Below are 50,517 nucleotides of genomic sequence, written 5' to 3' on the forward strand. Positions count from 1 at the left end.
TTCACAGCAGAACGGACATCTTTTAACGTTCTCTATAGATGTGCATACTATGTAGTCACTAGCTGATTTCTTTCACACTCTTTCAGCTCCGCATGTGGGCGTATATTATGTAATTCTGTTACATCGTCGGTCTGAATTAGCATTTGGTACATTCAGTATTTTCATTAAGCAATATTTTAGTATTACATTTAACAAAATAGGCTACTATCATTTCTGAATATTTGTTGAAATATGGATAGCAAACCCTTAAGTAGGCTATACATTGCAAGAATATGTCAAAGGTTAATGCAGTGAGAGTAGTCTTATAAAATAGTTGTTAACCCTAGTACACATTGTGCTCCTACACATAAACGTATACAACTGTGGTATATAAGTTGTGTTCAGCATATGTCATTGGGCTCATATTTAGCAAAATAACACTGTCTAATGATGGCACTCAGACCAAATGAGCCGATTATCCATGTTACACCTGTTTAAACTCGCGCACCAGGGGGATTTAAGTGGAGTCAATCTGCTTTTAAACCACTATTTCCATTGCTGATGTCTCCTGATGGCCTGTCACAAGTGGCGCATGCGCATTACACAGAACGGAGACGGTGAGAAAAAGCGTCAAGTTAACAAAAATGTTGTACCAAGAAGGTGGAGAAAGCCAGTCTTCAATGCAATAATACTTTTATTTTTTAATGAAGACGTGCAAGAGGACGAGACATTTGAGTATGAATAAACATTAATTCGTCTGTAGTCCCACTCTTCCTATAAAACATGACTTTGGCTTGTGTCTGCCCCAGTCCAGTTGCTCCCGTTGATCATTAGTGTTTAGCAGTTCTTTGCGATTGTGTTTCCATCCAACAAACACATTATGCAATATGTTTAAAACGTAGATGTAATGACCTTTCATTTAAACATAGCAACAAATAGCTATTTAGAGTGGAATCTCGTGCATCCATATTGTTTCGTTTTCATAAGCAAAACTAGTCAAGGAAAACTGGACCTGCTCTATTTTGTAAGGCGGAAGTAGCTTGAGCGGACGTGTGCAGCAGCAACATGGAGACCCCGATCAGTGAGAACTGTTGTAACTGTGGTACAGCTGCAGAGATGCGCGACAGAGAAAAACAATGAGAAACGAGGATATGAACGCTTGGCAACGGAAAAACGGAGTGAGCACTAAATCTTCGTCTTCTACGATGATCCGAAACACCGAAGATGATCGTGTCCGCTCCGCGCTTTGGACGTGAAACATATTGATCGGTGTACGGAAGACGGGAGGGGTCCATCATGGGAAATGAAGCGAGTCTGGAAGGAGGAGAGGGGCTACCAGAAGGACTAGCCCCGGATGGCAAAGGTGGATTCGTACGTGTTCCTGAAGGGACCCCGGTGGACCTGAGCGAACTGAGCGAGGAGCAGAGAAAGCAGCTGGAAGCCGCGATGGCGCGGGCTCAGGGCAGGCAGCCCGGAGGAGCAGCACGAAGGCACGGCGCTCCACACATACTACTACACACTATTCATCAGGCCATGTTACCTTTACAGCTGATCCAGGACACGAAACACATCCCATTCCCATAGGCTATTATTGTAGGCTCTTTAACACAATACAGACGTCTTGCATTTGTATTATTGCTTAACAATGCCGCGTCTTTTGGAGATTTCAGTGTATGATTTTACATTCAATGAGCGTTTCCCGTGTGAATTAACATTGTTTGTTAAATAGCCCGTACTCAGAGTGATTATTGAGGTAGACACACCTCCGCTGGCTGTACGATTTGTCGAAATGCCTGCTGGGTAAGAAAATCTGTCGTGCACTCAGTTTCTCCCTCTCATTTGTCTGTCTGAGTAACCTCTTCTAACGCACACTTAGTGCGGTCAGATGCGGTGTAGTTTACTCCTGGAGGATCTAAGGCATGCACAGTTGGACGATTCTCATTTAGGGATAATAAAAAAGGTGGCTTACGTCCCTCCGTTGTATCTGATAACATAGGATGCGTCTCTGTTAATTAGCTCCAATTGATATTTATAGGGCTAAGCTAGAGACTGGGGGGAGGGGTGCATCGATATTAAAATGACTATAAATAGAACGACTTTCGATGATGCAATATTTTATAGACATCCCCTACACTAAGTTTTCTGTCTCCAAATTTAAAATACTGTCGCAAACTACACGGCATCTTTGTTGAGAGTATGAGGTCGCTGGCCATGGTGCTGAAATTCTCTGCTACGTTCAGTGCAGCTCCAACTCGCGCTGTAGAGCATTGGCCCACAGTGCTTCATGCATCAACAAAGCATTACATCCTCGGACTGATCTTCTAGTCTTATGATTATATGCTAAAAAAAACAATCGTGAGGTTAATTAAACTGCTATGTGCACACAGACGCACTGTACACATGAAAAACAAAAAACAAACACACAAACATATAGCATTATTTATTTACATGTTCCCTGAGTATGTGGCTGCTCATTCTTAGATAGCTGAGCGCGTTGCTATAAATCCAGGCATTTTCTCTCCATGATCAGTGTGTATTCGATTATTATTTTTCATTATATTTTGTTTTCTTGTTAGCTCCACATTAGCACCACATTTAGCGCAGCTCTTACATCCAACAGTCTTATATCTTCCACATGATTCCCAAAGCCACACGTTTCTTTCCCCACTCATACCTCTGTGCTGAAGTCAAGTTCGTAAACTTTTGTGTGAATCAGCTCAAGGCACAAAGGACAGCTGAATGTGCTGTACTGCGCGGAGATTGTGGAACTCATAGTTCTTGCAATAAAAACGCTATGTATCAATAATAAATAAAGAAACATAAATTAGAAATGTTTTGCAGGCCGGATTTAAACATCTTGGAGCCGGATTCAGTCAGCGGGCCGTATTTCTGACACCCTTGCTTTAGGGATTCTGGATAAACTTTTGCTGCTCCCTCTAGAGTTGAACGAAGAGTTGATGAGAATGAGAGAATGAAACAGTGCTTAATGATGACTTTGATTACTGTTTAAAATGCATTTGGCACAACTTGAGGAAAAATCTAAAGCCTGAACCATTATGATAAAAAAATGCTTTACCCTGAACATCAAAAATATAAAACCCAGGTTTTGATATGTGAACTCATTGTTACACTATGATAGATTTACCATAGGTCCATAGATATAAGTCTAAACCTGGCTCTCTCTTTTATTCTCTACACAGACCTTCTCAAGGTGATGTCCAGCAACGCTCCCCGCAGGTTGCGGGTACCAGGGGCTCTGCAGGTCTCAGCAAGAGCCGCACTGTAGATGCTTTCAACCAAGGTCCAGTTGGGAAGCCTTCTCCAGGACGCAGCCCGTCATCTTTAAGCCTTTTTGAATCAAGATTTCGGCAGGAGCCAAAGAGCACTGAAAGCAAGTCTTCAAGCATGTTCGGATCCAGTTTCCTGAGTGGGGCCAACCCCCTCAGTGCCATGACCTCCTCAGTTTCCTCTTCTTTATCCTCAATGGGCGATGCTGTCACCATCCCTAAATTTGGAATATTTGGAGATGAAGAAGAGGCTGAAGCAGCAGCCATGGACCCTAAACAACAGGGGCCTAAAGGTCCACAACAAGGGGGATCACAAAAATCTGGTCAGGGACCACCTGGACAAGGTCCAAAACAAGGTCAAGGACCTCCTGGACAAGGTCCTAAACCAGGCCAGGGACCTCCTGGACAAGGTAAAAAACCTGGTCAGGGACCACCTGGACAAGGTCCAAAACAAGGTCAAGGACCTCCTGGACAAGGGCCGAAACAAGGCCAGGGACCTCCTGGACAGGGTCAAAAACCTGGCCTGGGACCTCCTGGACAAGGTCCAAAACAAGGTCAGGGACCACCTGGACAAGGTCCAAAACAAGGTCAAGGACCTCCTGGACAAGGCCCAAAACAAGGTCAAGGACTCCCGGGACAGGGTCCCAAACCTGGACAGGGAGGTCCGGGACAAGGTCCAAAACAAGGCCAAGGAACTCCGGGACAGGGACCCAAACCGGGTCAGGGACCTCCAGGACAGCAGGGCCCTAAACCAGGATCGGAGCCCCCAGTTTCAGGGGCTAAACAAGGTGGTCCTCCTCAGCAAAAGGGTGCTGCTCCTCCACCTCAGGGACCTGGTCCAAAGCAGCAGGGGCCATCTGGTACTGGAAGTCAATCTGGGCCAGCTAAGACTGCAGGGTCAGCTGCTCAACAAGGAGGTGGAAAATCTGTGCCCTGTCCACTGTGTAAGACCACCCAGATGAACCTTGGGTCCAAAGAACCACCAAACTATAACAACTGCACTGAGTGTAAGAGCCAAGTGTGCAGCCTGTGTGGCTTCAGTCCCCCAGATTCAGCGGTAAGACTTCTACGCATTTATATTGCATTCACATTTACAAATAGGATGTTTTTGTGTCTTAAAATGTAGTATAACCCAGTTGAGTGTATGTATGCATATTTGATTTTAGATAAATCTACAATAAAATGTTGTATCCCTACTTTCTCTCAGGGATTATAAAACATAATTAAGAATATTAGTATGAATTGGTGAGTTTTCAGTCAGGCGTCAGCAGGACCTCCATTCAAAATGGAACATGATTTGAGAAACTGGGCAACCATATGGACAGAGGGAATAGTGATCAAGGTGACTCATGGCAGAGCCACAGACGTGCCTGAGGACACTTTTATAGACCATGATTACACCATAGTCACTTGGATTCCTCCTTGACCGCAATACTTCCATCTATGTAACCTGACAATTATGAGCAAGAATCTCCATCCCAGTATTTAAATGAATTACTGATATTTTATTCAAACGTACATCATAATAGTAAAAGGTGCTAGTAGGTTGTAGATATGACTCAATATTTGTGTAAACTGGATTGTGGTTAGGATTGATAGGTAGATTTGATATATAATAATGGCCTGAATAAAAACTGGTTTTGATTGCAGGATAACATGCAAAAGCTGTTTGACGGTTAAACATTTTCTTGAAGCTCTTATACTTGTGTTCTCCATTTCCAGGGAAAGGAATGGCTGTGTCTGAACTGTCAAATGCAGCGAGCAATGGGAGGCATGGATGCTCCAAATCCCCAACAAGGTTCTGCCCCACCATCACCGCACAAACAGGCCCCTGGAAAACCTGGCAACCTTCTCATAAAGCAGCAGAGCCACCAGAGCGACCAGGGCTTGACTCCACCAACCACCCCCAGACAGAAATCCCCATCAGGACCCCTATCTCCGGGCTCCTCCGTGTCGGGATCCCCCAAGATTGACCCCAAAACTGGAAAGCCTATCATGTCGAAGTCCAGCCCACAGCAATCTCCCTCCAAAGCCAAACAGGAATCTAGTTTCTTTGGGGGATTTGGTCTCGGAGGTCTGACGGATTCAGTTAAATCTACCACAACTTCTTCACAATCAGAATCTGTTACTGGCAAACTGTTTGGCGGATTTGGTGGCTTGATGGAAACTTCAAAGCCACAAGCGCAAACTACACCCAAACAGGCGGAGTCCGTGACAGGGAAGTTATTCAGCGGGTTCGGCGGTGTGTCCGAGTCATCTTCAAAACCTCCTGCAGCTGCCTCTCAGATGTTTAGCTTCGGGTCTTCCTTGTTGAACTCAGCCACAAATCTTGTATCTGGCGATGACAACAAACCAGCAAATCCTCCCAGAGTCGTTCCACAGGCTTCTGTCGACTCTGGGCCTGGATCCCCTCCCGATTCCGGCCCCGGTTCACCTCCTGACTCCCCCTTCTCCCCTCCAGGGTCTCCTCCGGACACTGACTCCGCTCCGGATACTCCACCCGCTAGATTCACCAAACCAACCAAGTCCATGTCTGTTGACAAAGAGAATAAACCTGCTTTGACTACACCTAAACAAAGCTGTCCTCTTTGCAACATAGAAGTTAATGTGGGATCATCTGACACGCCCAACTACAGCCTCTGCACCGAGTGTAAGAAGACGGTGTGTAACCTTTGTGGATTCAACCCCACGCCACACTTAGGAGAGGTAATGTTTCAACAGCTTTTCCTGCAACAACACTCAACAGTAATTTATGCGTTTTGTCGTGTATAAATAGAATGTAGACATCCACTGTACATGCAGTTGAAATAGGTCACTGGGAAGATTGCACTGGGAGACTTGGCTGCTCACTGTTTTTCCCTATCTTTTAATCAAAGGAGGATGAGGGAAGCAGTGATTATTGGAGCACATTATTTAGCTTCATAAACATAATTTTGGCTATTGAATAATCTATGCTTTAGGTGGTGTGACAGAGTTGTTTTAGTTGTTCTAGAATCGGTCTAACTGAGATGGAAGCGGTTGTTAAAGTTGGTTATACCTTTATTGTCTTACCTGTCTTCTTGCTTAAAATTTTATGTGAAAGATATTCAAGCCAAGAGTATGTTAAAGGTGTTCTGAGCCTATTTAATGGTTCAGCTATAATTGCCCTGATTTTTAAATGGCTTAGTTCTAGTTTAAGTATAATCTGATTCAATCTTCATTTTAACTCTTGATCGTTTGAATCCTTCTTTCGGCAATGTTTGTTATTGATTTACTTCTATTATTATAATCAATAAGGCCCAATTTAACTTCTGGTTTCCGTGATTTTTTCTGTCCCGTTAGCTCTCTCCTGCACAACCTGCTTTTTGAAAAGAATCATCTTTCTGGTATGACTCTTTTGTGTTGTCTGATCTGAATTCCCACTTTGAAAACATAACAGATGGTGCTATGTGTATGTGGCATTAGTACACTGTGAGGAAAGGGGCCAAAAAGTGCTTGTGCATGAATGGTTTCCCAGCAGGCTAGATAAAGATGCACACATAATGTACACTCACTAAAGATTCTATATCCCAGGCATAGTAGGTTACTGTACCATCCCATTGAAAACCATGAGGCATGAATGATGGAATCCCCTTAGGACAAAGGTTAGAGAGAGTGGTGCTTGCTGGCCCTCACGTGTCAATCTACATCCTGCGTTCACGTGTTCAGCCCTGTCATTAGTAATCCTTGAGGTATTTCTGTCTCACTTCTTCTTACTACAGAAGTGGAGTCAATGTGAGACAGAATTACACATCAAATAAGTGATGTTAGGGCTGCTTGAGTGTGGACAAAATCCTTATATTAAATGGCTCATAATTGAAATCACAATGATCTCATATGATTACTTCTATACTGTCTAAATTAACCTGTAGATAACATATAAACCTAATACAATTCAATAATGTTTTGTGACATTTTTATCTAGATATAGTTTTGAAAATGGGCTTTTCTCCAGTTATGGATCGGCAAAACAAGTGCACATATTCTGAACAGAAGTTGAATAATTGTACTTTCAATTATGAGATTTTAGTAATTGAACAGAGTAATAATTTAAATCATGATTTCAATCTAATTGTTAATTGTGTCATATTGGGGGGAAAAAGAGGGGGAAAAGATGTGAATCTCTGCTGCATACTGCCTTTTTCCATCAAGAAATACTTAATACTGAAACTTACAGTTGTGTAGCTTCCCTAGCTATCTTAACTGTTGAACTAAATTGGAACAAGTTATGGATAAATGTGACCTGTGTATCCCCAGCATTCCTGTACTGTAATTTTGGAAGCACTATATCAAGAAACATTATAATTACCTCTGCTCAGCCATTATTCATTTTCAGTCGAGAATGGACAAATGGTGACTCTATATATCTTTTACAGATTGTACATTCTTCAGCCCTAAATTGTTCACTTTAACTGAATAATGAGGAACTGAACAAATCACTGAAAATGTAATTATGTAGTGCAGATGACCATTTGTAGCACTAATGCTCACATTGGGGATAGATTTGTCTTCTCATCCCAACCAGGACTTTAAATCTGAACTTAGTAACAAGAAAATGTGATATTCTACTTTTAGTCAGAGTGGTAATAGTGGTGAAAATATGCATAGTGCTTCAGAAGATACAGTTACTCACACGACACCTTGGTTGAGTCATCTTCTCCCTCCGTTCTGCGCCTCTGTCACTGAGGGTTCACTTGCTGACGCATGCGAGTGGGTCACACTGCGTGGGGGGTTGTCATGGACTAGGAAGCTATGAAGCTACTACAGTGGTGGTCAAGATATGGAACATCATGTGTTAGAGGCGGGACAAGACGGAACAAAATGAGACACGATATTGGGTCTACAATCATCAGGAGACGATTTGGTTCGGATTACAATTTTTATATAGTTTTATTTATATTTTTGCTGTTTTTGAATTGTATGTTTTTAATAACTGTAGCTTCTCAAGCTGTAACTCTAACCCTTCAACCCTTTGTTTTTTGTCCATGTCAAATGTAAACGCATAGAAAACAACAACAACACATGACCATTCTACACATTTGTGCAAAATTGTGTGGCAATTTCATCCCCCAAGATCTAATGGTACAAGATCTTTTCCCATCTCTATCATGGTAAATCATTATTTGTGCCAGCTCAACTAGGGATTTGACAATATCAAGTCTGAGTGTTACGTTATACAAAACACATTTTATGATTTTCGCGATTACTGAAACTATGACGAAACCATAATAAAATCCTTAATTTGCATAAATTCACAGCACGTCACTATTTAATCTGCTCAAGACTGTGGCATGATAAAATTAACCTTATTTTATGTTACATGTACGTTTCCTGACTAAATTACAGACAAAGTAGGTGTTGGTTTAAGTGTTGTTAATACCAGATTTGGTGCTGATTGGTTTAAACTATAGGGTTGAAGTTGTTTTACAACCTCAGCAATACTTAATGTGCATGCACCTTTATAAATGCCAGACTGATTTGCAGTTTCCAATCTGTGCAATCTATTTAGTGTGTGCAATCTTTGATAGTGTGTACTGTATCACTATTGCGATATGAATTGTAACATGAATTGCATCAGCCCTTGTGTATTTTAGTGCGTATTGTATTGTGACTAAAGCACATGTAGTATGTAGGTTTACACTTTTGGAGCATAGATTGAATTATATTAAACATATTTTTGTTACTAAAATTATTATTATTAATTTTTTGTCTTAACATATATTCTGTGACCTGAATAATTATGAAAATAAATTAACCAAATAATCAGGACATAATCAATCCATCAAAATATAGTCCTAACTTTGTCACCCATTATTCATATTACAATACTGCTATTTATTTCCACCAGCAGCAATACTGTCATTACACTGAGGTTTCTACTCCTGCTGCTTCTACCACCCGACCACACCTTTAGAGACTTAGAAGTGACATAATTGTTGATTATTGAGGTTATATTATAACACTGACTTGTTTGTCTTCCTCCATATGACATCACATGCCAGCGAGAGTAATCTTGGCTTCCTTATAGGATTTAAAGGCTAACAGGTCATCTGTGTGGGGGCTTGATCTTCCACTAAAGTGTCTGTACCTAATCTCTCTTCATACTTGTTGGAGATAGACATCTGAGCAGGAAATACACTTATAAAAAAGTGTTTTTGTTTTCTAGGTCAGTCATTGAGAGGGACTCTATTGCAGAGATATTTATAGGAATACTCAAGCTGCCTCCATACTGCTCCTTTTTTGATCATCTGTTTAAAATGATGTGCTTTCTAGTGTACCACAGCACTGTTATTGTAGCTTGTCATGTCATGTCGCCCTTATCAATAATGAGGGGCCCTTACGTAAAATGGGAGAGGCACTGCTTTGCGAACAAGCGAGTCAAAGGATTCAGACTGAACATGAAGGAAACATAAAGGAAACATCATTATTTTTAAATTTCGAACACTATTACTGTGGTTAATTTGCCATTACTTTGGTTTACCTTTTGTGAATTATTTTAAGATGTACTTTTCTCTATTTTGGCAATAGCAGAACATTCCATATTGTGATTTATTTCAGTTTCATCCTGCGGCTTGTTTGATTTTATGTTTCCATAGACTGTATTGAACATCTATTGACATATTTCATTCCTTTCATTGAACACTTCCTAGTTCTACTGTAATATATATATATTTTTTTAATTGGATAATCATCTTAACATTGACACAATCATTATAGTTAACAAGACTCAATACGTGTACTGTGCCCCTTATACAGTACATTATAATTGAATTGCACTGTTCAATAAATTATCACAGTACTAGTTACGATAGACATATTTTTTTATATTATTTTTTTGTACACATAGTCAAGACTTGCTGCCAGTAAAGCTGTACAACATAACCTAAGGATGGCGATAGTTTGAATATTACTGAAGATGCAAAGTCTTATGTATAAGATAAATGTATCAAAGAAAATGTGCCACACTTGGTCACATCTAAAGGCTCAGAGTGTCTTAAATTAGCACCAGCATGAAATCTTCTGAATATTATATTGTCCTCCTCGTGTCTCATTGTTATTCTCTCGTTGTAGCAGTCTCTCCACCCACTGTCTGTACCCTTCAAACTGTGGTCTACACAGTCAACAATCATTCTCTGCCATCTTATAGGCCAACATGTTCTGCTCCTAAACGATGCTAAAGCCATATTTTTAGTTTAGTTTTTTTCAACCAATTGTCCTGTTATTTATGTTGTTTTTTTACTTACATGATCAAGGACTTGTTTTGTTCACTTGGGTAACTCGAGTCCAATCCCGGCATCTAACAGTCTCTACAAGCGACTGCAAACTAAAGGAATATAAAAATAGCTATAGTCACAAAAGAGCCTTAAAGAGGACAAGGCAAGCTGCTGTAGGGCAGCTCTCAGTCTTATACGCTCAGACACCCTTAGCATCATGGCAACAATCTTTATACAACTTTTCTCTGTCTCTTTTTTTAACAATACAATACGGGACTGATTTTGATTCATATTTAAGGGTGGATAACATAGGATCATCTATGTAGGGCAGTGGCTCTCAAACAGGTCCCAAGACATTGATTTGACCAGATCTAAACCAGGTCTCAACAGGACTATTATTTCAAGTCTAGATTAAGTCTAAACGTGGTCTAAATTAGGACTTTGCCATTGCCACTGTAGTGCTAATTTAGATCACATAAATCATGCTTGAGGTTTAAGGTTTAACTGTGTGATATAGGCTTAAATCACACAGTGAAAACAGTAATTTCTTGTTTTCACACTGTTCCCATTTAAGCATTGCTCCGGCATGATTTTCAATTACTCCCACCCTTACTTACTGGTGCTCACATGCGCAGCAGCCAGCCCTCTGTTTGAGCCCCTGAATCCATTGGTTCTGAGTGGAGAGAAGGGAAGCAATATTGAAAATTGTGAAGAGCTGTAAAAACAAAAAATCAACAGATAATAATGGGTTCGATATGTTTTTAGTCAAAAATATCATGGAACATATTGTCAATCCATTTACTCACATCTGTAACCAATCTTTTAAAACAGGAATTGTTCCTAATCAAATGAAAATAGCAAAGGTTATTCCCTTGTACAAAGGCGGTGACAAACATTTGACTTGTAATTATCGACCCATTTCTTTACTTTCACAATTTTCAAAAATATTAGAGAAATTGTTTGTTAAAAGATTAGATAACTATGTTGAAGTTAACAATATATTAAATGAGGATCAGTTTGGTTTTAGAGCGCACAGGTCCACAACGATGGCAGTTGTTAATCTGGTTGAAAATATTTCCCAATCATTAGATCAAAAACTTCATACAATAGGTTTATTTTTGGATTTACAGAAAGCATTTGATACAATTGACCACACAATTTTATTACAAAAATTGGAAAAATATGGCTTTATGGGAAAAGCAAATTCTTGGTTAAATAATTACTTATCGGATCGATTCCAATATGTTCATCTGAAGGGAGCAGAGTCTAGTTGTCAGCAAATTAGTTGTGGGGTTGCCACAAGGCTCTGTTTTGGGCCCAAAATTATTTTTATTATATATTAATGATATCCAAAAAGTATCTGATGTTCTTAATTGTATCTTGTTTGCAGACGATACCACAGTTTACTGCTCAGGTCATAATCTTAGTGAGTTGGTGAAGGTGATGGAGAGAGAACTGCATAAACTAAACAACTGGTTTGCATTAAATAAATTATCATTGAACTTAAATAAAACAAAATTTATGGTATTCAGTAACAAACATGTAGATAATGATATCAAAATCAAAATAAATAGTTATGAAATTGAAAGAGTCAATTATATTAAGTTTCTTGGATTGCAAAATTTCATGGAAAACACATGAAAAAAGTGTCAAAAACTATTGCAATTTTATACAAATTGCAGTATATTTTGAACAAAAATGCCTTATATTTACTTTACTGTTCTCTCATTACACCATATTTAACATATGGTATTGAGATCTGGGGAAACACATACAAAACTAGAACCATACCAATTTTCATTCTACAAAAAAAGGCCATTAGACTGATCAATCATGCATCTTATAATTCGCCGAGTCACCCTTTGTTCATTCAATCTAAGCTTTTAAAATTTATGATTTGGTAGACCTGTATACTGCTAAATTTATGTATTTAGTTAAATGTAATCAAGTCCCTACATCATTGAGGATAAAGTTTACCCAGAGGGAAAGTAAATATAATTTAAGGGGAACGTGTATGTTTGACAGACCTTATGTGAGAACAACGCTGAGGGAACATTGTTTGTCAAGTAAAGGAGTTAAATTATGGAACAATTGTTGCGAAAAATGCCATTTCTTTATTTCTGTTTAAAAGGATCTTTAAGGAAACAATCATAGAAAAATATTGAGCAGAATGAAAATGCAGCTTTGTTATAATACCTTGAATGCTTGGGGAGGATACTTGTGAGCAGACTGTCCAGTATTATGTAGTGGTGTTTTTGTTGATGAACTGTGGCTTGTGAACTATAAAATGTCCACCAATGTTGAGCAGTAGAAAAAGCTTCAGTTGTAGTCATCTGGACTCAGTTTGCAAAAATAGACGTTTCGACTCTCATCCAAGAGTCGTTGTCAATAACAGAATTTAGGTCGAGAACTCCGATATTAATACTGTTCTGTGGTAAGACCCGCCCATTGGGAGGAGCCTTCCTGAAGTAGAAAGAGTTGTTTGTTTCAACAGAAACTCCCCCCTTGTATCTACCGAGCTAGCCTATTCAGAATCTCTTGACAATGACTCTTGGATGAGAGTCGAAACGTCTATTTTTGCAAACTGAGTCCAGATGACTACAACTGAAGCTTTTTCTACTATGGAACACGCCTGGACGAATGAGGGATTACACCGACATATTACCAATGTTGAGCGTTTGAGAGAAGGGTAGGCACAATAAGCCTTGGCTTCTGCCTACACCTGGTCAAAAAACATTAATGTATCTCGAATTTAGTTTTGTGCTTGAATGTTGAGCACCTTTTGTTTTGTTTTTGACCAAACCACAATAAAAAAAAATAAAAAAGCCAGGAGGACCTCTTGTTTACCAGTGCTGAGTAGTGTGGGTGAGACGGAGGGGCAGGCGAGGACAGGACCCGACACCCACACATACGCACACTTCTTGGCACTGCTTTTCCCCTCAGAGGTTCTGTCTCCTCCTTACGACAATGACATTCATTTGAAATAGTGGGTCTGACCGATGACTGGTCAAATTCACTGTCCAAAACTCACATATATTTGATTGTGTCTCGCGCTTTAGAGACTTCAAATTGCACGTATTCATTATCTAATTGTTCTAAACATCTGCCGTCTGTTGAGTTACCGTTTGCATATTGATTTTTTGATATGCTTTACCCTAGATGCTCTAAGCTAGTCTACTGCACACAACACCAGGCTAGATAAGAATAAAGCACCACATGTGTTTTGTTTTATGTTGTTTTTTTGATAATGTGGGATGCATAAAAAAATCCGGAAGGTATCTTAGCTCTTTAAAATTATGTGTTTTAACTGCAATGGCCTCTTCCCCCAGGTCTATCCATCCTGTTCAAAAGTTCATCCATTCTATTAAATTCATACTATACACAATCACAGCAGTCGCCTCGCAGAAAATTAGAAAATTATTGCTCAAATAAAGACCAACCAACATTCACAGGAAATAAACAAATGGACAACTGCCTTTATCTCTTCCTTCTTGGCAAGGAAAAGCTAAAAAAAATTAAAGTAAAATAAACAACTGTAAAAAAAGAGAAACCTTGAAGAGAACCGCAGTGAACGACAGATCCACTCCCATGGAACACAGGCATAAGCTATGAGAGCTATCAGTTGCGCAGAGTGATCTTATTTAATAGGACAAAGGCCGCAATGAATGCAATGAGTATTTCGCTAAATCTACATACCAAATGCATAAAATGTAAAAGTACTCTGGCAGATATCATTAGCATTGCAGTAGCTCGGGCCTGACCCGGCAAAGAGAAGCCTACGATGACAGAGCAAATCCTTGTCTGTCTCTGAAGATGTGGGTACCAATTCTTATGCCCTATGCTGCTCCGACCATGACAACCTGACCGCTGTGGTTAGCTTTAACACTCGTGATTCATGCCACTGAGTCACACCTGAAGGCAAGATCGTACATCAAGCAGAAACACCCAGTGCAGACTACAACAACATCCGATTAAGACTCGGAAAGGAAAGCTAAATATGGATCTGTCGAGTAGGATTTGGACCATTCATAAGTAGCATTGATTGGTGGAGATTGAATTGCATAGTTTGGACGTGCTTGTATTCGTCTCGTATCACTGTTAAGGAATTTGAATGAGCAGGAAAAATAATGCATTTGTATATGATTCTATAGGTTTCTTTGCATAGTTGATTATAATGAAACACGATAAACCATTTAATTTTGTTGAATCCGTTTTGTGGAACTTCAGGCCATTTCACTTGACTTTTTCTTCCACAGCCAATATCCCTGCACCAGGTTTATCCAGGCTTTGAAATGGTGCAGACAATTTGTAGACTTATAATTCCCTGTGGCTAAATTGCTGTAACACGGTTTGTGAGTTAAAAATACTTTTCTCACATGGTTTGCTTTTATCGGCCTCCTATCCCAGATTTCTTACTCTTAATTGGGTTAAAAACAGCTCTCGTCTCATGTCATGCCCAGTTATCCAACCTCGGGGCCATCTATCTGTGCTTGTGTAACATTTAGCCACTTGGAGCAATTCAGAATTACATCAGGGCGTCTTTATGAGTCCCCACACACAGACCTAAAACCACTTTTATGCTGAACATTTATGAGGACGAAGATGTTGGGTTTTTTTTGGCTTTTAAAGGTGCTGATGCTGTGATGTTCCACTGACGCTCTTGTACACCCTAATGAAGTTGGCCACTCAGCTGAAAAAGGAACACGGACTACAAACTTTAATTTTAGAAAGACGCTTAGGGGAACTGCGCTGCACAGAGGACACAAGTCATTTATCAGCTGTGTTTAATCTGGTATTTTGTGACTCAAGTTGTATTGGCCGCATATGAATGAGTTTGAAAGTACATAACCTTGCTGTTTATATTCCATATATTTGCCTGGTCTTTGTAGGCGTGTCTGCTTTGTTTCATCCATATTTTTCTTCTTCAAATCTTCCAAAGAGTTTAAGGACAACTGTAGCTTGTCCTGACTGGAATATAATTGAAAGGTGTTCTTGTTCATAGATGTCACATATTTTAGCTCCATGGGAAAAAAAGGAGTTTGATTGCAACTCTCTATTGATCCAGGCTTGGAACAATATAAATATGACCTTGTGATAATCTGAGGTTGTTACGACAGTATGTTCTGTTGAATTGTATGTATGGCTGTTGTATGTAAGGCTATAATGTTAAGGCCTACTTTATTGTCCCAGGGTTAGGGCCCTAACGCTAGAAACGTTGATGCCACTGGTGGTGTAACCTGTCAGGAGCAGTGGGCGACAACAGTGCAGAACGCAGAGACCCATACACAGGAAGACTACACCCTGTTGTGAGTCAAGAGTCGTAGTACAAGCAGATCTTATACCAGGAGTGTCCAAACTATGGACTGGTAGATGAATATGGCCTCAGACAATTTTCTTTTCTGCTGAATTGGCCGTAATTATCATAGGTAGTACTTTTTTTATTACGAAATGTAAGTATTTCTGCCACTATAACATCACATTGTATTGTGTATTCATGATTCTGTCGAAGCAATATACTGTATTGTCTGAATATCTGAATATTACACCCATCTAAATTTACCACCAGTCTGTGGCCTTCTTCCTCAAATGTTTCAATTTAGTCCTTGTGTGAAAAAAAAAAAGTTTGGACAACCTGTCTTGTACAGTATTTCAGGGGTCTTATTCATACTACTACAATAATTCACACCATTTAAGTGGATGTGTTGTTTCCACACAGCCCTATAATTAATCAGTAATTAATTTTGCATTGCACTTTACCTCCTGCAGCGTGTGTGTGCGTGTGCCTTCCCCGATGTGTGCTCAGACAGCAGCTTGTATGATTCAGGCAGAAAGTCTCACTCTGATCTCCGGCTAGAACATTTCGCAACCAAAACATGACACTTCTTTTGAGACAAACTTACAATCAGCAACTTTATACAATGCTGTACTTAATCGGACAAATAAGAACACATACAAATTTAGATATGAATGAATCAGGTCAAGCTAAGGTATTAAGGCATAAACTGATTTTTTATTTTGGCTGTGGGTCATGAAAAATCAATAAATATAGGCCTGAATGTTGCAATTATACTGTGAATGGATAATGCTGATAGCCCCTCAGCTCAGCCGCCACGTGTTGGAGTTTACCCCGGTGAACGAGAGGGTCGCGTCCCTCCGCCTTCGGGTGGGGGACAGGTCTCTCACTGTTGTGGCGGCCTACGGGCCGAACAGCAGTGCAGAGTACCCGGCCTTCTTGGAGTCCTTGGGAGGGGTACTGGACAGTGCACCGACCGGGGACTCCGTTGTTCTACTGGGGGACTTCAACGCCCACGTGGGCAATGACAGTGACACCTGGAGAGGGGTGATCGGGAAGAACGGCTTCCCCGATCTGAACCCGAGCGGTGTTCAGTTATTGGACTTCTGTGCTAGCCACGGATTGTCCATAACGAACACCATGTTCAAGCACAAGGGTGTTCATCAGTGCACATGGCACCAGGACACCCTAGGCCGGAGGTCAATGTCGACTTTGTTGTCGTGTCATCAGACCTCCGGCCGCGTGTTTTGGACACTCGGGTGAAGAGAGGGGCAGAGTTGTCAACCGATCACCACCTGGTGGTGAGTTGGATCCGCTGGCGGAGGAGGAAGCCGGACAGACTTGGCAGACCCAAGCGCATTGTGAGGGTCTGTTGGGAACGTCTTGTGGAGCCCTCTGTCAGTAGGGTATTCAACTCGCACCTCCGGGAGAGCTTCTCCCATGTCCCGGGGGAGGTTGGGGACATTGAGTCCGAGTGGACCATGTTCTCCGCCTCCATTGTTGATGCGGCTGCTCGGAGTTGTGGTCGCAAGGTCTCCGGTGCCTGTCGTGGCGGCAACCCCCGAACCCGGTGGTGGACACCGGAAGTAAGGGATGCCGTCAGACTGAAGAAGGAGGCCTATCAGGCCACTCTGGCTTGTAGGTCTCCGGAGGTCATCGACGGGTATCGGCAGGCCAAGCGAGCCGCGGCTTGTGCTGTCGCAGAGGCAAAAACCCGGGCCTGGAAGGAGTTCGGGGAGGCCATGGAGGAGGACTATCGGTCGGCACCAAAGAAATTCTGGCAAACCGTCCGGCGCCTCAGGAGGGGGGAGCAGTGTCTCACCAACACCGTTTACGGTGCGGGTGGAGGCCTGCTGACCTCAACTGGGGATGTCGTCGGACGGTGGAAGGAATACTTTGAGGATCTCCTTAATCCCTCAGTCACGTCTTCCGAAGAGGAAGTAGAGACCGGGGACTCGGAGGCTGGCTCATCCATCACCCAAGCTGAAGTCACTGAGGTTGTTCGCAAACTCCTCGGTGGCAGGGCTCCGGGGGTGGATGAGATCCGCCCTGAGTACCTAAAGTATCTGGATGTTGTAGGACTGTCTTGGTTGACACGTCTCTGCAACATCGCGTGGCGTTCGGGGACCGTGCCTCCGGACTGGCAGACCGGGGTGGTGGTCCCTCTGTTCAAGAAGGGGGACCGGAGGGTGTGTTCCAACTACAGAGGGATCACACTCCTCAGCCTCCCGGGTAAGGTCTATTCCAAGGTACTGGAGAGGAGAATCCGACCGATAGTCGAACCTCGGATTCAGGAGGAGCAGAGTGGTTTTCGTCCCGGTCGTGGAACACTGGACCAGCTCTATACCCTCCATCGGGTGCTCGAGGGCTCATGGGAGTTTGCCCAACCAGTCCACATGTGCTTTGTGGATCTGGAGAAGGCTTTCGACCGTGTCCCTCGGGGTGTCCTTTGGGGGGTGCTCCGGGAGTACGGGGTCCGGGGCCCTTTGCTCAGGGCTGTCCGGTCCCTGTATGACCGGAGCAGGAGCTGTGTTCGCATTGCCAGCAGTAAGTCAGACCTGTTCCCAGTGCATGTTGGACTCCGCCAGGGCTGCCCTTAGTCACCGGTTCTGTTCATAATTTTTATGGACAGAATTTCTAGGCGCAGTCAGGGGTCGGAGGGTGTCCGGTTTTGGGACCACAGGATCTCATCTCTGCTGTTTGCAGATGTTGTCCTGATGGCTCCATCAAACCCGGACCTGCAACATGCACTGGGACTGTTTGCAGCCGAGTGTGAAGCGGCTGGAATGAGAATCAGCACCTCCAAATCCGAGGCCATGGTTCTCGACCGGAAAAAGGTGGCTTGCCCTCTCCAGGTGGGTGGGGTGTCCTTGCCCCAAGTGGAGGAGTTCAAGTATCTCGGGGTCTTGTTCACGAGTGAGGGTAGGATGGAGCGTGAGATCGACAGGCGGATCGGTGCAGCGGCTGCAGTGATGCAGTCGCTGCATCGGACTGTTGTGGTAAAGGGGGAGCTGAGCCGAAAGGCAAAGCTCTCTATTTACCGGTCGGTCTACGTTCCTACCCTCACCTATGGTCATGAGCTTTGGGTAGTGACCGAAAGAACAAGATCGCGGATACAAGCGGTCGAAATGAGTTTCCTCCGCCGTGTGGCTGGGCGCTCCCTTAGAGATAAGGTGAGGAGCTCGGCCACACGGGGGGAGCTCGGAGTAGAGCCGCTGCTCCTCCACGTCGAGAGGAGCCAGCTGAGGTGGCTCGGGCATCTGTTTCGGATGCCTCCTGGGCGCCTCCCTCGGGAGGTGTTTCAGGCATGTCCCACCGGGAAGAGGCCCCGGGGAAGACCCAGGACACGCTGGAGAGACTATGTCTCTCGGCTGGCCTGGGAACGCCTCGGGATCCCCCCGGAGGAGTTAGAGGAAGTGTCTGGGGAGAAGGAAGTCTGGGAGTCCCTGCTCAGACTGCTGCCCCCGCGACCCGGCCCCGGATAAAGCGGCAGAAGATGGATGGATGGATGGATAATTTAAGTCAATCTCTTTTAGAAATGGTTCTATCTGTGAAAGCCTTTCCCTGGCATGAAGTGAGAAATAGACATTAACTTATTATATTCAATTTAGACACTCATAGTATTGTTAAATTAGTGTACAAATCTTAAAAAGTGTGGTGAAAAACAATGTTGACTTTGTCCTTGGAGCCACAAGTTGCCCTGTGAGTCATTATTTAGGCCAGTGAAATTTGTAGCTTTAATTGGCCTTGCTGAGCTGTTGTGATAGTGTCTTTCAAGTATCATTTCCAACATTCACTATCTGTGGTCATCTCTCTGCCTCTCAGTGCCTGTTCCTCTCTGCTTTAACTGATAAAGCCGTCAAGCTGTACAAATTCTCGAGTGCGCCCCATGGGGAATCACGTCGTTGGTCCACATCATGTCTCTGGATTAAGTGGATTTTCTGTCAAGTTATTAGATGCAACTCTCAAACGTCAGCACTCTATAAAGAAGAAGAAACTTTTTTTAGTGGATCTTTTTTGGGAACTTTGCTTTTTTTTCTGTGCTCTCTCTAGAATGAAGCCTTGATAAAAAAGGATGATATTTTATGAGAATATATTGGTTTTATTGTATATTATGGTACACTTTTCATTTTATGTTGATAGTTACATATCATTTTGTTACATTTTAGGAGGACAAGATTCAAAGTGCTAGCTTTACAATCTCACAGAAATAACTCTAAATAGACTGGAATATTGAGTGAAAGTATGCAGGTGGGACTGAAAAGGGGATAAGTTAAAACTGTATAAGCATTGTACCTAGTTGGCTGTAATTAAAGTTACACCTTAAAGTGTTGAAGGAACAGCTTCTTTATTCATATGGATCCTTAAAAAACCTTGAATTGAATGTCTCGCCTTTTTACCCCATCAAAACACCAGTGTTGCCTTTATTCCAAACCTAGCATGACACACTGTCTCATGCCTTATTTACATACTGCTGCACCACTTTCTCAATCCGACCTGCTTTTCCTTCTCTTCCTCTCTTCTTGTGTCTCTAAACTGAAGAGGAGATGGCTATTGGCTGCAAGGCTTAACACTGGATCTGTGATCTGCTCTGAGGCCTGACTTAAGCACAAAAGCCTGCCGTTAAGCCTGCTGATGGCGCTCATGCATATGCTGGCACCACTGGGGCGTGTTGGAGAGAGGGTGCTGAAATGGGAAATGAGGTGTTTACGTCACACACCACGCTGCCTATTACCACAGCTTGGGTGTATAATGTGTTTGTTTTTTCTGTTAATGTCTTGAAGAAAAAAGGATTTTGTAGGTACCCCATAGTTACAGAATTTTGCCAATCACAATGTAGCAAATCTATATCTAAGAGTGCATATTTGGTACCACACTGCAGTAAAGTAAATACAATAGACCGACCATTATGAAGATCTCTCAGAACTTAAGTAGCTATAACAATCTATAACAAGCCATTACAATATATTTTTATTACCTTAATGGTTAATGGCGTGATAGATTATTACATGTGATTCTCTTACTAATGCTCTATTAATAATTTGATGATAAATTAACCATAGTGTCTTCCGTGTACTTTTCTAACCCAGTTCAGTGTGCTCTGAGCGTGTTTTGTCTGCTCAAGGCTCAACCTTGTGAGTCAGGCCATGGTGAAGCGCTGTCCCATTACTATGCATTATGCATACATATATCTCTGGAGTCCCATAAATGTAAAAGCCTCTCTTGAAATAGAAGAAGTTACAGTGTTTGGTCACAGTGACGTTTAATGCGTTCCTACGTTCCAACCTTCTATTTTTAACATTTGATTAATTTAGTGAACTAAAATGACTCATGCAAAGTATAAACACATTGTCAACAAATTGTGCAAAAGTGAAAATAATAAAGGTTAAGGCACAAACAAAACATTCTAAATGTGTTTAAATGGATAAGTAATATTAATATGTATTTATCTATGCAATATTCATCGATTAAGCAGCGGGTGTTCCAGCACAGCCTGTGGGAGACTCTGACCTACATACAGTACAGTGTCTTTTTCAATATAGTGTCTCTAGCAAGCAATTGTCTGTCCTTAACACTAGCATTTATTTTTCTGTCAAGCTTATGTGCCCTTCAATGTAAAACAGATTCAGTTGGAAGATTGTGTAAAATGTGTACTATGCAATGGCTTGTACATGGCATTTTCCTGTTGTCATTTTAACAGATCATAAACTGCATTGTGCCAACTGACTATCGTAGATATTTTAACATTAGTGTGAAGTTGGGACAAAATGATAAAACACGTGGTAACGAAAGTTACTGTACCATTTTGATGTGTGCTAACTTTGTTGTTTTCTTCTGTTGCAGAAAGAATGGCTGTGTCTCAACTGTCAGACCCAGAGAGCCCTGTCTGGTCAGCTGGGGGATGTGCCACCTCCAGCCGTAGGGTCTCCAAAGAAACAACCACCAGCTCCTGTTCCTGTTGGCCCTACCTCTACCTCTACCACCCCCCCAACCCCTGCTGCCCCTGCTTCTGTAAATAGCAAACCAGTAGTGGAACCAGCTGACCTGAACCCTGCAGCTTCTGATGCAAAGGTAGAAGATCCAACCACTCCCATACCTGACAATGCTAGCGTTACCGCTCGTTCTGATAGCACACCTCACGAGGAAATACAACAGAATCAGGCTAAGGACTCTGTTAGAGGGAATATCCCAGAAATCCCACCTGTGACACACAAAGACAGAGAGGAGGGTGGCCCTAAACCTGAGACGGATGCTTCTGACATTGAGCCGTGCGTACCTGTCAGTGTAGTAGTGGGATATCAGGAAGACAAAAACACATCAATTCAGCTTCCCTCAGAGGAAAGTGAGAAGCTAAATCCATCGACCAAAACAGAAATAGACAACACAACGGTGCTTTCTGAGACGCAGCCAAATCCTGAGATTAGTCAGAGTGAGGCTCCAGCAGATAAACAAGAAGAAGTGTCACCTTCCCAAGACACACTCTTAGACGAGACAGCAAACTCAGGTGAAACAGAGACAGCAGTGGATATTGTAGTCTCCCCAAATGATTGTAACATTTCTGCTGATGTATTAAAAGAGCAGGTTGCACAGGAAGTTGTGAATGTTCAGTCCACAACAATCGATCAAGCACAGTCAGAGACAAATCGGGTCGTTTTAGATAATGGAAGTGTGTGTGACACCAAAACTGAAATCCTTACCGATATAAAATCAAACGCAGAGCCAGATACAGAGAATACACAGCCCACTATGCTGAGTCAAGCTGCAGCAGAAGCTACGGATGACAAGTTGATAATAAATACTGAACCAGGATATCATCCTAAAACTGAAAATATTACAGAAATCAAGTCTGAAGTTGAGCCAGTAATGGAGAAAGAGCACCAGTACATTGACAAGGGAACTGAGAGCACAATTGTACAAGATCCAGCAACTGAAAACCGTACAGAGGAAATAGTCGCTGAGGTAAAACCAGGGGAAGGAAATATTGTGGATGTAATACCTAGAAATAATAGCGCTGTGGAGGGGGAGGTTATTCAAATGGAAACTTGCAACCAGAGTGCTGTTGAGAGCCCTGTAGTTGTGGATAAATCACATCATGGAAAAGCATTTGAGCAAGAGGAGGTGGTGACAGAGGCGCACACTGAGGTAAAGGCAGAAGAGAGAGAGGAGAATAAACAGGAAGAGGTAGGAGGGACTATGAGTAATGAAGAATTATGCACAACCACGTCGGTGACTAAAAGTGAAGATAATTGTGCTGCGATAGAGCCATCAAAAGTGGATCTAGCCCAAGCAAGCACTCTTTTTGAGGAAAAGTTAGGAACATCCGAGCGAACTGGATCATCTTATCTCATTGAGCAAGATGCTACAAATACTAAAGAGGCCTTACCAAGTGAAGAGAACTTACACGTTTCAGCTGAAGGTTCAGAGGCAGTCAAAAGTGACATTTCACAGGAGGATATAGGTCAGAGCAATGCAAACAGTCCTGCAGAAACCCAACATCAAGTTAATTATGTTCCTTCAGCTTTGTCAGGAACTGATGAGAAACAAGTCGAGGAAGTCACTGAGCAGAAAGTGTCATTCACAGAAAAGGAGAGAGATTCTGGCTCAAACTTAGTCAAGTCACAACCTGTTGCAGAAAATCTCAAGATATCTATTTCAAACACAGACACAGTGGGTGAGAAAGATGCAACTTCTGATTGTAAGATAGAGCAAAGCACAATATCACAGGTTGAAAGTGTCTCTCAGCTTGATTCTGTATCTCCTCTTGTAAAACCTGACATTCTAGACTCAGTAGTTAGTAGATCAGTGGACAAAACTAACCAGGTGGAGAAAACAGAAGAGTCTTCAATAAAGCCTAGTGACGAAGACGCTGCTGAGGTGACTGCACTGTAGCATGTAGCACAAATAGCATTGGTCGTAAGTGTGTTGCAAATACAAATCTGGTCAAAAGTCTGTTCAATTGACATTAATAGATGATGTAATCACATGAATGCATTGTCTTAACAAAATCCAAAATGTATCGTGGAGTTGCACACAGTGATGACTTCAATTATGAAGTTATTTGTCAGTGTCACTGTTTTATCTTTTCAAAAATGTTTTAAAAGTGGACTTTGCAACTCTGCTTGTGGGAGGTCCACAACATGCTGGACTAGATGGAGATGTTATTGCTTTGCCTGAAATGTTCCACAATATGGCATTTAACTATGAAGAGCCAGAAAAAAGAGGTCTAGAAATAAGGTCTACGGGGACACGCTAAAGCAACATAAGGAATTCCAGAAGCTTGAGAAGGACTATCTGAAAATACAATCAGAACAATAGGCACAGATGGAAAGCACTTGCTGGATGCTGATACTGCCTACAAGAAAAAAAATACTAACTTCAGGAAGTCCGACCCAACAATACCAAGATGTGGAAAACTGCAACACCTAAAAGAGTACTTTACCCCATCCCAGACTTTAGAAACACTCAAATCTCCACCAGTCACTGAGGCTAGCCCAGTTTCTCCCCCTGAACCATCTGACATCACAGTTACATCCTGTCAGGCTGCAATAGATTTGTCTACACTATCAAGAACCATCCCTCTCTATTTACAGTTGCTTTTCCATATTTGGCATATTACAACCACAAATTTAAATAAATCGCATTGTCATTTTTTTGGTAAAACAACACAAAGTGGCACATAATTGTAAGGAAAATTATACATCATTGTCCAATTTGATGTGCAGTGTACACAAATATTCAAGACCCCTTTGTCAATACTTTGTGGAACTAACTTTTGCTGAAATTACTGCCTTTTGGGGTATGTCCATACCCGCTTTGCACATCTGACTAAAATTTTGCAGAATATTCTATGCATTGCAGCTCTCAAGTTTAGTCAAATTTAATGGTGAGTGTTTTTGCACAGCAGTTTTGGATTTAGGTCTGGACTTTGACTGGGACATTCTGACCAATGTTTTGTTTGAAAACCATTCCATTGTAGCTCTAGTTTTATGTTTGGGTGGGGTTGTTGTCTTGGTGAAGGTGAACCTCGACCCAGTCTCAAGTCTTTTGCAGATGCCAAATGGTTTTCTTCCAAGATTGCCCTATATTTTGCTCCATCCATCTTCCCATTCACTCTGAGCAGCTTCCCTGTCTCTGCTGAAGAAAAGCAGCCCCACAGCCTGATGCTGCACCACCATGTTTGACAGTGAGGATGGTGTGTTCAGAGTCATGTGGCTAGTGGTTAGTTTTCTGCCACACAACGTTTAGCTTTAAGGCCAAAAAGTTCTGTTTTGGTCAAACCAGAGCAGCTTCTTCCACAATTTTGCTGTGTCCCCCGCATGGCTTCTGGCAAACTACAAACAGGACTTATTATGGCTGTTTTTCAACAATTCTTCTTGTTCTTCTTCTTCTTCCACTCTTCCTTAAAGACCATATTTCTGTAGTGCATGACTGATAGTTTTCCTGTGGACAAATTCCCTGGCAGGAAACTTCTGAGAACAATTGGTTGTACTCAGGGTAAAGATGCTAAACAATTTTGCATACAGCACTTTTCAGGTTTTTTTTTTCTTTTGTTTTTTTTAAATCTGAAAATCATATATACTTGTCCTTCCACTTCACAATTGTGTGTGGCTTTGTGTCTCTTTCACAAAAAATGCCAATACAATGTTTGTGGAAAGTTCCAGATCTACGAATATTTTTTGCAAGCCACTGTGCATGAAGACAAGCAGGTGATGCCTCATTACAGGTCAGATCCATGGAGAGGTGACCCGCTCATACCAATAATGTGTGTGTGTTGCAAAGCACATGTAATTGAACAAACGAAAAACTTTGAAAACGTACAACTACAGTAGGTGGCGATAAATGCACCTTTTCAGTTGACTGCCATCCGTCATTAAAATAAAACATTAAGGCAAAAGCAATAACATATTCATCATGGAGAGAAGCAAATGTCACATTGTGTGCAAATTTCTAACTAAGTCAACATTTATTTTTCTATGGAATTTATTGTCTGTGTCCTCCACATAACGTCGGTGTAATCCCTCATTCGTCCAGGCGCGTTCCATTGTAGAAAAAGCTTCAATTGTAGTCATCTGGACTCAGTTAGAAAAAATATCTATTTTTTCTAACTGAGTCCAGATAACTACAACTGAAGCTTTTTCTACAATCCTCCACATAACATTAGTATACATCAATTATATACTAATAAGAATATGTTTTTTGTTTTTTTCCACAGGTGAAAACAACTGAGCAAGCTTCTATAGCAAGAGAACCTGTGACTGAGGAAGGCAGCCCCGCCAACCTATCAGACCTTAATAAACTGGAGAAAACGGTCCTTCCCATTCTTGAAGCACAACCAAAGCAGGAAGAGCAAACGAGCGTAGACACTCCTAAAGCAAGACGTAAATTAGAGGTTTTACCTATTATGCCTGACTCACCAAGTTCTGAGGAAGAACGAGAAGTCCCAGAGCAAAATGTCAAAGTATCAGAAAAGAAGAAACTCTTGGTGCCTATGGATATTAGGGGCGACTCTCTAGAGGACAGCAGTGAGAGCATTGGAAAGGAGAGTCCCATGTCAGGAGATGACGAAGATTTTATCAGAAAACAAATAATTGAAATGAGTGAAAATGAGGATGCTTCTCCTACAGATGAGGAAAACCTTATCCGACAAAAGATCAAAGAGCAGGACAAGAAAAGAGAAAATTCTGAAAAAAGTGCATCAGGGAAAGCCCGACGTCTTACTAAAAAAGCTACTATAAGCCCTGATGATGATGATGATGAGGAGAAGCATTTAGAGGAGGCGGCGAGTAAACCAGCTGAAGAGCTCAACGAATCTAAACAAGACGAAAGTGGCACAGCAGTTCGCGTATTTCAACCTATGGAGCTGAATGCACCAAGTATGAGAATAGCTACACTTGAAGGGGAGGTAGAAATGGAGTGCCTCACAGACTCACCAGATGACAGGTCTAAAGGGGAAGGGTCATCCAGTCTCCATGCATCCAGTTTCACCCCAGGGACATCGCCAACATCCATGTCCTCATTTGACGAAGACAGTGACAGTAGCAGTCCCAGTAATATGTCCACTGGTGAAGGTAAACAGCACAGAAAGGCTAAACACAGACAACCAGGGCAGTTACCGACCATTGAAGACTCCTCAGAGGAAGAAGAGCTGCGTGAGGAAGAGGAACTACTCAGGGAGCAAGAGAAGCAGAAAGGCTCAGGGAAAAAGTCCAAAAAAGATAAGGAGGACAAAAGTAGGAGACGGGAGCGGTCGAAAACCCCACCAAGTAACTTATCTCCAATTGAGGATGCATCGCCAACAGAGGAGCTTAGACAGGAGGCTGAAATGGAAGAGATAAGGCGGTCTTCTTGTTCTGATTTCTCCCCCAGTCTTGAGTCAGATCCTGAAGGTTTTGAAATTCATGCCTCAAAGATTGCAGCAGTTCAAAAATCATATAAACTTCCGGTATCTACTCATTCTCCAACTGAAGATAAAACACACAAACACCCGCTCAAATCTGCAGATGAGGCCTATGAAGAGATTATGTTGAGGGCTAAGTCTCCAACCACTGAAAAAGTTGACAACCAACCAGAAAAAGAAGCACTTTATGGGGGAATGCTAATTGAGGACTACGCCTATACTTCCCTTATTGACAATTCGACAAATGAGAAAGAAGAGCAGGAAAAAATTACCATCCCAACTCAACCCAAAAAGCTTAGGTCTCCTGATGAAGTCTACGAGGACATGCTAAAGAAACGTAAAGAATTCCAGAAGCTTGAGGAGGAGTATCAGAAAATGCAACCAAAACAAGAACAACCAAACACAACTCCTGAAATTGTATTGCAGCGTGCCGAGAATATCAACAAACCCACTACAATAACAATAGGCACAGATGGAAAGCCCTTGTTGGATGCTGATACTGCCTATGAGGAGCTAATGAAAAAAGTGCTAACTCCAGGAACAAGTCCGACCCAACAAGACCAAGATGTGGAAACTGCTACGCCTAAAAGAGCCCTCTACCCCATCCCAGACTTAAAAGTGACTCAGTGTTCTTCAGGAGAGCTGTCTTCTGACGATGAGATTTTTAATAAGAAAGAGGAGGAGCCAGAATCACCCAAACCTCCACCAGTGGCTGATGCTAGCCCAGCTCCCCCCCCTGAACCGTCTGAAATCACAATTACAACCTGTCAGGCTGCAGTAGATTTGTCTAGAACCATCCCTATGATAAGTAGTGTGGTCCCCTTACCTACAGTCCCCCAATACACTCCTGGCGTTCAGAGTGTAGTGTCAACTTCCCCACCTGTGCCCCCCAAACCACATGTCATGCGAAGGGGCAGTTCTCAGGACAGTGCAGACATGCCAATTGCTCCCCCTACCCCACCTAAGCCAACTGTTTTCCCAAGAAAAGCGCCAGTTCCTCTGCCACCTCAGGCATCAACATCTCCAGTAAAGCCAGATGGTCCAACTGCAATGACCGCAGTTCAAGGATCGCCCACAAGACATCCAGCAGTTACACCAACATACAAAGCTCATGTACCTCCACCGGTCCCACCAAAACCGTGCCTACCTTCTGGAATGAGTGAAGGACCAAGGGCATATGTAAAACCACCAATCGCACCAAAACCAGGATCACAACCATCTTCGCCTGCGCATGTTCCTCATCCGCCAAGACCGACAATGCTACCCACCGGTCCTGTTGAAATAGCTCTAAATTTGAGCCCCACCTCTGAGCAAAAGCAATTCCAAGCATCGCCAAAGTCCCCCCCATCTCCAAGATATGCCAGTAATCTCCGCGACACCTATGTAGTTATAACACTCCCATCTCAACCAAGCTCTCCAGTAGACACTATCTCGACCCAAGCCCCTTCCACTCCTGGTCCAACATCTCCATTGCGCCAGGCACCACCCCAAAGTTATTCCCATCATCAAGCTCAACAACAGCCCTATCCACCACAGCAAATTCCACCTCAACAGCCAAGAGTACCGTTAGCTTACACACGAGTCACGGAATCTATCGAAAGCCAAGAGATGTGCAGCCCAGAGAAACATGTGTCGAGTTCATGTCACATAATAGAGGCAATATCTGCTTCAGCTCAACCACCTGTGGTAACACCAAATCTCATATCCCAAGTTGTTACAACTGAAGTCCAAAGAACCACTGTTTCTGTTGTTCATGAAAGACCACCCCCACCAGTTCCAGCCCCGAGGGCAAATGGTGTCCCCCTTGATAAGTCTAAGCCACAGGTGCCACCACAGACAACTCAGGCCATACAACCATGTGAAGTTGTGGACCTAAGAACAATGAAAGTAGACCAACAATCTAACGTGAATGGAGTTGACCTGTCTTCTGGCCATGACTCAAGACGGCAGCCCTATGTTACAGATGCCAGTCGTCAAAACAGTGCTGTTCAATCTCCTGTGGTCAATCTCAGTGCAGAATCCTCCACTGTTTCCATACTGACAGACAGCATCACCATTGTCACTTGTGCTGCCACGATTCAAAGATGGGACAATGCAGACACATCAACAATCTCCTCAGTGCCCCTACAACTGACAAAGAACAAATCATTCGAACCCATTTCCCAAATTATCTATCGACCCATTGCTTCACTGCCCCATGTCATGGCTGGGACAGAAATCCCAATAAATCTGTCAGTTGGATCAGGTACAGGTACATACCAGAGTGCTCCTGTAACTACAGTACCCTCATGTGCTTCAAGTTGTTCAGCTAATGGCCTTACCACAGGTACAGCGACAGTGGCTAGAGCTGTTGACCTAAGCACAATGAAACCATTCAATACGGTGGTGTCAATGGATGGGGCCTCCTCCGAAGTACTGACTGCAGTAATCACAGATGATGATGGCAAACCAGTGGATTTAACTGCTGGGAAAAGAGCTGTGTGCTGTGATGTCGTGTATAATCTCCCATTTGCCCGAAGTTGCACAAGTCAGCAGCCCACCACACCCCTGCCTGAAGATCGCTTTGGGTATCGAGATGACCACTACCAGTATGACCGAACCCCATATGGAATGAGAGGCTTGGGAGGAATTAAACCATCCATGTCAGACACAAACCTGGCAGAAGCTGGGCTCTTCCTCTATAAGAGTAAGAATAGTTACAACTTCAATGGCACCACAGATGGTGCAGTAGATCTTACTTCAGCCAAAATGTCTGATGCAGGTCAGTGGAATGATATTACAGACCTCTCTCTTAAATGTCATTTTGAACTATTGCCATTCATCTATGGCTAAAATGGCATTTAGATTTTTGTATATGTATTTATTTTGCATGGACAAGTCACTTTTTGTTTTTTTATATTTTTGCATGTGTCTGCATGCAGTGAATGTCATCTTTTTGTACATCTGTCGTCCTCACCGTCTTTTTTTGTTTTTGGCTCATGAATTTTTTGTGAAGGCATGGTTTGCTCCAATTTGAATAAATCTGAATTTTTTTCAACTGATATGTTTGACTTTTAACAGGTGAAGCTGTTGACTACTCGAAAAAAGGAATGTACGCTGGCATGACAATACCACCATACTCTGATGCAAGAGCCATAAGTGCTGTTGGTACAGCTCTTGGGACAACTACTGTTCTGAGGTCATCAAACGGAATAGTCTATTCCTCTGTGGGATCGCCTAACCCTTCCACATATGCTATCACTACTCAGCCGGGGTCCATATTTAGTACTACCTATAACAATCAGTCTGGTATGCATACAAGCGACACCATGCCTTCACTCTCCAACCTTCAGAATATGCCATTGACAAGATCACATAGTTTCCTCTCTACCATATCCACAATGGATACAGAGGCCCCACTTAATCTAGAACTTTCCAGAGCAGGTACCACAGGTGTGGACAGTATCACTACAGCGTCACTGTCTTTAGACACTTACACTGATGCTTCCTTAGAGGCTATTGCCGCTTCTCTGGAAGCTCTATCCTCCCCCATGGTCGCTGGAGATGGACAGTATCAGGCAGAACGTGAACGACTAGAGATGGAGAAACTCAAGCAACAACGTTTGGCTGAGGAACTGGAAAAGGAGCGTCATGAGATTCAGCGTTTCAGGGAACACGAGCAGTTCCTGGTACAAAAAGAACTAGAGGAGTTGCAATCCATGAAACAACAAATTCTGAATCAACAAGAGGACGAACGACAAGCTCATCTGCTATTGCAAAAGGAGACATACGCCCAACAGCAGCATCAACTAGAACAAATACAGCGGCTTCAAGAGCAGCTCCGTTTGCAGCTGGAGGAGCAAAAGCATAGACAATTGTATCCAAGTGATATTCCAGGCCATGGTGTACAGGAGGCAGTCGTTTTGGGACCAGATGGCACAGTGTTAGCTCGTAAAATTACAGACAGTGGATGTCAGACAGATGAAGAGGATGAGACAATTAGCAATGCGTACACAGCAGGAAGGAAGAAGAAGAATGCTAAAAAGAGTGTGGATAGCTGTGTGCAAACAGATGATGAGGATCAAGATGAATGGGAGGAGAACAGGAACCGGCGGCCACGCACTGCCAGAGGAGATAGGACTGCACAGTCAGAGGTATCTCTCCTAGCCCACACTGAAATCTCTATACAAACTGATACAGAGGGCAATATTAGAATGGAATCCAGATTGGCGTTGTCTGACTCTGAGCGAACATCACCAAAGAAACGTCTCACTCCATTAGCTATAGGCCAGTCTGCTGACCACAAAACTGATTCCTCCACTCTGCAAGCCCCCAAATCTCCCAAAGTTCTTTACTCTCCCTTATCCCCCTGTATATCCCCTAGTAAATCTCTTGAGTTTGTATCCTATGAGAAATCACTGGGTGGTACAAGCCCCCAAAAACTAAGTCCAAGGGGAAAAGCCATGCAGAGATCCCTGTCTGATCCTAAGCCCATGAGTCCAACAGCAGAGGAGTGGGCAACATCTGGCACCCAGTATGGTGATAGCTATTCTGTGAGTAATGCAATTACCCCATTTAAACCTGCAATGCTTTTCCTGAACAGAGGACTTCTTTTCTTACTTTCCTCCTTACTTTGAATTATTCAAAACGGACAAATTAAATATTAAAGATTCAATAACCATCTTAATACATTGTTTTTTGGCTGATAAATGCCCCATATTGAATTATCTTCTCATAAATATGAACTCTACCTCCTGTGTCATAATATATATGAACATAGGTATATTCAATTTAACTAAATATAAATGTAATGTTAATAAAAAAAGAAAAGGCATAAAACTAAATTAAAGAAGTCATCTGAATGAAATATGCTGTTCATTATTAATTTTTAAACATATTTTTATTTGGCTTAATACTAATTTTAATTTTAATACTAACACTAACACACTAATAATACTAATACTATCTAAAATTCTCCCTCTTCCCTTTAGTCTTTGTTTTCTATTTCTGGAACTTTCCATTCTAATTGCAACATACTATATCAAACCCTTGCATCTCTCAAACCATATGTCTAATTTTCATTTCTTTGTCTGCAGGGCAAAGACAGCACCCCCACAGGCACTCAGAAGAAAGTGAAAAGGACACTGCCTAACCCTCCCTCAGAGGAGGAGTCCACAACCACCACTGCCACCACCACCACTGGACAAACAGCATACAGCACTAACTCAGCAAGGAGACGAATGTGCCGCAACTCAAATATGGCACGTGCTAAAATCCTTCAAGATATTGACAGGGAGTTAAACATGGTGGAGCGGGAATCATCTAAACTTCGTAAACGCCAAGCAGAGTTAGATGAGGAGGAGAAAGAGATTGATGCCAAGCTTAGGTATCTAGAAATGGGCATCAACAGGAGAAAGGATGCTTTATTGAAGGAAAGGGATAAGAGGGAGAGGGCGTATTTACAAAGTGTTGCTGACGAACGGGACTACATGTCAGACAGCGAAGTTAGCCACATACGTGAGACTAGAAGTGTTATCGGCGCAGTGGAGGACGAAGAAATTGAGGTCCATGGTTTAGAACGTCCTAGAACTGCCCCTCAGTCTGAGCTAGATGACTTTGGTGACCCTCAAACCAAAGGAGACTATGATAAATACTCTCAATATCCGTATTCACAAAGCCAATACCAGTCCCTCTATCAGACACCTCAGTCATACCAGTCACCTTCTATCTACTCCTCTGTGCCATCGCTAACAGCCGCCCAACAGCAGAGCTACCATCAGATGCTGCTTCTCCAACAGAAAGCCGCTCGACAGGCTGCCCTTCTCTCTGAACTTGATGCCACTAAATATGAGATCATTAGTCGCCAGCCTGATCCCTCCTCATCAGCTTTCCTAGGAGTCAAGTACGACAAATACGGTAACCATCTTGACCTCAGAGCCCTGGATGTGGGAAGTATAGCAAACACGCCCATGTCAGCTGTGTCTGATTCCTACTACCCAGATGTGGAACACCATACACCTCGTAGTTACATGCTGTTGGAAGATGCTGCTGAAATAGCTAAGGGGTCCACTGGTTTGTCTTCATCTTATAGTCTGGCCGAGAGAGAACTTGCTAAAGCTGAAAAGTTGCTTAGAAGGAGTGCTGCCGATTTGGGGTCCACAGATTATTTGGGGTCGACCTCTAGGCTACACACATATGGTAAAACCCCTGATGAGGAGGATACAATGGAGGAACCATATGAGCTAAAACTTCTTAAACAGCAGCTAAAGCAGGAGTTCAGAAGAAGTACAGGTGGTACTGAAAACCTTGACCTGTCCCAGCATTACTATACCCCGACCACTGGTCTGTCCAGTTACTCCCAACGACAATATCCCAAAACAGATAAGTACAGCATCAGCCGGTTAACTCTGGAGAAGCAAGCAGCCAAACAGCTCCCAGCTTCTGTGTTGTACCAAAAACACAAGACACCTCTGATAGAGCCTAAGATATCCTCAAAATATTCTTCTATAGGTGACAGAGGGCTAGAGTCAGAGTATACCAGTTATATAGGCTCCAGTGGGTCACCAAGAACAAGCCGACTTATGCAGGACGAGATCACATTTGGTCTTAGGAAGAATATTTCAGAGCAGCAGAAGTACTTAGGGTCTAACCTTGGGGCCAATCTAGCTGGATCTTTGAACCTAGGCCAGAGCCTAGGTTTAGACTCTGCCTATCCCAGTGGTAGCCGCTCTAGACCTCCATCCAGACCTACATCTTGCTATGGACTTGACCTATCAATTAAAAGAGACCCATCAAGCTCTTCTTTGAGGCTCAAGGGGGATGGCGAATCAGGCGATGGTTCGAGTTATCAAACACCATCTGGTCGCACTAAACCCACCAGCCTTCCCATAGTCCAGAGCGGGCGTGGAAGGTTACCAATAGTAGCCCAAAATTCAGAAGAAGAGAGTCCACTTAGCCCCGTGGGACAGCCAATGGGGATGGCCCGTGCTTCCGCTGGACCCCTACCACCCATCTCCGCTGACTCCAGGGATCAGTTTGGGTCGTGTTTGTCCCTACAAGACCCCCAGCAGCAGCAACAGTATATTAGGGATGAACCCACTAGGGGAAGGGGCTCCGTGCTACTGGATGATCTACAGGGCCCCATGTCAGATAGTGAAGGTAAAAATTACTTATTTGTGCTTCTTTTGCATGCACAGATTTCAAGTGGGTTAGTTATTATGGTATGCCACTTACTGCCAATACTAGCTTGTTGTTAAGTGTGCACTCCTGTCTAATGTGTGAATACACTTTACTTGTTTGTGTTCAAGTCTTGCATGATTGTTAAATGTATTCAGTTTGATTTTACTTCTAGTTTATCTTTAAGCTTTATTTTGGAATATTGTTTATTTAGTTTTTGCATGTAAATCAGGATTTGCTCAGTTTTATTAAGAAAGAAAATGATTAGAATGTTTTTCACTTTTCAAAATCAAGTGCCTCCATTTACCACAAAAATACAGTGTTTTTAATATTGTATTTTTAAAGGTAATAATTTGAATTCAAAGATAAATCAAATCAATTTACATCAATATTGGAAATTGTAAGGTTCTTCTGCACTACTTGTGTGTAATAAATACATTTTTTTCCCACTTGCATGTTGTTTGTCACTTTAATTTTGCATGTTTTGTTTTTTTCCTCCCCTGCTCTCTATTCTTTATATTGAATTGGATTAAGTTGTTCTTGTTGTTGAGGTTACTGCTTACTGTATTTCCAGGGCTCATAAAATGAGGAGGAAATTAGCCTATATGGCTGTAATTTAACTCCATAATGTCTCACCTATGATAATTACTGTATCATATTATTTTGTTGGATGTGTTTCTGTCTAGTGGTGGTTATTGAGACTTACATTTAAATGCAGTTGGTAAATTTAAATGAATTATACAAAAATGCTCCCTGATTTCAGCCTTAAGTGAACATCTAATGACTGTGAACACTGGCGACGCAACCTATGGTAGGGTATTGGTTATTCTGTAGGCTAGCAATTACTAACACATTAACTAGCAATTACTAACACATTAACTTGCCTAATACTAATGGGAACAATGTGCTAGTGGGCGCTTTTACATGTTACAATGTTATTTTTTTATTTTTTTAATGAAGTACAGCCATGTTTGCATCCAATCAAAGAAACATTTATAGTCATTCATATGATAAACTGTACGGGGGATATTTACATTGATTATATCCACTAATACTGTTAATAGATAGTAATACTATAATCTATAAGCCATTATATCACTAATGACTAATTGATTATGTCCACTAATACTGTTAATAGATAGTAATACTATAATCTATAAGCCATTATATAACTAATGCAACTATCTACTAACAACACGATTCATATACATTGTTTTTATAATGTTATGCAGGTGATTACTTATTGTTTTCAACACTAACTACCTATTTGTTTTTATTATACAACTTTATAGTCATTTGAATTGGTCACAAATACATTTTTGTTTTTGTCTCCTAAGCATATCATCTCCAACGAGACGAAACTGACTGGTTTGAAAAACCTCGAGATGGACGTCCAGACGGACTGGACAAGAGACAGGTGAAGCTTGGAGTTAGCTGTTCTTTATGCAGGCTTATTGTAAATGCATACGCTGCACAGAGACATCAGCCAGTTTCTCCTGTGTGTGATTCATGATCCTTTATTTATGTACATTTAACCCAATGGCTCTGCCTATTGTGTATGTGCCACAGGGAAAAGGCCCCTATCTCCCTTTCCCTCACCTCAGGGTTAAACTGCAGAGGGATCCCAAGGACCGCACTGTCTCAGGTATTACACAAAGGACAAAATTTTGTGTAATATAAACAAAGTTACTATTTGCATTAAACGCTGCATGCATATTGTATAGACATTTCTTGAAATGTGTATATATAATGAGTATGGTTATTGCAAAGCTAAAACGCATTATCCACCATTACTGTTACATTGGTTTCATACATTGTTTTAAAAGCATATGTTTGTTACTGTCTTTCTTTCAAGGAAACGGTCTGGGTATTCGTGTAGTTGGAGGTAAAGAAGTTCCTAATAGTAACGGGGATATTGGAGCATATGTTGCCAAAGTCTTACCCGGTGGAGCAGCAGAACAAACTGGAAAAATTTTTGAAGGTAAAATCTTTTAGATATGTTCATAACTTTAAGCAAACATTGAACTATATGTTGAAAAATCATATTGTTTTATAAGTTCCCAGATGCACTAGTTGCCACCAGTGGCAGCTGGTGGTACAAATTATAGGGGGGGCTATTTGACATGACAGTGTTTTTCTTTTTTTTAAAATGTCCAAAATTGAATTTTAACATTGACTGTATGGATACATATTTTAAATACACATTTACAACTGAATTAATTAAGTAAACACGCTTTATTTCCACTTTTGTTAATGATAATACAATGACTGACACAGATTCCATTTGTGAGAAAATACATTTGACATAAAATTACATTTTACACTTTATAAAATGAAAAGAGCAAATAAAAAATCTCAGTGATACTGTCACTTACAATGCAGAGTACACATTACTACATGAAGAGGAAATAAAAACACAAACAATTGTTGGTGTTTCATAAAACAGCTTCTAAGTGGCATTCGTTACGCTGAACTACATGTGTAACATGTACATTTTTATATTTAATCATCACTGCCATTATTACTGTATGGAAAGTTGTCATTTATGGCTTTCTTTCATGGGTTTTCTAATAACAAAGACATATATTTATATATCAATAGAAGTTAAGCGATACTTAATGCTTAGCGGTAGCCTTATGCAAGTAATAAACTAAAAAAACTGCGTGTTGTCATGGTAACGGAGCACGGAGTTTGACAGATCACATGTCTGATACGAAATCAGCCGCTTTCAACGCGAATAAAACCAGCAAACAGTTGAGCAGCTCATTCTGAGTCGTTTTGGACGTACCTTTTGTCACAGACGTCTGTAGATGCAGTTTTAAGACGGAAACACGGAAACACGGCGTGTGTGGCACTTCTACGTAGGCGCGCGCACATGCCTCATTCTCTAGTGTAAAAAGCGTAGCTCCGTGGCGTAACTTCTACGTTGAGCTTTCTGGAGCGCCCCATAGTCGCTATTTTCCTATGGAGAAAACCATAGTAACGTAGTCACTTTTGATTGTGATTTGATTGGCTAAAAATCCCCATTGCTTTTCTATGGGGCTCTGGGGCCCCACTGGAACGTAGAAAAGTGACGCCAGGCAGCAGACCGCGCTGCGCGCCAACAAAGTAAGGCAAGGCATGTTTATTTGTAGAGCACATTTCATACACAAGGCAATTCAAAGTGCTTCACACAGCAGGAAAAATGCATTAAAATTACAAACAGAAACAGAAATACGATAAAGTATACATCTATATCTATTTATAGATAAATGGATATATATTATTATTTTACACATTTACACTAATAAGAATATAAGATATTTCTGAATAAATTATATTGTTTTTAGACACAAAAAATTTACGTAGTTGGCAGATTGACAGGGGGGGCGCGCCCTTAACCGCGGTGAAGTTGGTTTCACGTTGGACGTTGGATATTCGCCTCCGCAACTAGAGCTAGAGCTTCCTCTGAGTGTGCCCCGCCTGCAGTAGCTCGACGCGGGAGCTGCGCGCTGAAGTGCCGCTTGGTACGCCAGTTAGGGACCATCTCTAAAGTACTGTTTGTTATCTTAAAAAATATCAAACATATTTATAAAAAAAACAACATTGAGCATGAATCCAAGTTGCTAATCCTGGATGCCATAGTCCTTTTGGGCTAAAAGCCTACTTAAAAATCTACAAAGCTTAACACTTTGTAGATTTTTAAGGAATATTTTTCGTCAAAAATCAAGGATTCTTTTCAATAGCTCCTAAGTTAGCAAACCTAGATAGTAAATGCTAAGTGATTATAATAGTTTGAGTCTCCAGGTATCACGCACACCTTTTACTTTTTCAAATTAACCCTTTGTAGATTTTTAAGGAATATTTTTCGTCAAAAAACAAGGATTATTTTCAATAGCTCCTTAACCAGCTAACCTAGATAGTAAACGCTAAGTTATTATAGTAGATTGAGTCTCCAGGTATCACGCACACCTTTTACTTTTTCAATTTAACCCTTTATAGATTTTTAAAGAATATTTTTCGTCAAAAAACAAGGATTCTTTTCAATAGCTCCTAAGTCAGCTGACCTAGAAAGTCAAACCCAAGTTATTATAGTAGATTGAGTCTCCAGGTATCATGCACACCTTTTACTTTTTCAAATTAACCCTTTGTAGATTTTTAAAGAATATTTTTGGTCGAAAAACAAGGATTATTTTCAATAGCTCCTAAGTCAGCTGACCTAGAAAGTCAAACCCAAGTTATTATAGTAGATTGAGTCTCCAGGTATCACGCACACCTTTTACTTTTTCAAATTAACCCTTTGTAGATTTTTAAGGAATATTTTTCGTCAAAAAACAAGGATTCTTTTCAATAGCTCCTAAGTCAGCCAACCTGAAAAGTCAAACCAAAGTGATTATAGTAGTTTGAGTCTCCAGGTATCACGCACACCTTTTACTTTTTCAATTTAATTTGAAAAAGCAAAAGGTGTGCGTGATACCTTTTGCTTTTGCTTGCAACGTCCAACGTGAAACTAACTTCACCGTGGTGCGCCCTTAATGGACCAGCCGCTGCTGGTTGCCACTGAAAAGCCTGTTGAAACTGAAATAGTTGAAGGAATTCAAAATAGATCCTGATTAAATTTATCAGCCCTGTGCAGAGAGAAGCATGACTCACTTTAGGCTATAAATAATACAATTAAATAAAAATCTTCTCACAAGACACTCGCTGGATAGATAGACAGGAATATTGACAGCGATTAGCAGAATTATTGATTCACATTGTATAGTCAGTGAATAGGTCTGCTCCCAAAAATAGTGTTGAAGCTGTAAGCTGAGATGGTTTTGTCACAGTAAAAAGTGTTGTTGGCTGGATTGTTTTTTACATTACAGAAGAAATCTTTTCAAAAACTCTTTACCCTAAACAAAGGATTTTTTTTCAGCCGTAGGCTTTATTAGACAGGGTTGACAGCTGAGTGTGAAATGGGGATGAGAGAGAAGGGAGGACATTTAGTAAATTGTTGTAGCTGGGATTTGAATTCTGCGACCGGCTGCACATGGAGCCTGGCATGTGTGCTGCAGCCTTAACCACCCAACCATCGGGCAGTACATGATGCTGATTTTAAGTTGTCAGGAGACAGTAGACATCTGTTGTGTTAATAGCTGCGAGCTCATGTGAGCCATGACAATGGTCCTGTCATTAACACCGAACAGCACGGCTGCAGAGCACACTGTATGAGCCCTTACAACATGACAACACAATGTCACACAATTAATCACTTACCCATGTGGTGGCCAACACTGATATAATATTTAAAGTTTTAAAATATCAAATATTCCCTGTTTCCCACATCTTCAGTCCGAGAGTATCGCCACAAACACAGGAACCTGCTCATGAGCTGCTTCAGACCATGTAAGTCCTGCCACTTTGCAGGGTGTGCAGTGGGTTTGCTGTGTTCCTGTGGATCTATTTTTCTCTTTTTAAATTCAACTTGTTTAATTTCCCCCCCTATTCTGCAGAACATTAGGGGCCATGAGTTTAAAGTGTCTCTTCACTTGCTGTTATAATACTTCTCTATATTTCTGTGACTAATGGTGATAAGTATGTTTTGGGAAAGTCGGACTCCATAGACTAGCATGTCACTTGCTATTGCATTCACATTTATCAATGTCTGTTGTCAGGAATGCAAGTTCTGGAGTGGAATGGTGTGTTCCTGACGGGAAAAACCTATGAAGAGGTGCAAGGGCTTGTTGGTCAGCCATGCAATGAGGCAGAAGTGTGTGTCAGACTGTGAGTAGAAACATTTAGAATTAGATTTTGAAGTTTATGCTACTTGCAATTGTATTGAGCTTGCTTTACTTTGCAGAGATCTCAATATGCTTGCTGATTCAGAGACATCTCAGAACTTGAATTTCCAGGAGCACAGTAAAAGTATGTTCACAGTTATCTGCTTGAACCAAACATGTTCCTCTCTCAACAAGGTGTTTTCGGTTTGATCTTGTCAGTGTGGAGTTTTAAGTGTTTTCACTGTGAACATGGTTGAACCCTTCCTGTACATGTGTTGTCAGTGCCTGCTCATTAACTTTTGGTGACATGTTTGCCTGTTGTCAGGTGAGCGACTTCCCAGGTCTCCAGGCGTTGACCCCAAGCAGCTGGCAGCTGAGCTGCAGAAGGTGTCCCAGCAGCAGGCTCCCTCAGCGCTGCCTCCCACCACATCCGCCATATCCAGCCCCGCTCAGCCAGGATCACCGTCTGTCGGCAAGAAGCGCCATAGCAGCAAGGCAGGACTATTTGTATAACATCAAATACCAGATAAAAATCAATCAAATACCAGAACACAATTAGAATTGCCACATAATTACCAACCACCAGTACATTCATCAGTAGTGACTGTTTGTGCTTTTCACTTTTACAGAGTGGAGAGGGAGCAAAGACTCATTCATACCCCATCTCTGGAGAGATACAGGTATGTCTGTGAGATTTGTTTTTAAATTCAATACAAAACACAGTTCCACACAGTATTTCTCTATATTTATATATCTTTTTATAATCTGTCTCCTGTTTTAGCTTCAAATCCACTACGACAAACAGTTGGGAAACCTGATCGTTCATGTCCTGCAGGCCAGAAACCTCGCTCCACGGGACAACAATGGCTACTCTGACCCATTTGTCAAAGTGTATCTTCTACCAGGGCGAGGGTGAGTCAAGAGAATGGAAACTTTACACACACATAAGTCATGTTGGGGATATAGGGTTGTAATTGGGTGTTTTATTTTGTTGCTTGTGCATTTTCTTTTGTACATATATACAGTATAATGTGAAAAAACAATATGATCTTGTCAGTTTTACTTTGCTCATCATATATTCTTAAACTGCACAAATATGTTTGTGTCATTATTATATTATTGTGTTGTTAAATCAAAATGTTCCATTTCCCCTCTACACATTATTTTCTGTAATTAACAAAAATAGCTGCAGTTGCATTACTGAATACTTTTAAGAGAACATTAAGCATATTCAGTGCAGAATATTGGTTTTACATGCTTTAGATCTGTGGAAAAATGCATGTTATGCAACGCCACATGCCACTTTCACTGCCTTTTTCAGTTTTATCCCAAATTCATTGGCAACACTTTAAGAATACATCAGTATTTCAATAAATGTGATAAAACAAAATGACATTTTTTTTCTGTTAATTCGACTGATCATACCATAAATGTCATTATCTATTTCCATCCATTTATCAGCCCATCATGGTGGCTATATGATGTAGCTGTAAAAAGGCCTCTTCACACATTGTATGCAGTTACTGTTCGTAAACACAATTACAGTACACATTAGCAACCCCTTCTTATTAAACAACAGTCTGTAAAAATCCTCTTCCAAGCTATGCACCGTCCACAGTCCTCGGGCACTCAGTTGAACCCCCACTCCCGCTGACTATTGTTTCTGTATGTTGTTCTTTATATTTAATGCATGCTGGATCCCCTCAGTCAGGTCATGGTTGTCCAGAATGCCAGGTATGTGAATTGCCAAATTAAATTATTATACTTTGATCCATTGGTTCTGTTGCAATGCAGTTGTCTCTCCTTGGATGTCAGCTTTATGAAGGTAAAAAGTTACTAACCAGGATTAACTTCATTTATTTAAAAAAAAACTACAACAAAAAAGTACATATAACGGTCCAAACCTTTTTTTTCCCCTCAGTAGTGTTTGTTTATACTTATGTTTGTAATTTTATATTACATACCTAACCCTATCTGCTCATCTAAATTGCACATATTCCAGAAAGCAACACCTAACCTAAAACCTAACCCCCTCGTCTGTAAGAAACTAATGTCGAACCAATCACACTTACCCTGCTGCCTTTAGTCCTATGCCAAACCTACATACAGTACTGCAAAAAACATCCATTTTACTTTACCTATTGTATGGTATCGTACAGTGCTTTGAAATAAGACGGCATGTGGAATGGTTCATCCCCAAATGGACTTTTTTGCAGCACTTCCTGACATCGTAACCCACTGCCCATAGGTCTATACATTGTTCCTGTCATGTCATGTACTCCTCCAACAATGTGCGTCAACATCCCCACCGACTGTGTACTGATCTCATCTCTGGCAAACTGCATGGGTAGTGCTCATGATCGACCCCTTTTACGATATGCGATGTGTTATTGTGTTTCCCCAGCGCTGAAAACAAGAGGAGGTCAAAGCACGCCGGCAAGAGCATCAACCCTGAGTGGAACCAGACTGTGATCTACAAAAACATCCATCTGGAACAGGTAGATACAAGAGACATGTCACAATCACGCAGGGCTTTATTATGTGACTGAAGAAGGGAAGAAAGGACAAATTGTAGTTTCAGGAAAAGCAACAATTGTGACAAGAAGAAATCAGTGGCGGAAGCAAAACAAGCCTTGCAATATAGCACTAGAAAATGTTTTAAATTGAATTCAGTTCTCAACAATAGTACTAAACAATGCTTTGCTGGTGAGACCTGGACAAAATAAAACAATTGTGTTGCTCCAAATGTGAATTTATCCTGTTTATGATTTAGTTTGGGACCATTACACAATCTCATATTTTCATCTAACCATGCTGCAGCTGAAAAAGAAGACCCTGGAGGTCAGTGTGTGGGACTATGACAAGTGCTCCTCCAATGATTTTCTAGGAGAGGTAAACCTGATTTGACTCTTTTTGCCTATGGATTTCTGGCTATGCATCACTAATCCTTTTTCATTTTAGGTCCTTATAGACCTGTCCAATACCTCTCAGCTGGACAATGTGCCCCAATGGCTTCCTCTAAAGGAGCAAAGTGAAGGGGACCACCACCGCCGATCCCACTCAGGTCGCCACAGCTCCAAAACATCTTCGCAGCATTCCTCGCCAAAAACTGGTTCAACACATGACATCCAGGATTCACCTAAATCATCCGTCACCAAAAGTCGCAGTCATGGTGTCTTTCCAGATCCAGCAAAGGGTAGGAACAAATAAACTCCACTCTCCTGCTTGACTTTGGCACTCTCACCACTAAATCCCCCGAAATATTATTTTCAGTCACTCTATATGCTTTATCTGTAGTCTCTTTTGTTATTTAACTGCTTTGAAAAGGGCTGTTACCTAGTTTCTCACTGAAGAGCTTGCCCTGCTTCTGCACTCATTCTTTTGCATCCATCACACTAGTCATGCTTTTTGCTTTCTCATGGTCTGTTTTCTTGGTTGTCATAATGTCACAAAAGTCTAAGACCTACCTCTAGCGCCCCTCTAATTAAAAACTAAACCTGATGAGAGCATGGCGGTTAAATAGTTCTTAGTGTAGGCATTTTAGATTATCTTACAGCGATTGAAGTGGTGCAATCCAAAACCTTGCATTAAACGATATCTGAAAGTTGTAGATAAATAATAATTTGGTTAATCTGGTTGTTTTAGATACACAGGCGCCCTCTATTGAGAAATCTCACAGTAGCCCTGGCACAGCGAAGCCTTCCCAATCTGAGGGCCAGAGTCATGGACACAGTCAACACTCTCGCTCACACGGTGCCCATACCAAAAGCACCACACGGCACCATCAGGACTGCGGCAGAGGAAGTGGCAAAGCTACAGGTGATGCCCCTGAGCAGTCACAGCAGCAGCCTCAGCAACGTCTCCAACCAAGTAAACCAAGGCGCAAATAAAGCCCACGCAGCATGGCTTCCTCACATTCATCTGTTCAGCCTTCTGTTCACGTATTTATTTTCTCTTCCTTTGGTTTTCTTTTGGATTCTTGCCCCCCTCACCATGACTCCCCTTAGAGCTTCCCCTGTTTTCAAAGTGTGCCCAGCCCTCACACTTCTCTTCTGTATGTGAAAAGATAAACTAAGCCCTGCTGCACACTTTTACTATGGCACTTTATTTAATACTGAACCTATTCTTATGTCACAAACAGTGATACATAACATCCGTATTAAGTTCAAAAATAAAAATAAAAAAATGTTTTTTATGGTGTACGTCAATAGTATAAACAATATAAAGATAATTCAAATTACCAAGTAACTAGCGTACATAAATATTGATGATGACAGAAGAAAGTTGAACCCAAACCTTTTTCATTAGAAAATATCAACTACTATTGATATTTCTATTTAACTTTTTCTTAAGAGCTTTTGATTTAAGCTTATTAACAAACAACAAACAACTCTCCCCTTTCCTGGGGACTGCTGTGCATGCAGTTGGTTTCCTCCCTCCATCTTTGTTTAATCAACTACTGAGCACCAGCACCTCAGTCCATGCTGCACAGCCTGCCTCAAAGAGACTGCAGGTGGCACCAGTGTGCACTTCTCACTGTGGCTGCATGACGTTGGTAACCATGGTGAAGAGACAGTGTCCCACTCTCTGAATCTCCATCTTGCTCCTCCCTCCACTGTCTTGGACTGGAACCATGATACCTGGTTTTGACCCGTCACCCGTGACCTGCCGCCACTCAAACTAATGGATCCAGGCCATAGAGGTCGTTTTTCACTGAAGCCCCAAAGACACAGCGTAGTGGGTGTGCTCACCATTCAGAGAGCTCAGTCCGACTGGCTGCCCACCCTGCCGCCTGTGGCCCTCAGGCGCCCGCCGGATGGCAGACATTTGACCCTCAGGAAGGCCTGGTCAGAGGAGAGGCCCCAGAGCAGCGGAGGTGAGAGCAGAGAAGCCCTGAGGGAGCACAGAAATGTGTGAGAGAATTGCTATACTAACGCACACCTGCAAAATAGAGACATCTTATACACTTAAAAAAATCATGAGATAACTTGAGTTCAATTACAAAAGATTTGTGCAATTAAACACACTCCTTAAAATATCACAATGCAGCTCACTAATACCACTCAATAAATGTCAAAGTCATGTCATCTTGGCTCTGGTGCGAGAAGCTGGTCTTACAGATCTCACAGTCTCTTTGTGTTGAGTGGCCAAAGAGATGTATTTAACATGAATCCAGAGTCTCATTTACATATTTCACATCATTCATACTTTTTAGAATGAATACAGCAGCCAGTGAGGGATTTACATGCCAGTGTAAAATTAAACAAACTGGACCCACAACATGCCAATGAAACAAAATTAACATTTAATTAAACCAAGTTTACTAACAATGTTAAATGATTCAGGTGTTAAACATGCTATTATAAATGTAATATTTTGGTAATACAGCTCCTGTAATGTCCTAACCATTACTGCATTGTCTGTTTAAGATAACATTGTGTGCTTCTTGCTGCTCTTCACCATTTGTGTGATTCATTTCAATTCTCTTAATTCTCTTGTGTGCATTAAGAACATTGTTCAATTGTTCAGTACAATTTGAAGGATTGTATGTTATAGGGACCATTTTAACTATCACAATACAAATGAGCAGTTATTCCCAGGGGCTGCCCATTATTTCATGTATGTTGTTGTGACATTCGTGCAGTGCGCTCAGCCTACAGATCTGGTGAAACTCCGGTCACAGCAGCCTCTCTGGACAGTGGGCTCAGTGGGAGCGTCTACAGCTTGTTAGATGAAGAAGCAGAAGCCAATGAGGTGGACAGTGCCATTTTCCAAGTGCCCAGATTGTGAGACATTTACCCTTTGACGTCACATGATCAATGTAACATAAATAGTCTAGTATTGATTGTTTACTTTGAACTTTATTCTAGAGGGAAAATCCCAAATGGCACGGACATGGTAAAATCATCCATGGGGCACAATGATGGTGAAGGTAATAAATATTTTTGTATGACCACAAAACATTTATACAGCTTGGATGCTGATTGCATCTTCCTTTCATAAAGCTCTGAATTACACCAATGACTAATGGAAACATGTTAATAACTGCCGGAAAAAGGGCATTGTGGTTCTAGTTTCAGTGTAATCACAGTCACTCATGTCTTCAGAATTTGTTGCTGTCAAGTCCTTTTGACCCATCTTCCTAAAAAGCTAATTTCTACTGAGTTGCTAAGGCAACAGAGGTCTGAGCAAACCCTATTATTGCTTTGCACTCCGTGTTTGATTTTACTCATTGTGACATTTCTCTGAGGGTCCACCGGAGGTCAGACGCCATTCTCGCTGCAGTCTCTGTATGTAATATGTGTGTGTGTGTGTGTGCGTGTGTGTGTGTGTGTGTGTGTGTGTACAGGTAAGTCTCATGTGATGGGGGAAATTAAGATTGCTCTGAAGAAGGAGGTTAAAACAGAAGGTGACCACCTGGTGTTGGAAATTCTTCAATGTCGCAACATCACCTATAAATTCAAAACCCCAGACCATCTACCAGGTAAAAAATCTTCAAACACAAATTAAATGTACAAATATGGTATACGGACTAAATCACCATTGTGTAAAATGTAAACATGGCACCTTCCAATATGAAACATGACCTTTACAGGACATTTCATACACAAGAGACATTTAGGGAGCAAATGTATGTGCCCTGCCTTGAAAAAGAGTAATTAAACTGATCCGTGTATGTACTCACAGACCTTTATGTGAAGCTGTATGTGGTCAACATTGCTACTCAGAAAAGGATAATCAAGAAAAAGACCAGAGTGTGCCGCCATGACCGAGAGCCTTCTTTCAACGAGACCTTCCGCTTCTGCATGAACCCCACAGGCCATGCACTGCAGGTGATCTTTTTTTCTGTACCATACACTTTCCAGAAATGCCCGTAAATGTGCATAGACAATCTAATTTTATCTGCAAACAGCTGTTCCTGGTGTCTAATGGAGGCAAGTTTGTGAAGAAGACGCTCATCGGTGAGGCTTACGTGTGGCTGGACAAAGTGGATCTTCGTAAACGGGTGGTGAGCTGGCACAAGTTGCACACTAGCTCGGCCCAAATCCACTCGTAGAGGAACAGCCAACATGCAACGGCGATCACGCTATGATTTTACTAACCATCAATGTGCTTTGGGCAAACTAAACTCTGGGTGGAGTGGACGATAAAAGAGAGCTGTTTTCTAGAAGAGGCTGTTGACATGTTTACAGAATGAACAATGTAGTGTAACCAGGGTCAAAGGTCAAGAGTAATCAACCAGGTATGTCACACTTTAACAGATCCATCAGTGCATATGTACACGCTCTCAGTCACTAACGCACAGCCTTCATAAACACTGAAAATAACACTCACGTTTACTAGAAACAGGGAATAGACATAATGATTTTATGTCTTGAATTAGTTTAAAGCCATTATTACACCATATCCCATGCGCTTATTACCTACAGAAGTTTATTGATTTACAAAGCATTTTCAAAGCAACATTTTATTTACTCCTATATGAAGTTATCTTATTTATTTTTGTATTACAACAATAGCAGAAACTTTATTTGTTGTCTCCTTGGGAAAGATAGTCTATTTTGTAACACACTGACTAGCATTCCACTGAAAGAGTAAAAGAAATCCTTAAGTATGTATTTAATTACTTCTTCTGAGGACCGATCTGTTTTCTTAAGTAAGTTTATTATACTGATTAAATAATAATGATTATTATGTAATATAATATTCATACTACCTAATAGAGTCTGGATATTATACTGTATATCGTGCGCATGAGTATTCGATGTGCAGTGCCACACTTTCTGCACAGAAAACCTCAATGGTTCACTTTGTAAATAGTGAATAAAATGTTAACACTGGAAGTTTAAATATATTGATAGATATATAGAATATATAGAGTTTTCTTTATCACAGACAATCGGGTGTGGTTGATCGTGATAGAGCTTTTATTTACCCACAATGCCCCTCCAAATGTGAGTTCGTTATTAAACATTTGACATTACATGTGTCTTTGTCGGGAGATTCAAGCACACAATGTTTAGAGTAGACTGCTTTTGTAGTATTTTGCACTTTTTGCTCAGAATGTAAAGCTGACACGGTCATTCTGCTTTAAATTACATATCCATAGAGGTCTTTATGTTTAAGGTGAGGAAGGAGGATTCACTGGATAACAAAGACCAGGTTATGTAATAAAATACACTACCTGGATCAGTGGCAGTAAGACATTTATCTGTTTTATGTTCCTTGACCCCCTGTAACATTGTTGATTATTTGAGCATTTTGAAGAAGGCCATTCAGTGTGCACTTGGAAGTCATGAATGAATCAGTGGCTTCATAAGTTACTCTTTCATTTAATAAAAAAAAATAAAAACAATACTGAGGGACTTCTATGCAACATTGACAGGGACAACAAGTACAATCTCCATTTGAGAGATGAATTATATCACTTTTAGTTATATTTTGCACTTTATTTATTTATTTTGTTAATATTATTATATTTCAGCAAATCCAACTTGTTATTTTGTGTTTTTAAACACTCAAGATGTCTTATTTATTTGTTTACACATCATTTCTAGATTTGAAAAAAAAGTAAGTTGTTTTTTTTATACTTGGTGATATTTGTTTACAATATTTAGAGGGCCTAAACTCAGAGAACTAATTCAATGTTATTATTTTATGAACAAATACTTGCAAAAACTCAACTTTACAGGTAGAAATGTTACTTATCATGTGTTTGTCATTTTGCTAGTTTCATTGTTCAGTAACATATCCACAAGAATTGTATAAAAGGGTAAATTCAGCATAAAAAGCTTGTTAGTCCTACTTGTTATTTTTGTATCCATGTGCTGGTACATTTAGCATCTTCATACCAAGCCCATGCATGCCATTGGCTCCTATATATATTTGACTTAAATTGTGGTTTGTCTAACAGTTTTCTTTTTGCATTTCTTGTGAGTCTTAAGTCAACAATACTGTCACACGTACTCCTACATCTGTCATCTCTATTTCCATCCTTGTAAATACATGTTTTGTACTGGGGTTTGTGGGCACATGCTTCATGGCAGACAACTAGACACAATAGACTTGAATAATGTACAGTGATGTGAAAAAGAACTGAGCCGTCTGTCTTTATGGACTGAGGTTTATCAACCCACTCACACCAAACACTAAAGCATTATCATAACCTAACTAACACAGAGGAGATTTAAATGTGCCCTCACTGGATGTTGCATGTTTTTTTGGTGGTTCATACTATTTTTGTGTCCAGATATTAATGAAAAAATTACCTAAGTAGAAGGATATTGAACAGAGAGAAATAGATATAGAGGCAAATAATATATGATATTGTATGCTGACTGTACAAAGATATGCTTGTAAACCTGTCCTGGTTTTCCTCTTGTAAAGTATACTGACATACTGTCATGGTTTTGTGATTGTATGCAGAAGGTATTGATAAATTATGCAAATTGTGCTGTAAAAATGGCTGTTGCCCCATGTGTCAATATTAAATATCAATACAACTTAACTTTTGTCTTGAGTTTGATTCATAAAAGATGGTTTGGGATGTGCAACAGCCCTGAAACAAAACCATTCTTAATGTTTTATTATTAGTTTTATTTGGTTACTGTGTAGGCCATCCCTTTGTATAGACTCATGATAATTACTAAAGTATTATAAATGTGTGGTCCCTAGAACTGTGCATTCGTTTAATTGGTTGCGTCCACAACCATACATCTTAAATAGGTAAGAATTACATACATGCCAATTGTCCTCCAGCCAGTAAGCGGCGCTACTGTCTTCTGTGTCAATATAAAACATCAACTAGAGCTGGAAAGGAGGCTACGAGCTTGGCTTTGGTTGGATATTTTGATAGATCCATGGAATATCCTCATTATGGGTTTATTTTTCTTATCATGTCATTATTCTTTATTTGAGTGTGTGTTGTGCTTGATATCGTTGCACCAATGAAATTTCCCCATGTGGGACAATAAAGGAATATCTTATCTTATCTTATCTTATATCGGGGAAATCCTAAACGCAAAAAGAACCATATGTTCCCACAGTGGCCACTAGATGGAAGCATTTTCACTCCTCCTAATCTCCTGCTTCTCGCGTGTTCTCTGAGCTATAGTGGCCCGCAGACACTAGATTGTAAGTAAAATTACAATTGAAAGTTGACATAGACAAAACATAGCCTACTAACTTATTCTGTCAAACCCCAAAATAGCAGTAGTCGCAAAAAATGGCCCACTGAGTCTTTTTTTCCACTATTTATTTATTAATTAATTTATATTTTCTCCAGATCAGGAGAATCAAAATGTTCATGTTCTAGGTTCCATTCCAACAGCATGTTTTGAAAGCTTTAGTCACACTACGAATTTCTCTGAAATCGTGATAACTTGTCATTGCGTTCACTCACATCTGTTGCAGTGTTTGTAAATCGTATTCT

The 50,517-nt window shown here is 41.2% G+C and overlaps 1 protein-coding gene across 1 annotated transcript; it reads left to right on the forward strand.

The window, feature by feature from the left end:
• Positions 1-1,075: 1,075 nt before the first annotated feature.
• On the forward strand, positions 1,076-49,593 carry pcloa (piccolo presynaptic cytomatrix protein a). Its single transcript, XM_072455080.1, has 26 exons — positions 1,076-1,469; positions 3,180-4,323; positions 4,989-5,972; positions 21,636-21,863; positions 26,005-29,950; positions 30,250-31,721; positions 32,265-34,326; positions 35,108-35,155; positions 35,682-35,761; positions 35,914-35,989; positions 36,200-36,325; positions 39,981-40,089; positions 40,166-40,230; positions 40,411-40,580; positions 40,715-40,765; positions 40,867-40,997; positions 41,793-41,819; positions 42,490-42,583; positions 42,906-42,977; positions 43,047-43,281; positions 44,779-44,961; positions 45,730-45,871; positions 45,956-46,017; positions 46,435-46,569; positions 46,773-46,918; positions 46,999-49,593. The coding sequence occupies exons 1-26, from the start codon at positions 1,276-1,278 to the stop codon at positions 47,140-47,142; spliced, it is 12,126 nt and encodes a 4,041-aa protein (XP_072311181.1). The 5' UTR covers positions 1,076-1,275; the 3' UTR covers positions 47,143-49,593.
• Positions 49,594-50,517: the final 924 nt, after the last annotated feature.

The sequence above is a fragment of the Eucyclogobius newberryi genome, unplaced genomic scaffold, assembly GCF_026437365.1.
Source record: "Eucyclogobius newberryi isolate DKJ021-1_F unplaced genomic scaffold, fEucNew1.0.hap1 SCAF_2, whole genome shotgun sequence".
Taxonomy (NCBI): domain Eukaryota; kingdom Metazoa; phylum Chordata; class Actinopteri; order Gobiiformes; family Gobiidae; genus Eucyclogobius; species Eucyclogobius newberryi.

What these genes read in the sequence shown, in the direction of transcription:
- pcloa (XM_072455080.1), top strand. Translation starts at nt 1,276, where the DNA reads ATGGGAAATGAAGCGAGTCTGGAAGGAGGAGAGGGGCTACCAGAAGGA. An exon ending in AGAAGCGCCATAGCAGCAAG is followed by an intron (nt 40,581 to 40,714) that starts GCAGGACTATTT and finishes TCACTTTTACAG; the next exon opens with AGTGGAGAGGGAGCAAAGAC. An exon ending in CTTTCCAGATCCAGCAAAGG is followed by an intron (nt 43,282 to 44,778) that starts GTAGGAACAAAT and finishes TAATGGATCCAG; the next exon opens with GCCATAGAGGTCGTTTTTCA.